Genomic DNA, 72,089 nt, shown 5'->3' on the forward strand with positions numbered 1-72,089 from the left:
CCCTCTGTGGTCCATGTTTCCCTCTCTCTGGAATGTACCCCAACTGTCCTGCCTTAGCTGCATGTCCACTCATATTTGCTCTTGTCAAAATCCTTCCAGTGAGCATGGCACAGTGCAGAAGAAAGAGCCAGGCTTTGGGGTCAGCCTGTGCGGTGGGAGGGATTGAATCCTAGTTTAGTCTCTCACTATCCCTGTGACCTAAGGCAAAGTCATTAAGTTCTCTGGACCTCAGTTTCTGTATCTGCTATATTGAAATAAAAACACTCATCTGCTGAAGTTGTTTTGAGGACTAGATGTAATATATGTAAAGTGCCTAGACGTCTCACCCATTTTAGTCTCACTGAATGGTGGCCTTTAGCAGACACTTAGCCTTCTAGCCTTGCATCAAATGGCACTTCTGAGGTCTAATTCTCATCACTTATAAATTATATGGTTTTGGAAAATTCCTTAAATTTCTCTGAGCCTTACTCTCCTCATATGTAACATAACTAGACCCTTAAGCCATGTCCCTTAACCGGCATGGCATCAGAAATCCTTGGAAGAGGAAGTAAACCATGGCCACAGTTGGGGTTCCCCAGTGTCTGGTGGGCTGGGGGTCTGTAGTGGATGGCAGACTGCAGGGGAGGAACAACAGAGGCCGGAGAGCTCATCACCCGGAGTGAGAAAAAGGTTTCACTGGACAGGGAAGGGGTCCGCCGAACAGGGCAGAGGGAGGAGTGCTATTTGGAATGTTGTGAGGCTGGGCATGACCACTGGGGCTCAGTGCACCTCTACCCTCACTCCCTCAGGCCTCAGGGCCTTCCTGGTGGAAAGGGAAACATCTGGGGTATAGGGCAAGAACGGGCTCACTAGGGCACAGACATCTCTGCTGTGGGAACTCCTTATGAAAGAGCTGAGAATGAGAAACAGAACATGCTTCCCCACCTGAAGGAGAGAGAGATGTCAGAGAACCATGGACCAGGGGGCAGGCAGAGAGGCAGCAAGTGATGGTGAGATGAGTGGCATTGGCAGCAGCCCCGACCATGTGCGCAGCAACCCCACCCGGCTTCTTCTCAGACTCTCACTGAAGGTGAGGGCACGTGGAGATGTGGGAAGTTCCAGATGAGAGCACACTGTATGATCCCAGTGGCAGCTGCAAAAACAGGCAAAGTTAACTTATGCAGTTGGAAGGCAGGATAGTGGCCTGTAATCCCAACCCAGGAGGTCGAAGCTACAGTGAGCTATGATCATGCCACTGCACTTAAGCTTGGGTGACAAAGTAAGACCCCATCTCCAAAAAATAAATAAAATAAAATAAAATAAAATAAAATAAATAAAATAAAATTAAAAGGCATGATAGTGGTTATCCCTGTAGGAGATGCAGCGAATAGAGGGAAACAGGAGAAGGGTTTGGGGAGCTGGTAATGATTTGTTTCTTCCTCAGGGACCTGATTACACTACTTTGTTCATTGTGTTAAAAGTTAAGTGCACGTAGGATTTGTGTATTTTTCTGTACATTACTTCAATAACAAGTTAAGTCTGGGTGTGGTGGCTGTAATCCCAGCACTTTGGGAGGCCAAGGCAGGTGGATCACGAGGTCAGGAGATCGAGACCATCCTGGCTAACACGGTGCAACCCCATCTCTACTAAAAATACAAAAAATTAGCTGGGCGTGGTGGCGGGCGCCTGTAGTTCCAGCTACTCGGGAGGCTGAGACAGGAGAATGGTGTGAACCCGGAAGGCGAAGCTTGCAGTGAGCCGAGATTGTGCCACTGCACTCCAGCCTGGGTGACAGAGCAAGACTCTGCCTAAAAAAAAAACCAAACAAACCCAAGTTAAAACACGTGCACATGCACACACACACAGCCGTTTTGGGAAGAAGAGAAACAGTAATTTCCCAGTTCAAGCCCTTTGAAGTGGCACCACATAGTGAAGTGGGTAAGAGATTAGGGGGCTGGCTAGGTGCGGTGGCTAATGCCTGTAATCCCAACACTTTTTGGGAGGCCGAGGTGGGCGGATCACCTGAGGTCAGGAGTTCGAGACCAGCCTGGCCAACATGGTGAAACCCCATTTCTAGTAAAAAAAAAAATACAAAAAATTTAGCTGGGTATGGTGGTGTGTGCCTGTAATCCCATCTACCCAGGAGGCTGGGGCAGGAAAATCGCCTGAACCCGGCAGGCAGAGGTTGCAGTAAGCCGAGATCACGCCACTGCACTCCAGCCTGGGCAATAAGAGTGAAAACTTTGTCTCAAAAATAAATAAATAAGATTAGGGGGCTGGAGGCAAGGACCACATGGTGTCTGGCCAGACTTTACATTTCTTCCTCCATTCATTCACCATTCACTCTGGTTTATTAAGCACCTCCTGCACTTTGAACACTGTACAACACGTGAGAGGATAAAAGATTATTAATAGTAGCAGTTTCCATTTATTGAGAGCTTACTATGGAGTAGGCACTGAACACTCACGATAATTCTATGAAGTATTATTATTAACCCCATCTATCAGTTGAAGAAAAATGAGCCCCAGAAAGGTTAAGCAAGTCATTTAAAGTCACAGAACAAAGAAGGTTCCTGGATTTTCCTATGCACCTGTATCTGTGTGGACCCAAAGCCCCGGCACTTCACAATGAACTCCAGCGTCCTCTAGAAATCTAGGAACCGAAGGACCTCTTGACAAACTGCTCTACGACAGTAACGAGGCCTTACAGCTGCAGCCAGACTGACTTCGAGTTTCGGCCGCATCCTTTTCTGTGACCCTCAGCAGGTTCCTTCACTCTTTTGAGCCTCAGTTTCCCCAATTGTATAACGAGGGTAAAAAACCACGCCTTTCTCTCAGGGTTATTGTGGGTATTCATTGAGAAGACGTGTGTGGAGCCCGGTGTCCGGCACCCAGTGAGAGCCTGGAACAGTCATTAGGATGTCTGAGTCCTTATCACTCGTGCGCAGCACAACACGACCGTGGGCACAGGGTTGAAGGCGGTTCCCTACACCTAGCCTCTCGATAGGAACCTTCAGGGACGGGTGGACTTAAAGGAGCCAGTGGCCTTAAGAGTCCAGTCGATGCTGCCACATAATGGGCCTGGGGGAAAGCCCCGATCCCAAGCGCCAACAGAGCAGCCGACCTCAGCCAACCTCAACCAACACGTAGGCGAGGCTGCCCAGGGTGAGCGCCAGCGGCGAGAAGACGCGCTATCGCGAGATCTGTGGGACCCACGCGTTTACAGGCCGGAAGTGAGGGGCGGGCCTAAGGGGGCGCGCTCCTTTTGAAACCTGAGACGGAGACCTGCGGAGGGCGAGGGCTGGTTGGAGGTCTCTGTCCTTTCTGGGAACCAAGCAGGGGTCGCAGGAGGGCAGGGATGGGTCAGCGGGGACCTCTCAGTGGGGTTCGGCTGAGAGAGGCCACAGTTTCATCTTTGGGAAGCTACCCTGGGCCGGCCACGCGCCGTGAGCCGGACTGGCGACGCCCCTCTGCCTCCACCGTGCTCCTTCACCCGAGAAATTCAGCTCAGCCCCAGCCTCTCAGCAACCTCCCTTTGGCTCCGCCTTTTAAAGGACCTTTACGGTAAATAACCCCGACGCTTAGGAGAGCTTCCTCTTCTGGGCACTCAAACTTACCCAGGCCTCTTCTATGGACATGCAAGAGGTCTTAGCAACGTGTTCACACGATCACAGTTTAAAAAATATATATAAGTAGCAAAACTAAGATATTTTAAACCAAATCTGTTCTTAACAGATTTAAAGATTTTAACTCTTAACAGGTTTAAAGAGACCACTGTCTTTTTCCACTGTGACTTTGCCTATCTGGAGGCATTGCAGTGGCTGTGAGCATTTTTAGGCATTTTGGAGTAGGGAATACACTGAGTTTGAGTTTATGTGGCTTGTGTGTATACTTACGTTTTTGCTAGCCTTCCAGGAATACCCCTAGTCCCCACTGTGCTGAATTACAAGCACAGTGACCTGAGTGTGTCAGAAGTCTTTTGGTCATAGATGTCCAGCATCAAAAAAATGGGGAGATATATTGGTCACAGTACAAGGTAATGTGAAGTTTCTTGATCGCTTATGGCTCATAACAAAAGGCTTGGTAGTTTCCCAAGTTTGACAATCATCCTAAAATAAGGAGTTGGACAACTGGATCTTTTCTAAGCTAGCAGCGATAACAAATTTTGATCCACCATTAGAGAGAGGAATGACTCAATTATCTTCCTTTTCTCTCCATAGAATGACAAAAATGTTGTTAAAGAGGCCATAAAAGAATACACAGCCAAAAAATGTAGTGAGAAAGTGCTTAGCGATATGCCAGGCAGTTAATTTAACAAATAGTGTTTTTTCAGTTTTTTGTGTGTGATGTTTTTGGTATGAGCTTTTTCAATTTTGTAGAGTGATGTAATTTCTTTTCTCATTTTAAATATTTATATTTGTACCTACTTTTGTATTTTAAATTTTCTTTTTCTTAACGAATACCATGAGATTATATAAGCTCAGGCCCCCAAATCTACATCTGCCCTTGCATGGTTGTTATCCCCTCCTAACCACTCTACTCAGGGCAGGGCATGTGTTTATTCTCCTAATTTTTGAGATGAGGAGATGGAAGCCGAGAGAGGTCAAGTCTCTTGCCCAAGGCTTTGCTACTGAGACCAGCAGAACTAGAACTAGAACCCAGCTCTTTTGGTTCAGTTCAGACGTCTGGTCACACCAGAGAAATGTCCTAATCTAAAACATTTCGCCATCTTCAGGGAGTGGAGTTGAAGTGTGTCTACTTGGCCTGCCTTTGGGTTCTGGATTGTACCTAGCGCAACGAAGCTAAAAGGGAACGAATTGTGTTTCTGAAGTGCCTCCCAAATCTCAGATGATGGCAGCCCGCTCTGTGTTCTCCCACCCACCTCTCCCCCAGCAATGAAAGAAGGCTAGCATCTGGTAGGAGACAACCGCTGATGAACTTCAGCCATGAGACCTCTCTCTGTATCAGGGTGGGAAGTATGGAATCCTTGAACAGAAACAGAATCCGCTGGTGAACCGGCTGTGCGTGAATATGCATGGGAACATGTCTTTGTTATTTCTCAAGCCAAGTGTATTTTTGGTCTGTTTCCCTGGAGACTTATAGGGAATAGGGAGGCCTTACCAAGTGTAGTATAATTTTGCCAGCTCTAATTCCTTTCCAATTCCCCAAATTAGTCACCCCATCTCTCCACTTGGACTGATTTTTCCAAGGTCACTAACAACTTCTTTTTGTTAAATCCAACATTTCAGTCTTTATCTTTAATCAGCTCTCCCCTGCTGCGGGTGTTCTGCACCCAGGCTGGAGTGCAGTGGCACGATCTCAGTTCACTGCAACCTCTGCCTCCCAGGCTCAAGCGATCCTTCCACCTCAGCCTTCCTAGTAGCTGGAACCGCAGGCTCGTACCACCATGTCCGGCTAATTTTTTGTATTTTTTGTAGAGACAGGGGTTTCGCTATGTTGCCCTGGCTGGTCTTGAACTCCTGAGCTCAAGTGATCCTCCCACCTCAGCCTCCCAAAGTACTGGTATTACAAGTAAGCCACTGCACCTGGCCTACCAGTGGTCTTTTCAAATGTAAATCTGATTCACCTCCACTTAAAAATTCATCATTGCTGCTCATTGCTTTTAGGATAAAGACTCAGTTGAACCCAGTCATCTCCAGTGTAGTCCCAGTCACTCATATTGATCTTTCATTTCTCCCATGGGCCATCCACCTCCCTGACACAAGGCTTTTGCACATGGTCCTTTTATTTATACCTACTATTTCCAGACATTGTTTTGGTGCTGGGGATACGACAGTGAACAAAGCAGGCAAACATTCCTGCCATTCTAGAGCTCACTTTCTCGTGGTTGCTTTTTGGTTGGAATGTTCTTGACCTTTTTGTTTTGTTTTGTTTTTGTGTTTGTTTTTTCATAGGGAGTTTAGGATTTATTTATTTATTTTAGAATAACAGCTTTATTGAGATATAATGCACACACATTAAAACTCATAAAATTCACCCATTTAAAATGTGCAGTTCAATTTAGGATATTCAGAGTTGTAGGCCAGGCATGGTGGCTCACACCTGTAATCCTGGCACTTTGGGAGGCCGAGGTGGGCGGATCACTTGAGGTCAGGAGTTTGAAACCAGCCTAGCCAACATGGTGAAACCCCGTCTCTACTAAAAATACAAAAAAATTAGCCAGGTATGGTGGCGGGTGCCTGTAATCCCAGCTACTTGGGAGGTTAAGGCAGGAGAATTGCTTGAACCCGGGAGGCAAAGGTTGCAGTGAGCCGAGATCGCGCCGCTGTACTCTAGCCTGGATGACAGAGTGAGACTTGGTCTCAAAAAAAAAAAAAAAAAAAAGAATATTCAGAGTTGTGAATATTGATTCTACCATCACCACAATCAATCTTGAAATTGTTTTATCACCCCAGAAAGAAACCTTAAACCCATTAGTAGTCACTGCCCCCAACTCCTCAGCCTAGACAGCCAGTCTACTTTCTATCTCTATGGATTTGCCAGTTTTGTACATTTCATATAAATAGAATCATGTCGTCTTTCGTGACTGGCTTCTTTCACTTGGCATAATGTTTTCAAGCTTCGTCCACGCTGCCGTGCCGTAGCATGTATCAGTACTTCAATTTTATTGCCAGGTAATATTCCATTGTGATAGATCACATTTTGTTTATCTGTTCATTCGTGGAAGGACATTTGCGTTATTTCCACTCTTTGGCTATTATGAATAATGCTGCTATGAACATTCATGTACAATTTTTTGTATGAACATATGTCTTCATTTTCTCGGGTATAAACCTAGGAGTGGAATTGCTGGATCCTATGGTAGCTTTATGTTCAACTTTTTTTTTTTTTTTTTTTTTGCGCAGGACTCTGGAGTTTTATTATTACTCCCCGAGCAGAGTTTTTTTTTTTTTTTATTTTTTTTATTTTTTATTGATCATTCTTGGGTGTTTCTCGCAGAGGGGGATTTGGCAGGGTTACAGGACAATAGTGGAGGGAAGGTCAGCAGATAAACAAGTGAACAAAGTTCTCTGGTTTTCCTAGGCAGAGGACCCTGCGGCCTTCCGCAGTGTTTGTGTCCCTGGGTGCTTGAGATTAGGGAGTGGTGATGGCTCTTAACGAGCATGCTGCCTTCAAGCATCTGTTTAACAAAGCACATCTTGCACCGCCCTTAATCCATTCAACCCTGAGTGGATACAGCACATGTTTCAGAGAGCACAGGGTTGGGGGTAGGGTCACAGATCAACAGGATCCCAAGGCAGAAGAATTTTTTCTTAGTACAGAACAAAATGAAAAGTCTCCCATGTCTACCTCTTTCTACACAGACACGGCAACCATCCGATTTCTCAATCTTTTCCCCACCTTTCCCCTCTTTCTATTCCACAAAACCGCCATTGTCATCATGGCCCGTTCTCAATGAGCTGTTGGGTACACCTCCCAGACGGGGTGGTGGCCGGGCAGAGGGGCTCCTCACTTCCCAGTAGGGGCGGCTGGGCAGGGGCGCCCCTCACCTCCCGGACGGGGCGGCTGGCCGGGCAGGGGGCTGACCCCCCCCCCACCTCCCTCCTGGACGGGGCGGCTGGCCGGGCAGAGGGGCTCCTCAATTCCCAGTAGGGGCGGCCGGGCAGAGGTGCCCCTCACCTCCCAGATGGGGCGGCTGGCCAGGTGGGGGGCTGAACCCCCACCTCCCTCCCGGACGGGGCGGCTGGCCGGCGGGGAGCTGACCCCCCCACCTCCCTCCCGGACGGGGCAGCTGGCCGGCGGGGGGCTGACCCCCCACCTCCCTCCCGGACAGGGCGGCAGGCTGGGCGGTGGGCTGACCCCCCCCCCACCTCCCTCCCGGACGGGGCGGCTGGCCGGGCTGAGGGGCTCCTCACTTCCCAGTAGGGGTGGCCGGGCAGAGGCGCCCCTCACCTCCCGGATGGGGCGGCTGGCCGGGCGGGGGGCTGAACCCCCACCTCCCTCCCGGACAGGGCGGCTGGCCTGGCGGGGGGCTGACCCCCCCACCTCCCTCCCGGAGGGAGCGGCTGGCCGGGCAGAGGGGCTCCTCACTTCCCAGTAGGGGCAGCCGGGCAGAGGCGCCCCTCACCTCCCGGACGGGGCGGCTGGCCAGGCGGGGGGGCCAACCCCCCCACTTCCCTCCCGGACAGGGCGGCAGGCTGGGCGGTGGGCTGACCCCCCCCCCACCTCCCTCCCGGACGGGGCGGCTGGCCGGGCTGAGGGGCTCCTCACTTCCCAGTAGGGGCGGCCGGGCAAAGGCGCCCCTCGCCTCCCGGACGGGGCGGCTGGCCGGGCGGGGGGCTAACCCCCCCACCTCCCTCCCGGACAGGGCGGCAGGCTGGGCGGTGGGCTGACCCCCCCCCACCTCCCTCCCGGACGGGGCGGCTGGCCGGGCTGAGGGGCTCCTCACTTCCCAGTAGGGGCGGCCGGGCAGAGGCGCCCCTCACCTCCCGGACGGGGCGGCTGGCCGGGCGGGGGGGCTAACCCCCCCACCTCCCTCCCGGATGGGGCGGCTGGCCGGGCGGGGGGCTGACCCCCCCCACCTCCCGGACGGGGCGGCTGGCCGGGCGGGGGGCTGACCCCCCCACCTCCCTCCCGGACAGGGCGGCTGGCCTGGCGGGGGGCTGACCCCCCCACCTCCCTCCCGGAGGGAGCGGCTGGCCGGGCAGAGGGGCTCCTCACTTCCCAGTAGGGGCGGCCGGGTAGAGGCGCCCCTCACCTCCTGGACGGGGCGGCTGGCCAGGCGGGGGGCCAACCCCCCCACCTCCCTCCCGGACTGGGCGGCTGGCCGGGTGGGGGGTTGACCCCCCCACCTCCCTTCCGGACGGGGCGGCTGGCCGGGCGGGGGGTTGACCCCCCCACCTCCCTCCCGGACGGGGCGGCTGGCCGGACGGGGGGGCTCCTCACTTCCCAGTAGGGGCGGCCGGGCAGAGACGCCCCTCACCTCCCGGACGGGGAGGCTGGCCAGGCGGGGGGCTAACCCCCCCACCTCCCTCCCAGACGGGGCGGCTGGCCGGGCGGGGGGTTGACCCCCCCACCTCCCTTCCGGACGGGGTGGCTGGCCGGGCAGGGGGCTGACCCCCCCACCTCCCTCCTGGACGGAGCAGCTGGCTGGGCAGAGGGGCTCCTCACTTCCCAGTAGGGGCGGCCAGGCAGAGGCGCCCCTCACCTCTCGGACTGGGTGGCCGGCCAGGCGGGGGGCTAACCCCCCCACCTCCCTCCCCGACGGGGCGGCTGGCCGGGCGGGGGGGCTGACCCCCCTCACCTCCCTCCCGGACGAGGTGGCTGCCGGGCGGAGACGCTCCTCACTTCCCAGACGGGGTGGCTGCTGGGCGGAGGGGCTCCTCACTTCTCGGGCAGGGCGGCTGCCGGGCGGAGGGGCTCCTCACTTCTCAGACGGGGTGGTTGCCAGGCAGAGGGTCTCCTCACTTCTCAGACGGGGCGGCCGGGCAGAGACGCTCCTCACATCCCGGACGGGGCGGCAAGGCAGAGGTGCTCCCCACATCTCAGACGATGGGCGGCCGGGCAGAGACGCTCCTCACTTCCCAGATGTGATGGCGGCCGGGAAGAGGCGCTCCTCGTTTCCTAGATGGGATGGCGGCTGGGCAGAGACACTCCTCACTTTCCAGACTGGGCAGCCAGGCAGAGGGGCTCCTCACATCCCGGATGATGGGCGGCCAGGCGGAGACGCTCCTCACTTCCCAGACGGGGCGGCAGCCGGGCAGAGGCTGCAATCTCGGCACTTTGGGAGGCCAAGGCAGGCGGCTGGGAGGTGGTTGTAGCGGGCCGAGATCACGCCACTGCACTCCAGCCTGGGCACCATTGAGCACCGAGTGAACGAGACTCCGTCTGCAATCCCGGCACCTCGGGAGGCCGAGGCTGGCCGATCACTCGCGGTTAGGAGCTGGAGACCAGCCCGGCCAACACAGCGAAACCCCGTCTCCACCAAAAAAATACGAAAACCAGTCAGGTGGGGCGGCGCGAGCCTGCAATCGCAGGCACTCGGCAGGCTGAGGCAGGAGAATCAGGCAGGGTGGTTGCAGTGAGCTGAGATGGCAGCAGTACCGTCCAGCTTCGGCTCGGCATCAGAGGGAGACCGTGGAAAGAGCGGGAGAGGGAGACCGTGGGGAGAGGGAGAGGGAGAGGGAGAGGGAGAGCCCGAGCAGAGTTTTCTATGTTCAACTTTTTGAGAAACTGCCAGATTTTTACAAAGTGGCCGTACCATTTTACCTTCCTACCAATAGTATATGAGAATTCCAGTTTCTCTACATCCTTGCTATTATAGGTTGAATTGTGGCTCCCCAAAATTCATGTGTCGAAGTCCTAATCCCCAGTACCTCATAATGTGAAATTATTTGGAGTCATTTGGAGTCATTATATTAATAGAGTCATTATAGATGCAATTAGTGAGGCTGAGATGAGGTCTTATTGGAGTAGGTTGGGCCCCTTATCCAATATTACTGGTGTCTTTTATAAAAATGGGAAATGTGGACACAGACACGCACACAGGGAGAATGGCACATGAAGACTGGAATTATACTGCCATAGCCAAGGACCTACCAGAAGCTAGGAGAGAAACCTGGAACAAATCCTTCTTTGGGGCCTTCAGAGGGAGCATGGCCCTTTGATAACTTGATCTTGGACTTCTTGCCTCCAGAACATGAGACAACAAATTTCTGTTGTTTAAGTCACTCAGTTTGTGGTACTTTGTTATGGCAGCTTTAGCAAACTGATACACTCTCTGACACTTGTTATTTTCCATTTTTGTAGTTATAACCATCCCACTGGGTGTGAAGTGGTATCTCATTTGATTTTGATTGGCACTTCCCTATGCAAATGATGTTAAGCATGCTTTCATGTGCTTATTAACCATTTGTGTATCTTCTGATAAATGTCTATTCAAATTCTTTGCTTATTTAAAAAAATTGGGTTGTCTTTTTACTATTGAATTTTAGGAGTTCTTGATGTAGTCTAGATAGAAGTCCCTTATTAGATATATGTTTTGCAAACATTTTCTCCTATGCCCAGGTATCTTTTCACTTTCTTTTTTTGTTTTAGAGACAGGGTCTTCCTCTGTCACCCAGGGTGGAGTGCAGTGGTACTATCATGGCTCACTGAGCTCACTGAGGTTGCAAACTCCTGGGCTCAGGAATCCTCCTACCTCAGCCTCCTGAGTAGCTAGGACTACAGGGGTGTGCCACCAGGCCTGGCTAATTTTTTTTTTTTTTAAGAGATGGAGTCTCACTATGTTGCCCAGCCTGGTCTTGAACTCCTGGCTTCAAGCAATCCTCCCACCTCAGCCTCCCAAATTATTGGGATTATAGGCTTGAACCAATGAGCCCAGCCCTGTTTTCACTTTCTTGATGGTGTCCTTTGAGGCATAAAAGTTTTTAATTTTGATGAAGTCCAATTTATCTATTTTATAACTTTATTGCTTGTTTTGCTGTTGTATCTAGTCCCCTTCTGTCTTGCTCTAGCTCAAATGCCACTTCCTCGGGGAAGATTTCATTTCTTTAATACATGCAAACTCTCTTTGCAATTATAAATTTTTTTGAGTGAGATTTGTTTAGTTGTCCTCTCCTCTGGACTGTAAATTCCAAGAGAGTAGGGTCCGAGTTAGGTGTCTGTCTTCCCATTCTGTCCCTATCTCCCAGCACAGTGACGGCTTGGTAGCAGAGCAGGTGCTCAGAATTGCTGAATGAATAAATGAATAAATGCTGAGTTGACTCTGTGGACCATTTCCTCCATGAAATGCTTTTTTTTTTTTTTTTTTTTTTTTGAGACAGAGTCTTGCTCTGCTGCCCAGGCTGGAGTGCAGTGACATGATCTTGGCTCACTGCAACCTCTGCCTCCTGTGTTCAAGTGATTCTCCTGCCCTAGCCTCCTGAGTAGCTGTGATTACAGGCACCCAACACCACGCCTGGCTAATTTTTCATATTTTAGTAGAGATGGGGTTTCACCATGTTGGCCAGGATGGTCTTGAACTCCTGACCTCAGGTGATCTGCCCGCCTTGGCCTCCCAAAGTGCTGGGATTACAGGTGTGAGCCACCGTGCCTGGCCAAAACGCTCTTTATTTGGCCTTGAGAATACCCACGTCCTGCTTTTCCTCCTACTTCTTCAGCTGCTCCTCAGTCTGTCTGCTGGTTCCCTTTCATTTATTTATCCAGCAGGTTGAGACAGAAGGTTAAGTAGGATTGGGACTGGGCACAGGTCCTCCTCTCCTTTTACCCTTCACACTCTTTGCTTCCACGACCAGGGCTTTAATGACCATTTTTAGACTAATGACTCTCAAATTTGTTTCCTACCTAGATGGCTTTCCTAAGCTGCATATCCAACTACCTACTGGATGCCTCTAGTAGAATGTCATATAGATTCCTAAAATGCAACGTGGTCACAGCCTTTATCTTTCCTTACCCCCAATCCCAATCCCGCTTAACCTTCTATCTCAACCTGTTGCCCTAAACCCATAATCCAGGCATTGTCTGTCTTAGATCAGTTTCCCCAGAAATAGACCCTGAGATGAAGATTAGTATGCAAGTGATTTGTCAAGGGAGTCCTCCCAGGGGAGAAGCAGGACAAAACGTGGAGGTAAAAGTCAAGCAAGAGTGCAGTTTTAGGCCAAGCCCCACAGAGATACTTGGCCTAATGCCGCAGGGGAACACTTGGAACCTGCCCTGACTCCATTCCAATTGTCTGGAAGAGTTTGTGTAGAATTGGTATTATTTCTTTGTTAAATGTTTAGTAGAATTCACTAGGGAAGCCAACTGGACCTGAAGTGTCCTTCGTGAGAAGATTTTTAGCTACACATTCAATCCCTTTGATAGCTATCCAGTTACTTTGATTCTCTGTTTCTCGAGATTTTTGGTAAATGAACCCAAAAAATGTGTGGCAATGCCTAGATTTCGGGTTTGGGGCAACAGGCTGAAATAGAAGGTTAAGCAGGATTGGAATTGTGGGTAAGGAAAGATAAAGGCTGTGGCCACGTTGCATTTTAGGAATCTATATGACATTCTACTAGAAACACACAAAGAATGTGTTCATTTTATCTAAATTGTCAAATTTATTGCCACAAAGTTATTCACAAAATTCCTTTTTAAACTTTTAAATACCTTTAAAGTCTGTTGTGATGTCATTTGTTTTATTTCTGACATTGGTAATTTGTGTCTTCCCTCTTTTTTTCCTGATCATTCTGGCTAGAAGTTTATCAATTTCATTGATATTTCTCAAAGAAACAAGTTTTAGTTTCATTGGTTTTCTCTATTGTTTTTTAAATTATTCTGTTGAATTTAGCCAGGCATGATGCCTCACGCCTGTAATCTCAACACTTTCGGAGTCTGAAGCAGGTGGATCACTTGAGGTCAGGAGTTCAAGACCAGACTGACCAACATAGTGAAACCCTGTCTCTACTAAAATACAAAAATTAGCCAGGCATGGTGGCACATTCCTGTAATCTCAGCTACTTGAGAGGCTGAGGCACAAGAACTGCTTGAATCCAGGAGGCGGAGGTTGCAGTGAGCCAAGATTATGCCACTGCACTCCAGCCTGGGCGACAGAGTGAGCAAGATCCATCTCTAAATAAATAAAAATAAATTATTCTATTGAATTTAGAATTACTTTTTTTTTTTAATATGGAACACTTCACAAATTTTCATGTCATCCTTGTGCAGGGACCGTGCTAATCTCTGTATCATTCCAGTTTTAGTATATGTACTGAAATGAGCATGATTGAATCCATGGTGTCTGTTTTGAATTTTTTAAACTTCCCATTTAAAAAATGTATTGATTTCTGCTTTGATATTTATTATTTCCTTTTTATCTACTTACTTTCAGTTTTACTTACTCTTCTTTTTCTAGTTTCTTAAGTTGGAAACTAAGATCATGGATTTTGGACCTTTTTTTTTTGAAATGGAGTCTTAGTCTGTCGCCCAGGCTGGAGTGCAGTGGCACGATCTCACCCACTGCAACCTCCACCTCCCAGGTTTCAAGCAATTCTGCCTCAGCCGCTCGAGTAGCTGGGACTACAGGCGCCCGCCACCATGCCTGGCTAATTTTTGTATTTTAGTAGAGACAGGGTTTCACCATGTTGGCCAGAATGGTCTCGAACTCCTGATCTCAGGTGATCCACCCACCTCGGCCTCCCAAAGTGCTGGGATTACAGGCGTGAGCCACCATGCCTGGTCTCCTTTCTTCTTTTCTAATACAGGTTCTTAGTGCTATGCATTTCTAAGTACTGCTTTTAGTAGCACCCCACAAACTTCACTGTTTTGGATTTTTATTTTTATTCAGTTCAAAATACTTTCTAACTTTTTTATATCTTACTTGATCCATAAGTTATTTAGGAGTATGTTATGTAATTTCCAAATATTTGGGAAATTTCCAGAGAGCTTTCTGTTAATGATTTCTAATTTAATTTCATTGAGTTTAGAGAATATACATTGTGTGTCTTGAATAATTGTAACAATAATTTTAATTGTTTTATGCCCCCAAAATGGCCTATCTTGGTAATTGTTCTGTGTGCACTTGAAAAGAATGTGTATGCTGCTGTTGTGAGTGGAGTGTCCCATAAATGTCAATGAGGTCAAGTTGGTTGACAGTGTTGTTCATATTTTCTATAGTCTCATGAGTTTCTGTCTATGTGTTCTGTCAATTATTGGGAGAGATATTGAAACCTCTGAATATAATTGCAGATTTGTCTATTTCTCCATACAGTTCTCTCAGTTTTTCAAAACCAGTCTTGAAACTGGTTTTAGTTGCATAAACATTTAGAACTATTATGTTCTCTTGGTGAGTTGACCCTTGTATCATTGTAAGATGACCTTCTTTATTTTCTCTGCAATCTATTTTATCTGATATTAATATAGTCACTGTGAATTTCTTTTAGTATTGGCATCATATGTCTTTTAACCTATTTGTTTCTTTATATTTAAAGTGTGTTTCTTTTAGGCAGCATGTAGTTGGGTCTTTTTAAAAAAAAAATCCAAACTGACAATCTGTGCCATTTAATTAATGAAATTACATTTAATGTGATTTTAAAGATATGATTAGGTGTGTCAGCACCTTGCTATTTGTTTTCTATTTGTCCTATCTATTCTTTGTTTCCTTTTCCACCTGCTTTTGGGTTGACTATTTTTGTATTTTTAAAAAATTCTGCTTTATTTTCTTAATTGGCTTTTTGCTATAACTCTTTTTTTTTTTTTGACAGGGTCTTGCTCTCTTGCCCAGACTGGAGTGCAGCAGTGTGATCACATTTCACTGCAGCCTCCAACTCCTGGTCTCAAGCAATCCTCCCACCTCAGTTTCCCCAGTAGCTGGGATTACAAGTATGCTCCACCATACCTTGCTAATTTTTAAATTACTTCAGAGACAGGATCTAGCTCTGTTGCCCAGGCTGGTCTTGAACTCTTGGCCACCAGTGATCCTCCTGCCTTGGCTTCCCAAAGTGCTGGGATTATAGGAGTGAGCTACCACACCTGGCCTGTAACTCTTAATTTCATTATTTTAGTGGTTGCTGTATGGTTTATCACATACATCTTAAATTTATCATAGTCTATGTATTCAAGTTCACTAATCATTTTTTCTTTAAAATCTAATCTGCTAATCCCTTTCAGTGTATAATTCATCTCACACATTGTAGCTTTCATCTCTGGATGATCAATTTAGGTTTTTAATTTTATACACCTTCTAAGTGTCTACTTAACTTTTGAACATACAAAATATAGTTGTAACAATTGTTTTACTGTCCTTGTCTGATAATCCTAACACCTATGTCAGTTCTAGGTTGGCTTCTATTGATTTATTTTTCTCCTCCTTATAGGTGATATTTTTCTGCTTCTTTGTAAGCCAGGTAATCTTGGATCAGGTGCCAAACATTGTAAATTGTACTTTGTTGGGTGCTAGATTATTTTGTATTCCTTTAATTATGTTTGAACTTTGTTCTGGGATGCAGTTACTTGGAAATGGTTTGATCCTTTTGAGTTTTGTTTTAAGCTGGGCTGTAAAGAAAATCTCAGCAAATTTTACAGGATTGAAATCTCTGACAAATTAAACTAGAAATCAATAACAAAAAACAACTAGAAGATTACAAAATATTTGGAAGTTAAGCAACACACTTGCTAAAAATGTTCTCATGGGCCAAAGAAGAAATCACAGTGGAAATAAGACAATGTTTAAAACTAAATGATAACAGAGAAATGGCATATCAAAATTGTGAGTTCATTGAAAATGCTTACAAGGAAAAGAAAAAAAACCTGTGGGGGTATTTTGATCATTGTTCAATGTATATTGGAAAAGATGGCATTCTGCAGCTATTGGGTATGATAATTATATGTCATCTAGATCAGTTTTGTTAATCATGTTATTCAAAATCTCCTATATCACAATGTTGATTTCTTGTCTACTTATTCTACCAGTTATTGAGAGCTATATGTTAAAAAATCTCCAACTATTATTATGGGTTTCTTTTTTTCCTTTTAGACCTGTCAGTTATTACTTTTATGTTTTGAGGCTGTTTTTAATTGCATATATAGTTAGGATTTTATATTTTCCTATTAAAATTTCCCTTTCGTTATTATGAAATGTCTCTCATTATCTCTAGCAATACTTTTTTCCTTATGTTTATGATACCAGTACAGATACACCAGCTTCCTTTTGGTGTTTTCATGACTTATTTTTTTTTTCTTTTTTAAAAAAAATCCCTTTCTTTTCTTTCTTTCTTTCTTTTTCTTTCTTTCTTTCTTTTTTCTTTCTTTCTTTCCTTTCTTTCCTTCTTTCTCTTTCTCTCTCTCTTCCCTTTCCCCTTCCCCTTCCCCTTCCCCTTCCCCTTCCCTTCCCCTCCCCTTCCCCTCCCCTTCCCCTCCCCTCCCCTCCCCTTCCCCTCCCCTCCCCTCCCCTTCCTTCTTTTCTTTTTTTCCAGAGTCTCGCTCTGTTGCCCAGGCTGGAGTGCAGTGGCACAATCTCAGCTCATTGCAACCTCCACCTCCCGGGTTCAAGTGTTTCTCATGCCTCAGCCTCCCAAGTAGCTAGGATAACAGGCGTGTGCCACCACACCCGGCTAATTTTCGTATACTTAGTAGAGATGGGGTTTCACCATGTTGGCCAGGCTGGTCTTGAACTCTTAACCTCAGGTGATCCCCCCACCTCAGCCTCCCAAAATGCTAGGATTACAGGCATGAGCCACCACAACTGGAAAAATCCCTTTATTTCCAACCTTTATGCATCCTTATGTTTAAGGTGTGTCTTCTATAACAGCATATAGTTGTTTTTTTTTTCTTGTCCAGTCTGAAAATCTTTGCCTTTAATTGATTTATATTATGGTAATTACTGATACTGTAGGGTTTAAAGTATACCATTTTGCCATTTTTTTCCATTTTTCACATCTGTTTTTTGTTTCTTTTTACCTCTTTCTTGCCTTCTTTTGGATCAATCAATATTTTCCTAATTATTTCATTTTCATCCTCTATAAATTAGTAGTCACGTGTTTGCTATTATTGTTATTTTATTACCCACATATTATAGCATGCATCCTTGGCTTAATTAGGTCACCCTTGAATTAGTACTTTCACCCTTTTCTAAATAACTCTAGGGACCTTAAGACACTTTAATTCATTTTAGCATTCTCCTGGCTTTCATGTTATTGTTGTCATGTATTTTTTTTTTTTTTTGAGACAGAGTCTTGCTATGTTGCCCAGGCTGGCCTTCAACTCCTAGGGACAAGGGATCTGCCCTCCTCAGCCTCCCAAGTAGCTGAGATTACAGGAATGTGCCACCACACCTGGCTACAGCAAGGCTTTTGACAAAAATGGTTGAAAGAATTCAAAACTGAGGATCCTAGTGCTGAGGGTGGGATATTTTGTGTTATTGGTCAGTAAGAATGTCTCTTACTTGAGATATGAATCCTGAAGGTGGTAAGAGTTGATTTATTTAGACAGAGTTAATTTTAATTAGTGAAAACTGAAGAACTGACTTGTATTTTGGTCTGATGTATGATTGTTTCAACTTTGCTGCAGTAGCACCTACAAGAGGACCAACATTCTCCAGGAAATTCTGTCCTTTAAAACCATGAGATGAATAATCTTGGTCTGGAAGATATTCATAGAAAGAAGCTTAGAATGTTTGATTTTTGAGCATGAATTAACTGTACAGTCATCAATTAAATAAGCTGATCCACTGAGTAATTGTTGAGATGATCCTTCTGGATGCTGAATAATGCTAGCCCAGAATGGGGATTTGACATTGATATATTCTTTCCTATTAACAAATCCAGTTTTCTTTCTTCCTCCCATCCTCCTGCCTTCTTTCTTTCTTCCTTTCTTTTCCTTTCATTTGCCTTCCTTTCCTTCCTTCCCTTCCCTTTCACAATATTTTACTTTAAAAAAATTATGAAATCCATCATGTACACTTTAATGTGTTAAATGTATATGTACATTTTAAAGATTAATAGTCCAGTGAACATCTATGTACCCACTACTCAGGGTGAGAAACAAATATAACGATGGTCTCGTGTGTTCCCTGTGGGCTCTTCCCCAATTCTTCCTTCTCCACAGAGACTACTTCCACCTGCCTTCTGTGGTAGTTATCTTATAGTCCTCTTCATAATTTCTTTTTTTTTTTTTTTTTTTTGAGATGGAGTCTCGCTCTGTCGCCCAGGCTGGAGTGCAGTGGCACGATCTCAGCTCACTGCAAGCTCTGCCTCCCGGGTTCATGCCATTCTCCTGCCTCAGCCTCCCGAGTAGCTGGGACTACAGGCATCCGCCACCACGCCTGGCTAATATTTGTATTTTTAGTAGAGACTGGGTTTCACCGCATTAGCCAGGATGGTCTCGATCTCCTGACCTCGTGATCCGCCCGCCTCGGCCTCCCAAAGTGCTGGGATTACAGGCGTGAGCCACCGTGCCTGGCCCCTCTTCATAATTTCTAACACCTCTGAATTCTTCTACTGTGTATATATATATATACACACACACACACAATTATATATATTTATATATACATTATAATATGTATGTATATAATACATATATATAGTAGAAGAATTTACTTTCTATATAGTAAATTTTGTGTATACACACACATACACATACAAAACTGGATCAGTAAGGAATTTACACTTACTTCTTTAGATGAAGACCCCCAGGAGAGGGTAAGATGACAGAGTCTCTGGGTCAGAAGTGACCTCATTTTCCCTGAAAGTTTACAGGGCAAAGTCACAAGTGAGTCTGTTATGTTTGGGGTGTTTGTCCTCTTCAAATCTCATGTTGAAATGTAACCGTCACTGTTAGAGGTGAGACCTGGTGGGAGGTGATTTGATCATGGGGGTGGATCCTTCACAAATGGCTTAGCACCATCTCTTGGTGATGTTCTCTCCCAGTTAGTTCACATGAGAACTGGTTGTTTAAAAGAATCTGAGACCTCCCCCTTCTCTCTTTTGCGCCCTCTCTTCACCATGTGATGTGCTGGCTCCCCTTCACTTTGTGCCATGATTGAAAGCTTCCTGAGGCCTTCACAAGAAGCTGATGCTGGCACCATGCTTCCTGTACAGCCTGCAGAAATGTGAGCCAAATCAAAACCTGTTTTCTTTATAAATTACCTAGTCTCAGGTATTTCTTTATAGCAGCACAAGAATGGACTAACACAGAGTCTGTGGGAAATAGGACTCAAAAAATTGGTGGCAGGGTGAAGTGTCACCCAAATACTGGCCATCAGGCAGGAATATGATCAGGGGGAGTAAGCTGCTCTTATTTTCTCACTCAAAGTTCCCACAGCCTACTTTCAGCTCTCGGGAATGGGTCAGAACAAAACATTTTTGTGGGAGTGAAATAAATATCTTTAGATAATCCACATAGGAGGGTAAGGAGGGAATAACAGGAACTTCATCAACACATGATATATTAATCCATTTTAACTATAAAGAACTACCTGAGACTGAGTAATTTATGAAGAAAAGAGGTTTAATTTCCTCACATTTCCATAGGCTTAACAGGAAGCATGGCTGGGAGGCCTCAGGTAACTTACAATTGTGGTGGAAGGGTTAGGGGAATCAAGCATGTCTTACCGTGGTGGAGCAGGAAAGAGCGAGAGTGAAGAGGGAAGTGCCACACACTTTTGAACAACCAGATCTTGTGAGAACTCACTCTCACAAGAATAGCAAGGGGGAACCCCACCCCAATGATTCAATCACCTGCCACCAGGCCCCTCCCCCAACATGTGGGGATTACAATTCGAAATGAGATTTGGGTGAGGACAGAGCCAAACCATATCATTCCACCCCTGGCCCCTCCAAAATCTCATGTCATCACATTTCAAAGCCAAGCATGCCTTCCCAACAGTCCCCCAAAGTCTTAATTCATTCCAGCATTAACTCAAAAGTCTAAGTCCAAAGTCTCATCTGAGACAAGGCAAGCCCCTTCCACCTATGAGCCTGTAAAATAAAAAACAAGTTAGTAACTTCCAAGATACAATGGAAATACAGGAATTAGGTAAATGCTCCCATTGCAAAGGGGGAAATTGGCCAAAACCAAGGGACTACAGGTCCTATGCAAGTTCAAAACCTGGCAAGGAAGTCATTAAATCTTTTTTTTTTTTTTTGGAGACAGAGTCTTGCTCTGTCACCCAGGGTGGAGTGCAGTGGTGCGATCTTGGCTCACTGTAACCTCCACCTTCTGGGTTCAAGCAATTCTCCTGCCTTAGCCTCCCGAGTAGCTGGGACTACAGGCACATGCTGCCATGCCCAGCTAATTTTTTGTATTTTATTAGAGACAGGGTTTCACCGTCTTACCCAGGCTGTTCTTGAACTCCTGAACTCAGGCAATCCACCCATCTCGGCCTCCCAAAGTACTAGGATTACAGGCGTGAGCCACTGTCCCTGGCTGGAAGTCATTAAATCTTAAGCCTCCAAAATAATCTCCTTTGACTCCATGTCTCATATCCAGGGCATGCTGATGCAAGAGGTGGGCTCCCAAGGCCTTGGGAAGCTTTGCCTCTGTGGCTCTGCAGGGTACAGCCCCCATAGCTGCTTTCATGGGCTGGCATTGAGTGCCTGTGGCTTTTCTGGGCACATGGTGCAAGCTGCCAGTGGATGTACCATTCTGGGGTTTGGAGGACGGTGGCCCTCTTCTCATGGTTCCACTAGGCAGTGCCCCAGTGGGGACTCTATGTCAGGGCTCCAATCCCACATTTCCCCGCTGCACTGCCCATGAGGGCTCTGCCCCTGCAGCTGACTTCTGCCTGGACATCCAGGCATTTCCATACATCCTCTGAAATCTAGGTGGAGATTCCAAAACCTCAACTCTTACCATCTGCACACCTGCAGGCCCAACATCACATGGAAGCTGCCAAAGACTTGGGGCTTGCAATCTCTGAAGCAATGGCCCGAGCTGTACCTTGGCCCCTTTTAGCCATGGCTAGAGCTGGAGTGGCTGGGATCCAAGGCATCATGTCCCAAGGCTGCACAGAGCTGCTGGGGCCTGGGCCTGGGCCATGAAACCATTTTTTCCTTCTAGGTCTCTGGGCTTGTGATGGGAGGGGCTGCCTCAGTGGTCTCTGAAATGCCAAGGAGACATTTTCCCCGTTGTCTTGGCTATTTAATTCTTCTTTACTTATGCAAACTTCTGCAGCAGGCTTGAATTTCTCCCCAGAAAATGGATTTTTCTTTTCTACCACATGGCCAGGCTACAAATTTTCTAAACTTATATACTCTACTTCCCTTTTAAATATAAGTTCCAGTTTCAGATCATCTCTTTGTTCATGCATATGAGCATACACTTTTAGAAACAGCCAGGTTACATCCTGAATGCTTTGCTGCTTAGAAATTTCTTCCAGCAGATATCTTAAATCATCTCTCTCAAGTTCAAAGTTCCACAGATCTCTAGGGCAGGGGAAAAAATGCCACCAGTATCTTTGCTAAAGCATAGCAAGAGTGACCTTTACTGTAGTTCTCAGTAAGTTCCTCATCTCCATCTGAGACCACTTGAGTCTGGACTTCATTGTCCATATCACTATCAGCATTCTCGTCAAAACAATTCAACAAATCTTCATGAAGTTCCAAACTTTCCCACGTCTTCCTGTCTTCTTCTGAGCTTTCCGAACTGTTCCAACCTCTGCCTGTTACCCAGTTCCAAAGTTGCTTCCACATTTTCAGATATCTTTATAGCTGTTATAAATAATTTTCTGTATAGTCCATTTTCACACTGCTATAAAGAGCTGCCTGAGACTGAGTAATTTGTGAAGAAAAGAGGTTTAATTCACTCACAGTTCTGCAGGCTTAACAGGAAGCATGGCTGGAAAGCCTCAGGAAACTTACAATCATGGCAGAACTTAAAGGGGAAGCAAGCATGTCTTACCATGGCAGAGCAGGAGAGAGAAAGAGTGAAGGGGAAGTGCCACACACTTTCAAACAACCAGATCGCATGAGAATTCACTCACAGTCAAGAACAGCAATGGGGAAGTCCATGCCCATGATTCAATCACCTCTCACCAGACCCCTCCCCTGACTTGTGGGGATTAAAATTCAAGATGAGATTTGGGTGGGGATGCAGAGCCAAACCATATCACATGGTCAACACAAGCTTCTTGGTGATGCCCCAAACTTCAGAACCAGTTAAAGGTTTACCATCAGCCAGAAGAGCTGTGGGAATGAGCCTCCCAGAAAGAAGAGATGGAAGGTGTTTGGCATCTGCAGGGATGATGATGATGATGATGATGATGATGATGATGATCATGATCATGATCATGATGCTGGCTAAATGCTGACTCTGAGCCCTGCATGATGGCAAGCAGTGTCTATGGATTGGCTCTTTAATCCTCATAACAATGTCTATCTAATATCTATCTAGAGGTAGATATTAAGATAATGCCTATTTTTCAAATGAAGAAACTGAGCCTCCAAGAGATTAAGTAACTGGCTCAAGGTCACACAGTTGGTAAATTGAAACCTGAGTGCTTACATGGATGTTTTCCAGGGATTGAGGCCGCATTAACTGGTGGGGAGAGAAATGAAGAGCCCAGCACAAGGGGTGGACTGATGGGAGCATGTTTGGGCTAGTGGGAATAATAATAAAAAAAATAGTCAGCATTTATTGAATGCTTACTAAGTGGCTGGCATTGTTCTAAGCACTTTTACATGCATTAACTCGAGGTGAAATAAAACCCAAATACACAGAACTGGCAAATGAGGGTCCATGCTTGAGGGTTTGGAAAGACTTGGAAATACCCTTTGGGCACATCAAGCAGGCAAAAAAAAACAAAAACAAAAAAAAACTGCATTTTGGAAGCTTCCTCTGATCAAACATAGCCATTCATCCAACATTTATTTATGAAATGCCTGTTGTTTCCCAGGCATTGTTCTAGGCACTGAGAACAGGACAGATTCCAGGAGAAGGAGAAGTCTAGGAACACAAAAAGATAGAAAGAAATACTCAGAAGTGCCATATTTTTTACCTTTTCATTGATACTACCAGAAAAGGGAAAAAATAAATACTGTTTGATTTTGCCACCAGGCACCACAAAACTGCGCCCTTGCCTGATTTCATTTCAGCAAGCTTTACTGTGAAGTGTTTATGTGCCAGGCACCATGTGTAGAAGCGCTGGTCCAAAGATGAAGATGAAGTTTCTATCCTTAAGGTATGCGATGTGGGAGATGAACAGGTAAGTGGATAATTACATTACAAGTGATTTGTGCCATGATTGAGGTGTGAACAAAATTCCACCGGAGCAAAGAAGAGTGACTAATTCTGCCTAGGGGTGTCAGATAATGCTTAATGGAGGAAGGGGGCATCTCAACTGGGCCTGAGGGAGGACTAGGAGATTGCCAGGTGGAGATGGGGAGAAAAGACCTCTACTGAGGAGTAGTTTGTGGACAGAATGATCTAATTGCAGATACTAAGTTCTGAAATGTGGACTGTGCATGGACAGCCTAGTACCCTCACAATTGTGAGGGCAGGGGAGTCCACAGAGATTACTAATTTATTGAAAAAGCACTGAGGCTTGTGTTGGTGCCAGCTAAAAAGACTGAGTTGATAAACAACCCACCTTTGTTTCTCTATGCAGAAATCACCCAGACACCTGCCATATTTTTTCTAGCCTATGTTTAAGTTAAGATGTCTTAAAGACTTGAAGTGCTCCTGTACACATTTGGGGAGGGGAGTATATTGGTACAACCCCTGTGGAAGGCAGATTGGCAACATCTGCCAGAATTACAAAGGCATATAGCTTGTGACCCAGCAAGTTCACTTCTAGGAATTTATCCTTGGATGCACTCAGTCACATGTAAAATAACTTATGTACGAGTATTCATCACATCATTGTAACAGCAAAAGATTGGAAAAAAGTAAGTGCTCATTACAAGGGAATTGGTTAAGTAAATTATGATATCTCTTTAAAATGGAACACTATTCAATCTAAAAACAATAAGGTAGCTCTTTCCGTCCTGTTGGAAATGATTTCAAGGATATATTGTCAAATGAAAAAAGCAAGGGCAGAACCACACATATAAAACAGGGATGGAAAGAATTCAAGTCCTCCATGGAGTATGCAAACTGCTCAATTAAAAGTCCCTGGGTTGCCCTACCTCCAGCCTCCTTGTGATGTGTGATGCAAAACTCACTGTTTAAGCCAGTTGAGAAGGAGTTTTCTGGTTTTGTAGCCAAAAACATCCAGACACAGAACTCTAAGGTCGGGAGGCCTTTGTGTTTGGACCTAGAAAAATGCAGAGGCAGGAGGTAAATCTTTGACTTACAGAAATTCCCCAGTGTACTCCGTATTAACTCTAGTGGGCACCCTCAAGTGCTTTCCCCTCTAGAAATTCCAAGCCCTGAACTGCAGAGCAGCCAGGCATTCACATGATGCAGCCGTGGGGCTTTCTATGTAGAGATGCAATTTGGCAGGATTCAACCTGCCTGACTTCTTTTTTTGTAAATACAACCTCATCAGAGCAACAAGCTAAAAGCCTGGCAGAATCTATTTGCAGTCAGGGAGCAAGAGTGCAATGCAATGAATGTTAGAATCAAGCCTTATGAGGTGGAACTTGAACAACTCGCTCTGTCCACAGGAGGCCCTAGATAGCCCAGAGTCTCTACAGTGACTAAAAACAGATCTCTGGATCAAGCCATGTAGTCTGAGACCTTGTCCACATAGCTGAAATTGTCCTGTCAGTATCATCCAGACAATTTTAAGGAGTCTTTGTCCATTCATTCAAGTAAAACAAATATTTGTCCCTGGCACTCTGCTAGGTGCTAGGGATACAACAATGAGCAAAACCAAGATGATCTGTCCTTTATTGACTTACTGTCTAGAGAAAGAGATGGTAATTAGTTAAATGGTTATTAAATAGGTATACAATTATAACTGAGCGGAATGTTATAGAGGAAAGATTCATGGCAGATCAGAGGCTAAAAAAAATACATACATTAGAATGGAATCAGAGAAGCCCTGCCAGAGAAAATGACAGCTGAGCTGACATCTGAAGAATGAGTAGGAGTTAACTAGGTGATACATGAGAAGAGCGTTCCAGGCAGAAGGAATGTTTCATGCAAAGGCCCTGGGGTGGGAGGGAGCATGGAACACTCAAGGAACTGAAAGGTCACCATGTGGTTGGAGGGCAGAGAGTGGGGGGAGTGTGCTGGGAGGGGAGGCTGGAGCAGCAAGCACGCGCCAGGCAGGGCAAAGCCACGGAGGAGATAGAAAGTATTTCTGTAAGAGCAACAAAATCATTTGTGGTACAGAGTGTCAGTTGTCCCCCAATATTAATTTCCCCCCTTTATTCCTTTAATATTGGAACCCCTAAGTTTAGGCTCAGCATGCGGCTATCCAATTAAAAATCACTTCCCAGACTACTTTGCATATAAGCTTTTCCATGTGACCAAAACAACCTAGCCAATTGCTCTGGCCAATGGGCTGTGAGAAATAAGTGCAGGCTTCCATTTCCTCCTATTCTCCTCTCACTGGCTCCAATGCAGACATGATGGTGGGGGCTGGAGGAGCCATCCTAGGCCAGGAGATGGAAGCCATATTTTGAGGATGGCAAGGCAACAAAATAGAGGGAAACTGGATCCCCTCACCATGGAACAGTCATTGCAGCCCTGGACTATTAAACTCAGGCCACATGTGACAAACTGATACACTTCTAGCTGCTGTATGGAGGGTAAAAGCAGTAGGCTCAATCTGGAGCTATTGCCGCTACCCATTGAGGAGGATGGTGCCTTGAACCTACCTGCAAAGTAGCCATGAAGATGGGACCGGACCCCATTAGAACATCCTTTGCCTCATATAGTGGAAATAGCACAAACTCTGGCCTCAGTGAGAGCCAAGTTCTGCTTTTGGGTTCATTACCTTTTTGCTGAGTGACCTTGAATAAGTTACTAAGCATCTCTAAGTCTCATTTATAAACCCAAATTAAGGTTCTTTTTTGGGGGTGTGATGACTAATTTTGAGATGGCCTTCAGACAAACTCCAACACTGGCTTTTTCGTGGGTCCCCAGGCTGATGGTCTGCTCTGGAGATTGTGGACTTGCCAGCCTCTGTAATTACATGAGCCAATCCCTTAAAATAAATCTCTCTTTCCAAATATGATACATACACATTTACACATCCTATTGATTCTGTGTTTCTGGAGAATCTTGACTAACATGGAGGTTAACTTCCTATTAATTTATATACATAGAACAAACTGCACACACATGAAGGGCACAGCTCAGTGAACCTTTACAAAGTGAACACAACCACCATTTACAAGAATATCTAGAATATTAGAATTCTGTGAAGAAAGTTATAGCAGTGGTGTAATGTGTTACTCTAAATCCCTACATTGGCTGGGTGCAGTGGCTCACACCTGTAATCCCAGCACTTCGGCAGGCAAAGGCGGGCAGATCACCTGAGGTCAGGAGTTCAAGACCAGCCTGGGCAACATAGCGAGATCCCATTTTTGTGAAACATTTGAAAAAAATAGCCAGGCATGGTGGCATGCACCTGTGATCTCAGCTACTTGGGAGCCTGAGGTGGGAGGATTGCTTGAGCCCAAGAGATCAAGCCTTCAGTGAGTTATGATGGCACACCTTCACTCCAGCCTGGGCAAGAGAGAGACCCGGTCTCAAAAAAGAAGAAGAAGAAAAAAAACCTCTGGAACCATAACTATTTAAAAAGAGCGGGTGTGGTGGCTCACGCCTGTAAACCCAGCACTTTGGGAAGCTGAGGCGGGTGGATCATGAAGTCAAGAGATCGAGACCATCCTGGTCAACATGGTGAAACCCTGTCTCTACTAAAAATACAAAAATTAGCTGGGCATGGTGGCGGGCGCCTGTAGTCCCAGCTACTCAGGAGGCTGAGGCAGGAGAATCACTTGAACCCGGGAGGCGGAGGTCGCAGTGAGCCGAGGTAATGCCACTGCACTCCAGCCTGGCGACAGAGCGAAACTCCATCTCAAAAAAAAAAAGATAAAACACATCAAGAATAATGCAAGACATGGGAGAACCATAAATCAGAGTTAGAAAAACTCTGAAATGTGATTTGACAGGATTCAGAAAAAATTTAGAAATGAAAGGAAAAGTAATTTCAAAAAGGAAGACTAAATTAAAAGAACACTGGAGTGACTTAACACAGCAGATGCCTTAAGAGAAATAGAAAGTGAAAAGGAGGAAATTATGAAAAATTGAAATGAAAATTTAAAAGAGATGAAAAAAATTCAAAGAAAGAGAAAATTACAAATATTTGTAATTTTATGAAGATAGGCAATGTATTAGGGTTCTCCAGAGGGTTCTCCAGAGGGACGTATGTATATATGAAAAGGAATTTACTAGGGAGAATTGGCACACACCATCACACGGCAAAGTCTCATGATAGGCCGTCTGCAAGCTCGGGGAGAAAGAAGCCAGTAGCGGCTCAGTCTGAGTCCAAAAGCCTCAAAAGCAGGGAAGCTGACAGTGCAGGCTTCAGTCTGTGGCCGAAGGCCCTAGAGCCCCCAGCAAACCATTGGTGTAAATCCAAGAGTTTAAAGGCCAAGGAACCTGGAGTCCGATGTCTAAGGGCAGGAGGAACGAACAGAAGCATCTAGCACAGGAGAAAGATGAAAGCCAGAAGACTCAGCAAGCCAGTTTATCCCACCTTCTTCCCACTGCTTTGTTCCAGCCACCGGGCAGCGGATTGGATGGTGCCCACCCACATTGAGGGTGGGACTTTCTCTCCCAGTCCACTGACTCAAATGTCAGTCTCCTCTGGCAACACTTTCACAGATACACCCAGAAACAATACTTTACCAGCTATCTAGGCATCCATCTCATCAAGTTGACACCTAATATTAACCACCACAGGAAAGTAAGACTCAGCACACAGTAAATGGAAATCCCTGAAGGGGAAAATCAAAACAAGGGAACAGCCTGAATACCATGGGGAGGCCTGTGTGGTGAGGCACTGAGTCCTCAGACCCTCCGATCAGTAGGGAACTGAGTCCTCCTGCCAACAGCCCCCCAGAAGAGGTCTGCCTGTGGGTATGCCAGCCCCAGTCAAGTCTTTAAATGACTGTGATCCCTTCATTATAGCCCCTTTGTAACCTCATGAAGGTCCCTGAGCCAGAGCCATTCAGCTACGCTACTCCCAAATTCCTGATTTCAGAGGCTATCAGATTAATAATGTTTAGCATTTGAAGTCACTACATTTTGGAGTGTTTTTTTGTTTTTTGTTTTTGTTTTTGTTTTTTAACACAGCAATAGATAACTAATAAAATTAGCATTAAGGAAACTTCCAGTATGAGACCTTTTCAAATATCCCTGCTAAACACATCCTAATATGTATCTTATGATGAATATGTGTGCATTTCTGTTGGGTATAAACCTAGGAGTGAAAATGCTGGATCACAGGATATATACATGCTCAGCCCTAGTAGACGCTGCAAAAGAGTCTTTTCCACAGGGTTGGTATCAGTTCCCACCCTCACTAGCAGAGTATAAGATTGCTCATACTCTCACCAACACTTGATATTTTCTGTCTTTTTCATTTTGGCCATTTTGATGGGTTGTAGTGGAATTGTATCATGGATTTAATTTATATTTCTCCTGAGGTTTAATGAGGTTTAGTACCTTTTCAAAAGCTCAATGGCCATTTATACATCTCCATTTAAAAAACATTTGTTAAAGCCCTTTACCCATTTTAAAAATTGAGTTATCTGTCTTTTTCTAATGGATCTATTCTTTTTATAATTCTGGAATTCTTTTCATATTCTGGAGCCAGTCCTTTAGTATATATATTTCTTTTTCTTTTTCTTTTTTTTTTTTTTTTTTGTTGTTGTTGAGACAGAGTCTTGCCCTGTCACCCAGGCTGGAGTGCCGTGGTGTGATCTTGGCTCACTGCAACCTCCACCTCCCGGGCTCAAGCGATTCTCCTGCTTCAGCCTCCCAAGTAGCTGGGCTTACAGGCGTGCACCACCATGCCTAGCTAATTTATGTATTTTTAAGTAGAGACGGGGCTTCACCATGTTGGCCAAGTTGGTCTTGAGCTCCTGACCTCAAGTGATCTGCCCACCTCAGCCTCCCAAAGTGCTGGGATTACAGGCGTGAGCCACCGCACCCAGCTTATATATAAAATTTCTTCTCCCACTCTTTGGGTTTCGTTTTTACTCCTAAATTGTGGCTTTTGGTAAACAGTTCATTTTAATGTAGTCCAGTTTATCAATTGTTTTTTGTTTTTCTTTTCTTTTCTTTTTTTTCCTGGAGATGGAGTTTCACTCGTGTCACCCAGGCTGGAGTGCAATGGCACAATCTCAGCTCGGTGCAACCTCCGCCTCTTGGGTTCAAGTGATTCTCCTGCCTCAGCCTCCCAAGTACCTGGGATTACAGGCACCCACCACGCCCGGCTGATTTTTGTATTTTTAGTAGAGATGGGGTTTCGCCATGTTGGCCAGGCTGGTCTTGAACTCGAACTCCTCACCTCAGGTGATCTGCCCACCTTGGCCTCCCAGAGTGCAGAGATTACAGGCGTGAGCCACAGCACCCAGCCTAGTTTATCAATTGTTTTTGAGATGGCTGGTGATTTATGATCTGTTTAAGAAATTTTTGCCTACGCCAAGTCATGAAAATATTCTCCTATGGTATCCTCGAGAAGCTTTATTAGGTCTACGATCCATATAGAATGGATTTTTGTGTATGGAATGAGCTAGAGATGACAATTTACAATTACTCCAGTACTGTTTTTTGTTTGTTTGTTTTTGGAAACGCAGTTTCACTCTTGTTGCCTGGGCTGGAGTGCAATGGTGCGATCTCGGCTCACTGCAACCTTCGCCTCAGCCTCCCAAGTAGTTGGGATTACAGGCACCTGCCACTGTGCCTGGCTAATTTTGTATTTTTAGTAGAGACGGGGTTTCACCATGTTAGCCAGGCTGGTCTCGAACTCCTGGCCTCAGGTGATCCGCCTGCCTCAGCCTCCCAAAGTGCTGGGATTACAGGCATGAGCCACTGCGCCTGGCCACTCCAGCACTATTTATTGAAAAGGAAGAAAATCATCCTTTCCTGGGGGCATTGGAACCTACCTTTATCATAAATCAAGTGCCCATAAGTTTGGAGATCTATTCGTAGACTCTTCTTCTGCTCTACTTGTCTATCCTTGGACCAATACCATATTGTTTTAATTATAGCAGATGTATAATAAGCCTTGATATCTAGTAAATAAGGCTTCCAGCTGATTTTTCTTCAAGATTGTCTTTGTTATTGTGACTCTTTGATTTCCACATAATTTTTTTTATTTCCACATAATTTGTTTTCTTTTCTTTTCTTTTTTTGAGGTAGGGTCTTGCTCTGTCGCCCAGGCTGGAGTGCAGTGGCATCATTTTGGTTCACTGCAGCCTCCACCTCCCAAGTTCAAGCAAGTCTCGTGCCTCAGCCTCCCTAGTAGCTGGAATTACAGGCGTGTACCACCATGCCTGACTAATTTTTGTATTTTTAGTAGAGATAGGGTTTTACCATGTTGGCCAAGCTGGTCTCAAACTCCTGGACTTAAGTGATCCGTCTGCCTCGGCTTCCCAAAGTGCTGGGATTACTTCCCAAAGTGCTGGCATGAGCCACTGCGCCCAGCCCCATATAAATTTTAGAATCAGCCTGTCAATTTCCATTGAAACATCTACTAAGATTTTGGTTAGGATTACATTTAATGTAGTAATAAATTAGGGAAAAATTAACACTCTTGAGTTTTATAATTCACTGACATGTTTTTTTTCTCCATTTATTCAAATTTTCTTTAATTTTTCTCGGTAATGTTTGCTGGTTTCATGTGTAGAATCTTGAATATCTTTCACTGGATTTATTCCTGGGTATTTGATTTTTTTGATGCTATATCAGTAATATTTTAAAATTTCAATTCCAATTGTTATTGCTCATATATAGAATACAATTAATCATTAAAATACTGACCCTTGTATCTAGTGACCTTGCTAAACTCATTTGTTCTTTCTGTCCAGTACTTTTTACTTTCTGCATGCACAGTCATGTAGTCTCTTAATAATGAACAATTTCATTTTCTCCTTCCCATACTTACACCTTTTATTTCTTTTCAGTTCAGATCCCAGTATAATGTCAAACAGAAGTAATGATAGTGACATTCTTGACTTGGTCCTAATATCAGGGGGATATCTTACAATACCTTATTACTATTATGATGCTTGATGTGGAGGGTGTCCAAGCCTGAGTAGGGGTGGGAAGAGCATCTGCATAGGATGTAGGAGCCTGAATGGGGTGAGGAGGTCATCTCCATGGAAGGGCGATCCAGGACAGGGTGTTAGAGCCCAGAAAGATGGACAAGGACATCTACATGTTAGGTGGTCTTGGGTGGTATGTTGATGCACCAAGAGGGAAAGAAAATGTTCGTATGTGACACAGGTGTCAGGCACCAAAGGAGTGAGGAGAGCTTTGACATCAGAGATGACCCAGCAGAGGGTGTCAGAACCCAAGTGGAATTAGAAGAACATTTATAGAAGTTTTGGGAAGGAGGGAATGTGGCAGTGACAGGATATTGGTAACATGCAAAGGGATTTATATAGTGAGTAAATGGATTGAAGAAAATGGGAACCAGGTTTCTCACTATTGGAGAAAGAAGTTAAAAATATGGGCCAGTCACAGTGGCTCACATCTTAATCCCCATAATCCCAGCACTTTGGGAAGCTGAGGTAGGATCACTTGAGCCCGGGAGTTCAAGAACAGCCTGGGCAACATGGTAAAACCCCATCTTTACAAAAAATAAAAATAAGCTGGGTGGGATGGCAGATGCCTGTAGTCCCAGCTACCTGGGAGGCTGAGGTGGGAGGATGGCTCGAGTCCAGGCTATCAAGGCTGCAGTGATTCATGTTCATGCTACTGCACTCCAGTTTGGATGACAGAGAGAACCCCTGCTTCAAAAAACAATCCACCCCCTCCACCACCAAAATGGAAAGAGATGAAACTAGAGTGAATGCTGGAGTACTGGATTAGAATTAGAGGTATTAGTGTGAACTTAAAGTTTTCAGTATACATAGATGGATATAGAAGTGTGTGTGTGGAGTATATTTCTTAGGTCTGTCCACTGAGTGGGGCTAGGAAGAGCAACACCCCAATAGCAATGAGCATATCTAGCATCCAGATCTTAGTTTCTAAACACCTTTCTTTCCTAACAGGAACCAGGACTCCTTAGAGAAATGGTTGGTTCTAGGCCTGAAGGAAGGAAAAATACAAGATAAACCTAGAATACTTTACTGTGCCAGAGAATGAAGAAATGCTGAAAGAATTATATCTATTCTGTCAAAGAGACATAGAAACTAGCTTGAAGGAGCTCCCACTGGCCAAATCTGGGACAATTTGAGCATTGAAATAAGGATAGTAACAGATTATAACACATTAAATAAAATGGGAATCCACGAATCCATTTGATAAAAATAAATTAATTAATTCAAAATTTTATGAGTAATTTTACTTAGTTTCAAAGCATCTTGCCAAGGGAAAAAGTGTAACTTTACAGTGGAGAAGCTAGCAGATACCATCTTCATCAAGTGATCAAGGTTAAAATCACCAATGAAGAGACATAACAGCTAAGTGCAATGTGGGATCCTGGATTGGTTCAAGGAACTGAAAAATAACATTAGTGGGACAATTGGTGAAATTTGAATAGGTGTGTAGACTATTTAGCAGTAATATTTCAAAGTCAGTTTCTTGTTTTGATCATTAATTACATTGTGGTTGGCAGGAAAAAGTCCTTGCAATGCACTGAATGTTTATGTTCCCCCGGCCCCCAAATTCATTTGTTGAAATCCTAACCCCCAAGATGATGATATTAGAAAGTGGGGCCTTTCGGAGGTGAGTAAGGTTACAATGGAAAGATAGCTGTCTGTGAGGAATTGGGCCCTCAGCAGACAAGAAAGCTGCCAGGACCTTGATCTTGGACTTCCCAGCCTCCAGAATTTTGAGAAACAAATTTCTGTTATTTATAAGCCACCCAATTTATGCTAGTTTGTTATAGCAGCTTGAATGAACTAAGACATTCTTTGTGGTAGGAAATGCATTCTAAAATATTCATGAATAATGAGGCATCATGTTGGCAACTTATCCTCAAACAGGTTAAGCAGAAATGTTCTTTATACTGTTTAAAAAAAAAAGGAAAGATATAATTATTCTGGACTTGGGAGAATGTTTATCTGATGTGCTGGTGCATGAAGCAGGGAGGGCTGCATTACTTCCCGGAGGAATGAAGTCTTACCCAGAATGATGCTTTTACTGTAATCTGTGCAGGCTCTAACTGTGAATTCCTTGAGGGTAGGGCCTGTGTTATTTAAAGGTGAAAGAATAGGCTTTGTGGGGCCTGAAGGTTGTATATTCAGGAGGGCTCTTCTTAAGAAAGAGATTATAAAATTACGAGTATAATATTAGGCAGTAAAATGATTATTTATTTAGGACAAGAAAAGAAATCATGTCAAATTATAAATTCTATAAAGCTCACAAATATTGCAAACACCACAAAATCCATAAAAAAAAAACCCTCTTTGATTGTTTAACTGCTTAGCCTATCCCTCTATAATACTTTTTGGGTTTTCATTTTTTTTGAGACAGGATCTTGCTCTTTGGCCCAGCCTGGAGTGCAGTGGTGCGATAACAGATCACTCCAGCCTCAACTTTCTGGGCTAATGCAATCCTCCTATCTGAGCCTCCTGAGAAGCTAGGACCGCAGGTGTGCACCACCATACCTGGATAACTTTTTAATTTTTTTGTAGAGATAGGGTCTCACTATGTTGCTCAGGCTGGTCTTCAACTCCTGGGCTCATATGATCCTCCTGCCTTGGCCTCCCAAAGTATTGAAATTACAGGTATGAGCCACTGTACCTGATCTGTAACACTTTTTTTTAAACACATTTCTTGGCTTCATACTCTGTGATTAAATCTTCATATGATATCAATTTGATAATATCAGCATCTTAAACTAAAAATACAATTCAGTCTTTCCTCTAGCATGGGCGATCAAAATTTGTTTTAAAAAATTATTATTCATAGCTTTAAAAAATTTGCTTTGGTTTCAAAAACTCATTGATAATGTTACATAAATGTTTAAGATTGTTATCTAGTTTGGGAAACTGCTACCAAGTTTCTTCCATATATGAGCTGTATGACTTAAAGACATAACCGAATATATTCCTGACAAGTAAGAAGTTCCATTTTTTTGTATGAGAACTGAATTCTCCATGTACAATTTTACGCACCCAATAATTAAAGGAGCCTTCCACAGATAAGTGTCTGGTTCCACACATTTCAAACCTTGTTCCTTACTCAGACACTTCTGGTGCTGGGCATTGTAGGACATACCCATTTTGCAACACAACCTCTTATCCTACTTTGCTTCATGATGCTGGGTCAGGTGGCAAAGCAAGTAGGCACTGGTCATATCCCTAGAAGACACTCATACCAGTTTATCAAGCAATAATTAACTACCCATAGGAACATTTGCAGAATATACAACTAGAGCTCACTATATAGATTGAATGGTGGCCTCCCAAAAAGATACATTTGTGTCCTAACCTGTAGAACCTGCAAATGTGACCTAACTTGGTAAAAGATTTTTGTAGATTTAATTATCTTGAGATAATGATCATCCTGGATTTAGAGTGGGCTCTAAATCTAGTGACAGTTGTCTTTAAAAATCTTTTTTTAATAAAAAATAATTTTTTTTAGAGACAGGCAAGAGAGCCACAGAGGAGAAAGTGATGTGAAGACAGAAGCAGGGATTGGAGTGATCCATCTACAAGCCAAGAAATACCAATGGTTGCTGCCAGCCACCAGGATCTAGGAGAGTGGCATGGAACAGATTTTCCCTTAGAGCTTCCAGAAAGAACTAACCCTGTCAACACTGTGATTCTGGACTGTGAGAGAGAAATTTCTATTGTTTTAAGCCATCAAGTTTGTGGTAATTTGTTATGGCAACCGTAGGAAACATCACCCGGTAAATCCAAATTAAATATTATCCCAATTTTTGCTTGATACCAGAAATGGCTGTAGTGTTTCAACACCCTCTAGCATAAGAGAATTGTAACAGGGGAAGCTGGTGTGGAAACAGACAGCAGTCTGAACCAGTTTGGACAAAAATACTGGTCTTGCAAATTTTAGAAAAAGCACACAACCTCTGAACACATGACTAGGGCCCCTTCCAGGACCTTAGAAGGGGCCCGGCCGAGGGAGAGTCCCTGAAGCTTATGTTTAATACATTTTACTGAAGAGCTGCCTCAGTGTAGGAAGCAGTGTAGTATTGCGAAGACAAGCTCTGGAGCCAGACACCCTGGGTTCAAATCCCAATTTCGCAACTATCTAGCTGTTGACTTGAGAGAAGTTACTTAGCCTTTCTGCACCCCAATTTCTTCCTTCGTAAAATATAAATGGCAGTAGCACTATCTGCCTCATAGGGTTGTTTACCTGGTGAAGTAACATGATACACATAAGGCACATTGTCTGTCTGTCTATCTATCTATCTATCTATCTATCTATCTATCTATCTATCTATCTATCTATCTATCTATCTATGTCACACACAAAGAACAGTATATGCCCCACGGTATGCACTCAAGATAACCACTTTATTATTTATTCAACAAGTGTCGTTCTCTTCTTTGTGTCCACATGTATTCAGTGTTTAGCTCCCACTTATAAGTGAGAATATGTGGCATTTAGCTTTCTATTTCTGTGTATATTCACTTAGGATAATGCTTCCAGCCCCATCCATGTTGCTGCAAAGTACATGATCCCATTCTTTTTATGGCTGCATAGTATTCCATGGTGTATATGTACTACATTTTCTTTATCCAGTCCACTGTTGATGGGCATTTAGGTTGATTCCATGTCTTTGATATTGTGAATAGTGCTGCAATGAACATATGCATTTATGTGTCTTTATAGCAGAACAACTTATATCCTTTGGGTATATGCCCAGTAATGAAATTGCTGGTTACAATGGTAGCTCTGTTTTAAGTTCTTTGAGAAATCTCCAAATTGCTTTTCACAGTGGCTGAATTAGTTTACATTCTCACCAGTGTATAAATATTTCCTTTTCTCCACAACATCATTAGCATCTGTTATTTTTTGACTTTTTTTTTTTTTTTGAGATAGGGTCTCACTGTCACCCAGGCTGGAGTCCAATGGCATGATTGCAGCTCACTGCAACCTCTGCCTCCCAGGTTCAAGTGATCCTCCCACCTCAGCCTCCCAAGTAGCTGGGACCACAGGTGCATGCTACCACACCTAGCTAAGTTAAAAAAATTTTTGTTTTGTAGAGATGGGGTCTCACTGTGTTGCCTAGTCTGGTCTTGAACTCCTCCCACCTCAACCACCAAAGTGCTGGTATTACAGGCATGAGCCTCTGTACCCAGTGACTTTTTAATAGCCATTCTGATGGATGTGAGATGGTATTTCATTATTATTTTGATTTGCATTTCTCTAGTGATTAATGATGTTGAACATTTTTTCATATAGTTTTTCCACATGTATGTCTTCTTTTAAGAAGCGTCTGTTCATGTCCTTTGCCCATTTTTAATTGGGTTGTTTGTTTTTGCTTATTGATTTAAGCTCCTTATGGATTCTGGATATTATACTTTTGTGGATGTATAGTTGGCAAATATTTCTCCCATTCTCTAGGTTATCTGTTTACTCTGTTGATAGTTTCTTTTGCTGTACAGAAGCTCTTTAGTTTAATTAGTTCCCATTTATCAATTTTTGATGTTGTTATTACAATTGTTTTTGGTGTCTTCTCATAAAATCTTTTCCGGGGCCTATGTCCAGAATGTATTTCCTATGTTTTCTTCTAGAGTTTTTATAGTTTTAGGTTTTACATTTAAGTCTTTAATCCATCTTGAGTTGATGTTTGTATATAGTGAAAGGAAGGGATCCAGTTTCAATCATGGCTAGCCAGTTATCCCAGCAACATTTATTGAATAGGGAGTCCTTTCCCCATTGCTTTTGTTGACTTTGTTGAAGATAGACAATTGTAGGTGTGTGGCTTTATTTCTGGGTTCTTAAGCCTGTTCCATTGGTCTGTGTGTCTGTTTTTGTTACCATGCTATTTTGGTTACTGTAACCTTATGGTATAGTTAGAAGCCAGGTAGTATGATGCCTTCAGCTTTGTTCTTTTTGCTTAGGATTGCGTTGGCTATTTGGTCTCTTTTTGGTACCATATGAATTTTAGAATTCTTTTTTCTAATTCTGTGAAAATGTGCTTGGTAGTTTGATAGGAATAGCATTGAATCTGCAAATTGCTTTGGGCAGTATGAGCATTTTAACACTATTGATTCTTCCAGTCCATGAGCATGGAATATTTTTCCATTTGTTTGTGTCATCTCTGATTTCTTTCAGCAGTGTTTTATAACTCTTGTTGGACAGATTTTTTACCTCCTTGGTTAGCTGTATTAATAGGTATTTTTTGTGGTTATTGTGAATAGGATTGCATTCATGATTTGGCTCTCAGCTTGACTGTTGTTGGTGTATAGAAATGCTACTGATTTTTGTACATTGACTTTGTATACTGAAACTTTGCTGAAGATGTTTATAGATCTAGGAGCTTTTGGGCAGAGACTATGGGGTTTTCTAGGTATAAAATCATCTGCAAAGAGAGATAGCTTGACTTCCTCTCCTCCTATTTGGATGCCTTTTTTCCCTTTCTCTTGACTGATTACTCTGGCTAGGACTTCCAGTACTATGTTGAATAGGATGAAATGTATTTCAAAGAGCAAGTTGGATAGAGGAATAGATATGTGATAAAGCAAATATAGTAAAAGGTTGATTATAGACTTGAGGTGGCAAATAGATGTGTTTTCACTGTACAAATCTCTCAATTTTTCTGTATATTTGAAAGTTTTCATAATTAAATGTTGGTAAAACAAATAGCCACACAAATGAACACTGTGCATCCACTAAAAATGTTTTAGGCCACGTACAGTGGCTCACAACTATAATTCCAGCACTTTGGGAGGCTAAGGTGGGAGGATTGCTTGAGCCCAGAAGTTTGAGACCAGCCTGGGCAACATAGTGAGACCCTGTGTCTACAAAAAAATTTAAAAAATTCACTGGACATGGTGATGCGCCCCTGTAGTCCCAGTTACTCAGGAGGCTAAAGAGGGAGGATTGTTTGAGCTCAGGAGGTGAGGTTGCAGTGAGCCATGATTGTGTCACTGTACTCCAGCCTGGGCAACAGAGCAAGACACTGTCTCAAAAAAAAATGTTTTAGTAGACTATTCCAACAGAAAGATTTATATAAACTGAAAAAAGTAGGGTTCAAAACAGTAATTACAGTTTACACTGCTTTATTTATGTGCAGGTGGAAGAATGTACACTGGGAACAGCACATGCAAAAGTCCTGGGCAGAAGCTGGTCTGGAGGATTTGAGGAACTGCAAGGAAGCAGCGATGACTAGAGAGGCGTGAGGGAAAAAAAAAGGCAGTAAATGAGGTCATGAAGATGATGGAAGGGGGCAAGGTCGGATTAGCTGGTTTGGTTCTCTATTTCTGCATAAGAAACTATCTCAAGTTTTGTGGCTTAAAACAACCACCTTTTTGTATCTCACAATTGGTGGATCAGGAATTTGGACAAAATTCAACTGGGCATTTTTTTCTGCTCTACTAGCATCAAATAAGGTCACTCTGATGTTCATTGGCAGATGGGTTGGTCTGTAGGATTCCACATGGTTTCACTCTTATGTTTGGTGCCTGGGGGAGATAGCTGGAAGGCTGGGTTCAGCTAGGCCCCTCTTCCTCTCCATGTAGTCTCAGGGCCTCTCCATGTGGTCTCTATTAGAATAGCTGGATTTCTTACATGGTGTCTCAAGGTTCCAAGAGCAAGTGTTTTAAGAGACAGGAAATAGAAAATGCCAGTCTTCTAAGGCCTGGACACAGAAACAGACACAGTGGCACTTCTGCCATATTTCTAGTAGAGACGGGGTTTCACCACGTTGGCCAGGCTGGTCTCGAACTCCTGACCTCAGGGATCCACCTGCCTTGGCCTCCCAAAATGCTGGAATTACAGACATGAGCTACCGCGACTGGCCACTTCTGCCATATTTCATTGGTCAAAGAAGTCATGGAAGGGGAGATAGCAATATACCTTTCAATGGGAAGAGTGTCAAATAATTTGTGACTATCTTTAATCTACCAATAGGCCCTTGTAGGTCATAGTAAAGACTTGGGATTTTCCTCTACCAGAGATGGGAGCCGTTGGAGGGTGTTAAATAGAAGAGTGACATGATCTGGCTTTCATTTTAACAGGACCGCTCTATCTACCATTTTGAGAAAGCACTGCAGGTAGGGAAGAAGTAGGAAGAACCGTTAGGGGGCTATTGCAATAAACCAAGCAAGAGATAGTGGTGGCTTGGGCCAGGGTGGAGGCAAAGGAGGTAGTGAGCAGTGGTTGAATTCTGGATATATTTTGCAGGCAGAACAATCCAGATTTGCTGATGCATTAAATATGGGTGTGAAATAAAAAGAGGAGTCAAAGATAACTCCAAAACATTCATCTGAGATTTAGTAAACTAGAATTACTGTTAACGGAGATGGGAGCAGCAGCAGGAGCAAGTGGGGAGGGAGTATCAGGAGTTGGTTTTGGCCATGTTGAAATGCCTGTAATACATCCAAGTGGAGATCTCAAGTAGGTCTGGTGTTTAAAGAGATCCAGGTTGGAGACGTAAATTTGAATGTCATCAACATACGGGTGAATTTCACCTAGAAAGAGGATACAGAGAGAAGAGCTCCAAGGACTGAGCCTGGAGCCTCCAACTCCATCTTTTCCTCTTGCCAATCCCCCTTGGTGTCTCTGGTCACAAAAAAGTTGATATTTCAGATGTTGCTTCCAGGCCACTGCTCTTCCAGTCTTTTGTGAAAGCCTAAACTAATTAAGATCATGCTGGGGAAGTGAAAGCTGCAGAGGTTTTTGGGAAGAGAGAGGCAGGAGCTGCGACAGGTGAGGGGTGATATCACCAAGCCTAGGAGGGGCCAGAGGCTGGCTTGCTAATGAGCATCAGGAGAGTGGCTCTAAATTAGCTGGGCATGGTGGTGTGTGCCTGTGGTCCCAGCTGCACAGGAGGCTGAGGTGGGAGGATCACTTGAGTCCAGGAGGTTGAGGCTGTAGTGAGCCATTATCACACCACTGCATTCCAGCCTCAGCAAGACTGTCTCAAAAAAGAAAAAAGAGAGAGAGAGAGAGTGAGTGTGGCTCTTATCTAGGAAGAAGGCTACACAAAGAGTCACCCAGACCAGACTTGACCCCTTGGCGTTCCCAGCCTTAGTAAAAAGTTCTGTACTGATTAGGTAAATAGACAAGTCTAAGAGAAAAGAGCTCAGAAATAGACCACACAAATGTGGAAAATGTATTCATGAGAGAGGTGGCACTGAAAATCAGTGGGAAAAAGGGCTAATCCATAAATGGTGCTGGGAAAAGAGGCTTTCCATTGTTTAAGAAGAAAAAAAATCCCTAATTCACACCCAGATAAAAACACATAGCTTCAATAAACAAATGTAAGCCTTAAAACTTTTAAAAACCTTTTAAAGTTCTAGGTTTAGGAGAATATTGATTTCAAATGAGGGAAGGACTTCTAAAATTAGATATGCAAACCTTAAAGGAAAAGATACATAACACATAAAAAACTTCCACTCATCAAAAGACACTCTTTTTTTTTTTTTTTTTTGGAGACAGAATTTCACTCTTGTTGCCCAGGCTGGAGTATAATGGCGTGATCTCAGCTTACGGCAACCTCTGCCTCCCAGGTTCAAGCAATTCTCCTGCCTCAGCCTCCTGAGTAGCTGGGATTACAGGCATGTGCCACCATGCCCAGCTAATTTTGTATTTTAGTAAAGACGGGGTTTCTCCATGTTGGTCAGGCTGGTCTCGAACTCCCAACCTCAGGTGATCTGCCCGTCTCGGCCTCCCAAAGTGCTGGGATTACAGGCAAAAAGACACCATTTTTTAAAAAAGTAACATGTAGCCTAGGAGAAGATATAAACTACATGTAATTAACAAGGGACTGGCATTCAAGATTTATTTTTAAAAAATCTACAAGTTAAAAGAGAAGATAAACCAATCAATAGAAAATAAGCAAGAGGGCTGGGCGTGGTGGGTCACGCCTGTAATCCCAGCACTTTGGGAGGCCAAGGTGTGTGGATTACGAGGTCAGGAGATCAAGACCATCCTGGCTAACACGGTGAAACCCTGGCTCTACTAAAAATACAAAAAATTAGCCAGGTGTTGTGGTGGGTGCCTGTAGTCCCAGCTACTCGGGGAGGCTGAGGCAGGAGAATGGCATGAACCCGGGAGGCGGAGCTTGCAGTGGGCGGAGATCGCGCCACTGCACTCCAGCCTGGGCAATAGAGCGAGACTGTCTCAAAAAAAAAAAAAAAAAAAAAAAAAAAGCAAAAGAGATGAACAGGTAGTTAATAAAAGAGGAAATCCCAGATGGTCACAAAAGGAAGAAATACCACAAAAAGATGCTCAATACCAGCCAGGCGAGGTGATTCATGCCTGTAATCCCAGCACTTTGGGTGGCCGAGGCAGGTGAATCACCTGAGGTCATAGTTCGAGACCAGCCTGACCAACGTGGAGAAACCCCATCTCTACTAAAAATACAAAATTAGCCAGGCATGGTGGTGCATGCCTGTAATCCCAGCTACTTGGGAGGCTGAGTCAGGAGAATTGCTTGAACCCAAGAAGTGGAGGTTGTGGTGAGCTGAGATTGTGCCATTGTACTCCAGCCTGGGCAACAAGAGTGAAACTCTGTCCAAAAAAAAAAAAAAAAGCTCAATTCCAGTAACAGTTGGGAAATGTCTACCTTATCAAAGAGGCCTTCCCAGATGCTATATGAAATAGAATGCTGCCTCCTCCACAGCATTTATTCTTTCAGCAAGTATTCACTGAATTCTAGGCACTTGGAATACATTTATGAACAAAAAAGACAAATATTCTGGATCTCATATTCTAGTATGTATGTGGGGAAACAAACATAATAAATGAAGAAAATTATCTAGTAGTTTAGCAGATCACAAATTCCAGAGAAAAGGAGCAGGGGACAGGAGATTGAGATGAGAGACTGGCGGGGCCAGGGGCAGGATGCAATTTGTGTCTTAGTTAGCTCAGGCTGCCACAACAAAATACTATAGACTGGGTAGCTGAAACGACATACATGTATTTCTTACAGTTGTGGAGGCTGGAAGTCTGAGGTCAGGATGCCAGGATGGCAGGATTCTGGTGGGGGATCTCTTCCAGGCTTGCCTGCTTTGTGTGTACTCACCTGGCAGACAGACAGCAAGCTCTCTTGGGATACTAAACCCATCAGAGGGCCCCACCCTCAGGACCTCATCTAAACCTAATTACCCCCTAAAGGCCCCAAATATCATCACATTGGGAGTTCAGATATCATCACATTGGGTGTTAGGCCTCAACAAATGAATTTTGGGGGCCACGAATAGTCCACAGCAGACTGATTAGGGTAGACCTCATTAAGATGATGGCTTTTGACCAAAGAGTTGCATGAGGTGAGGAAGTAAGCCTTGCCTGTAACTGGGAGAGGGTGTTCCAAGTAGACAAAGACAGCCAGTGCAAAGCCAAAATGGGAGGCCAGTGTGGTGGGGACAGAGTAAGGGGTGGGGTTGAAGTGGTAAGGGCAGAGGGAAGATCATTCTGGGTCTTGTAAGCCAGTGGAAAAGCCACATGCGATTAATATATATAAATATTAATTATAATATTAATACTTTTATCTAATACTTATATCAATATCTAAAAATATATATTTGTTGGCCTTTCCGACTCTACAGGGCAGGGACTTTGTCTATTTTGTTCACTGCCTGGTGTGTAGGGGCACTTGATAAATATTTATTTGTTGAATAAGTAAAATTTATATATCACTACAGTGAATTATTGCCCATATATCAGAATGACCAAAATTTTAAACCTGACAATATCACAAGTTGGTGGAGATACGGAGCCATAGAAACTTGCATGCACAGGCCGGGCGCCGTGGCTCCCGCCTGTAATTCCAGCACTTTGGGAGGCTGAGGCGGGTGGATCACCTGAGGTCAGGAGTTCCAGACCAGCCTGGCCAACATGGGGAAACCCCGTCTCTACTAAAAATATTAAAAAATTAGCTGGGTGTAGTGGCACACGCCTGTAATCCCAGCTACTCCAGAGGCTGAGGCCAGAGAATCTCTTGAACCCGGGAGGCAGAGGTTGGTGCGAGCCGAGATCGCACCATTGCAATCCAGCCTTGGTGACAAGTGACAAGGGCAAAACTCCATCTCAAAAAAAAAAAAAAAATGAAAGAAAGAAAAAAGAAACTTGTATGCATTGCAGGGTATAAGTTGGTACAACACCTTAGGAGAACAATTTAGCAAGATCTAGTAAAGTTGAATATGTATACCCAATAACCCAGCAACTCCACTGGGCATATTCCTAGAGAAATGATTGTACATGTGCACCAGAGACATAGACATATAAAATAATATTTATAACACAATTGTTTGTAATAATAAAAAATTGAAAGCAAACTAATTATCCGTCACCAAGAGAACAAATAAGTAAAACTTACTACACTCATACAGTGAAATGTTATGCAGCAGGAAAAATAAAAATCAACAAGGTTATCAACAAAAATAAATCGTACAAACTTAATGTAAAGCAAAAAAAAAAAAAGCAAGTATTAGATTAATATAGTATGGTCTCACTTACATAAAGTATGAACAACTGGCCAGGTGTGGTGGCTCATGCTTGTAATCCCAGCACTTTGGGAGGCCGAGGTGGGAGGATAGCCTGAGCCCAGAAATTCAAGACCATGCTGGGCAACATAGAGACCCCATCTCTACAAAAGTTTAAAAAATTAGCCAAGCATGGTGGCACACACATCTGTGGTCCCAGCACCCTGGAGGCGGAGGCGGGAGGATTGCTTGAGTCCAGGAGATCAAGGCTGCAATGAGCCGTGATTGCACCACTGCACTACAGCCTGGGCAACATGGAGACCCCATCTCTACAAAAGTTTAAAAAATTAGCCAAGCATGGTGGCACACACATCTGTGGTCCCAGCACCTTGGAGGCGGAGGCGGGAGGATTGCTTGAGTCCAGGAGATCAAGGCTGCAATGAGCCGTGATTGCACCACTGCACTACAGCCTGGGCAACAGGTTTTTGAGACCCTGCCTCAGAAACAACAACAGGCCAGGCACAGTGGCTCACACCTGTAATCCCAGAACTTTGGGAGGCCAAGGCGGGTGGATCAACTGAGGTCAGGAGTTTGAGACCAGCCTCGACAAAATGGTGAAATCCCGTCTTTACTAAAAATACAAAAATCAGCTGGGTGTGGTGGTGAGCTACTGTAATCCCAGCTACTTGGGAGGCTGAGGCAGGATAATCGCTTAAACCCGGGAGGCAAAACTTGCAGTGAGCTGACATTATGCCACCGCACTCCAGCCTGGGTGACAGAGCAAGACTTCGTCTAAAAACAAACAACAACAACAAAATGAAGAATTTTCTCCTAATTGATAGGTAAAGAGATAGATACAGTGACAACTGGAATTCTAAGATGGCCTCCATGGTTTTTTTTGCCCCATGATACTCCCATAATTATGTTACATTATATGGTGAAAGAGATTGTTGCAGATGTAATTAAAGTTATTAATCGGTTGGCCTTAAAATAGGAAATTTTCTGGAAATGTCCATTTTCTGGAAATGTATACTCTTTGGAGGGAGAACAAAGTCTCCATACCAACTAAGACAGCATATCCCTCCACCTGCAATAGGATTCGTCTAAAAGTCAGATTTAATTAAAAAAAAAGTTAAAAGACAGTTCCTCGTACAAATTTGTATGGATTAAATGAATGAATGGAAAAAATGAAAAGATGAATTATGACTGGATGTTCAATTACCCATTGAATTCCACCAGGCGGGTAGAAAAACATTGTCCCATTGCAGAACAATACACAAACTACTTGAAAATAGCCTTGGAGTTTCTTTAAAAGGCAGGTGTGAACCATGCTGTAACCAGGTAATTGTGGTTTGATCAGAGCCCCAATCACTCCTTTGAGAAAGCTCCCCAAAGGCAGTCCAGACAAGAGGTCCTGTAGTCTTAGCCAACAAGAACTCAGGCAGCTTAAAGCTCAAACCCACCTCTGTCCCCATTTCCCCAGAGACACTGTGCTAATAGCCCTGATGATAACAAGCGGCTCTGTGTGGCTACAGCTGCCTATTACACTTGTTGTGGACAAATGTGATTCAGAAGCATGATGGACGGTAAAGCATCAAATTTCTTATTTGAGCAGGAAGCTGATACCTAAGGAATGCAGTCTTGCAGCAGCCCCGAAAGACTTGACAATTGTGCAGGCCTCAGGGAAATGACTTTTCCTTTAAGGAAGGGTCCTTGGAACCTGATGAACTCCAAACACCAGCTATGGTTTGGACTGGGAGGTTTGAGAGGATCAGAACCCGGGTTGTGGTCCACAGTGCCTCTTCCAGATTTTGTCATTAACTGACAACCAGATATCAGGGACTGCCTTCCTCATTTATTCAGACCAAACATGTACGCCCCTGAAGTTACAAATTTCCACAAGGAAAATCTCCAGGCAGGAAGTTCCATTCATCAGGATATTTTTGCTTGCAAGAATTAGATTTGCAACTCAAATTACCTTAAGATTAGAAAAAAGGTCAGGGGTGGGGGCAGTGTGGATTTATGGCGTCATACAACTGTATCAGGTTTAGCTGGATCTAGGGGCTAAAATTATGTCAGGAATCTGTCCCCCCCATCTGTTGACTCTGCTTTCCTGTGCATGACTTCAGGTGGCCTTTCTCCATGTGGGGACAAGAGAGTCACCAGCAGCTCAAGGCTTTCATTCCACCAGCTTGACAACCTCAGAGGAAGGAAAGCCTCTCTTTCCCAACAGTTTCTCTAAAACTCCAAGAACTGAGTCTCATTGGCCTGATTTGGGTTACCAGCCCCTCCCTGAACCCTTGTCACTAGGATGGGAGCTGGCAAAGTCTATGTCTTTAATCTATGTCTTGTGGAGGGCTTAGCCCCATGTAAGCCACATGGATTGAGAATGTGGGAGAAGTGGTTTCCCAGAAGGAAGTTAGGGTATTCCTACCATGGAGTGGTGGGGCGGGAGGCTTGGCCAGAGATACAACAGTGGTGCTCTCCAGAAAGAACAGGTGGGACCCAGCCATTTCCTAGAGTTTTCTCCTCCCTTTTAATTTTTTTCTTACAGGGATTTCATCTTGAGCCCACTCAAAGAAATTATGATTCCAGGCCAGGCGCGGTGGCTCACGCCTGTAATTCCAGCACTTTGGGAGGCTGAGGCGGGTTGATCACGAGGTCAGGAGTTCGAGACCAGCCTGACCAAAATGGAGAAACCCTGTCTCTACTAAAAATACAAAATAAGCTGGGCATGGTGGCCTGCGCCAGTAATCCCAGCTACTTGGGAGGCTGAGGCAGGAGAATCGCTTGAACCCGGGAGGCAGAGGTTGTGGTGAGCCAAGGTCACGCCATTGCACTCCAGCCTGGGCAACAAGAATGAAACTCCGCCTAAAAAAAAAAAAAAAAAGAAATTATGATTCCATAGGTCTGAGGTAGAGCCCGGAAATTATATGTTTACAAAATTCCCCAGGTGGTTCTGCTGGGCAGAGTAGTTTAGGACCCAGTAATCTAGTGGACGACCTTACCCGCCTCTGCTCCCTACTCAAAAGCAAGTGTATGTGGGGCTCTAGCTTATAAATTAGGAATGTCTTTTTACTCAAAGGAGGTCAACATAAAGAATTGTCTTTATATTTAGGAACCAGACAGAGGCAAGTGTAAATTAATGAACCTGCTTTGAAGCCCATCCCCCACCCGCCCCCAATTCTGGACAAATAGGAAGTCAACAAAAGGCCCCTGTCTAAGACGTCGGAGCAGTAAGCAGACCTACCACGATCTTCACACAGAAGTTACTCATTAACCCTTATCATGCAGAGGGGGCAGGACCCTTTGTCACTGTGAGCAGGGGGTTGCTGAGGCCTGGTTCTACCTTGGGAACAGTGCTTATCATCACAGCCTGGGGTTGGACAAGGAAGGCCATGCACTGGAGCAAACACAGTTCCAGGTGCAGGAGCCAGACCCCAGTGAAAAATGAATTCTGGCTGGACACGGTGGCTCACGTCTGTAATCCCAACACTTTGGGAGGCCAAGGCAGGCAGATCACCTGAGGTCGGAAGATCGAGACCATCCTGGCTAACACGGTGAAACCCCATCTCTACTAAAAATACAATAAGTTAGCCGGGCATGGTGGCACATACCTGTAATCCCAGCTACTCGGGAGGCCGAGGCAGGAGAATCGCTAGAACCTGGGAAGTGGAGGTTGCGGTGAGCTGAGATCGCGCCATAGCATTCCAGCCTGGCCAACAAGAGCGAAACTACATCTCAAAAAAAAAAAAAAAAAAAAAAAATGGATTCTAACTCTGTGTGCATATGAATTTAGGACAAGCTGGAGATGGATTAGCTGTGATGGTGGAAGGTGGAGGGGGGCGGGCAGGATTAGCCGAGTCATCAAATCCCATTATCTGTAACTGGCCCTAGGACACATCATTTTATTGCTATTTCTCACTATTTTTCATATCTCTGCCACCTATGCTGTACATTCTTTGAAGGCTGGAGCCCTACCTCACACCTTTTTGTGTTCCCACCACCTAGCCCAGTACTGTGTAGGCTACAGTTTCTCAAATAGTATCTGCTCATGTGGTTTAATAATCTTATTGAACATTTTCCTCAAAGCCCTTGAAAAGCAGAACTGACTCTCCATAGAGTCTCTGGAGCTTTGGGGAGACCATGGGGTGTGGAATGAGTAGCCAGAGTACAGCTCCCAGAAAGCACGGTCAGGACTTGGGGCCAGCATGGAACCTGGCCCAGAATTAATATTCAGAGCTTCAGAAAATTAATGTGGCCTGCAGCAGGACCAGAAAAGGGGACCAGTGCCTAATATGCTGTCGGTCTTCATGACCCTAGGAAGCAAATCAAACCACCCCCAGGAACAGTCTGAGTAGCAGTGAGTATGAGCACAGTATCTGAGAGGAAAGCACAGATATAAATTTGGGTTTCAGAAACCAAACAAAAAGAAATGATAGTACCACCCTGGCCCTTTAATGAAAAATGTTCTAATGAGAAAAAAAAAATGCTAATGGCACAGGTCAGGCAAAGCTTTCCTGCTCTGTAAAAATAATGATGACAGTATAATTTGTTAACAATTAACATTTATGAACACCATGCACATATGATATACAAGCATTGTTGAGCATTGCATGATTAAATAAAATCTTACAACCTTATGATGATAGTCCATTTTCTTTTTTTTTTTGCCAGTTGGTAGAACTAGCTGAAGTTTTATTTTGGGGGGAAAAAACGGAATTGTTTTGTAGCTGGAGATATGGGCAAAGGAGGTGCCCCAGGCAGTAAACTCCCCTGCAGGTGGGCTGAGGGCTAGGGCTGAGCCTCAGGTGGGTCTCCCATTCCCTGTGCTCCCCTGCACAGTGGCCTCCCTCCCGGACTCTGGAGCAGCCACAGAAGGGGCAGGCTGGGAGGGGCTGCCACCGCTGTTCACTTGGGCAGGACGTCAGAGGACTCAGACACCAGCTTCCCATTTCCCATTGCGGGTCTCGATCTCTCCAACCACGGCCCTGGTGTAGCTGGTGCAGCTGAAGGAGCTGGAGCCGGCGCCAGAGCCAAAGCTGGAGCCCAGGCTGTAGCTGAGGCCAAGGGCTTGTGAGGCCCCCGTAGGCTGAGCTCAGACCACCTGCATAGCCACTGGTGGTCTTCTTATGGATACTCACGTTCTGCATCCCAGACTCCAGACGGCTCTCCTCGCCCTCCTGCAGCTTCCTGTAGGTGGCGATCTCGATGTCCAGGGCCAGCTTCTGGTACTCACCCAGCTGCGCGCCATGTCCTGCTTAGCCCGCTGCATGGCGGCCTCCAGCTCAGACAGCTTGGTGTTGGCATCTTTAATGGCCAGCTCCCCCGACTGCTCGGCATCTGCGATGGCGGCCTCCAGGGAAGCCCTCTGGCCTTTGAGGCCCTCAGTCTCAGCCTGGAGCCTGCTGATGTTCCGGTTCATCTCGGAGATCTGTCTTTGCACAACGCAGGTCATCCCCATGCTTCCCAGCCAGCGTCTGCAGCTCCTCATACTTGATCTGGTACGTGTTCTCAGCCTCAGCCCGACTGTGGATGGTGATCTCTTCCTACTGCACCTTGGATGGTCCACTTTTATAGACCTCAGAAGCATTAAGAAACTTGCCCCAAGGGCCCCAGGTCATAAGTGGAGGGGCTGGATTTGAACATAGACCGAATGACCTCAGAACCCACATAGGAGACCCTGCACTGTCTGTCCCTCTTAAGGTGACAAACATTTTTTGTGCGATTTGTGAATGAGTGAGATTTCTTCTTTGCCCCTCCCTCTGCTGATAAAGGCATCTGAGAAGGCTGGGCGAGGTGGCTCATGCTTGTAATCCTAACACTTTGAGGCTGAGGTGGGCAGACTGCTTGAGCCCAGGAGTTAGAGACCAGCCTGGGCAGCATGGTGAAACTCCATCTCTACAAAAAGTACAAAAATTAGCCAGGCCTGGTGATGCATGCCTGTGGTCCCAACTACTTGGGAGGCTGAGGTGGGAGGATCCCTTGAGCCCAGGAATGAGTGAAGATCATGCCACTGCACTCTAGCCTGGGCAAAAGAGTGAGACTTTGTCTCAAAAAAAAAAAAAAAGATGTGGGGAGAGATCTGGGTCAGTGAGCCCCTTGTTCTGGCCCAAAGGAGGCCTGGACTCCAGGGTTCAGCTGCTTTCAGGAGGCAGCTTCTGAAACTCTAGGGCCCCTGAGTGACTCCTGTAAATCAAGATAAGAAAGGCCTTCATGGTGGTGAATACAGTCTGGGAACTGAGTACCATGCAGGGGTTGTTCGGGGCAGATGAAAGAAGAGGGCCTGGGGGCAGAGAGGAGAGGGCTGTGTTCCACTCTAGGGAGCATCTGAGCTAGAGTTCTCGAAGGCCCTTCTTTCCCCCCAGAGCCTCCAGTGAGGTTTGCACACCTTCCTGGGGCTATGCCTGATAGGCAGAGGAAACCTTCCACCCAGGGCACAAGGGTGGGAAGGCTGGACTCTCAGAGGGTCTGTGTTCATAGATGAAATCAATATAGAGGAGGAAGGGACAGCATAAGGGATATGGAACCAGATGAAGACCCAGTCACAGTGGCAGTTTCTGGCAGCCACCTGCCTGGTTGAGATGGAAACGCTGATTCCAGCTCCAGCCCCCAGACAGGCTAAGAATATCCCAGAAAAGCAACAGCTACCACCCCCACCCTTCTTGATCTGCTCCTACATCTGTAGTGCTATGCTGGGCGCCAGCGGGGCCTGGGAGGAGAAGGAGTGGGGGACGAAAGGGAGGAGGCAAAAAGGGGGCTTGGTGGAGGCAGAAGGTGAACCAAGACTTAAAGCTTCTGGTGAGGGCTGGGAGGACTGGACAGAGAGAGCTGTTCTCAGGGGACAGTAAAGGAGGTGAAGGCAGGAGCCAGGGAGTTGGAGGGAGATCAGGACAGAGGATGGGAAAGGAAGAAACGGCCCCCCTTCCATCAAGGAAAGCAGCAGAGCTTATGGCAGGGAAATGGAGTCACCAGCTCACCCCTGTCCTCTCTGTCCCCTTCACCCTGGGCCCTCCAGCATCTCAGCATTGGTCCCTTCTCTGCCCACCCCAGAGCATCAGATTCCTCATCTGTGCTCCCAGCCCTATTCACTGTTCAAAAGAAACTATATTTGGGCTCCTTAATTAAGTCCTTCTAGCAAACAGCCTGCGAAATGGGAAGACATGAGAATTTGGGTCTCCCTCCTGACAGCTAGCAGCACCTCCTCTGTCAATTCCTCTCTTCTCTCTGCTTACCCCCTCCCCCCTCCACTGTTATCTGTAGAGGGGTTCTGCTCCCCTCCTTTGTTTTAGCCACCCACTTCTCCCCTGGGGTAAGGTCCTCAGGAGAGGGAGAGAAGTCTGGGCTCGTGCATACCCACCCCCTCTGCACACCTCAGGAGCTGAGACTGATGGGCAAGGGAGTTGGGGGTGCCAGGGTGGGGGTGGGGCAGCAGGATCCAGGCACTCAGATGCCCAGGCTGGGTCTCCATCCTGGCTGTTTTAAGAACCTGTGTCGTCATTAGCCTCTTTGTAGGGGCCCCTACAGGGAGGTGCAATGACCTTGGTTTCTGGGGCCTTTGATGTTTACTGGGGATATCCTGGGCCTCAGCCATCTTGCCCTCCTCTTCTTTGCCTTCTCACCTTTCAGGGGCCCCTCTAAAGCTTGGAGGGACCTAGGGAGATTTACATTGCTGAGAGCCTAAGCTCCCCTCCCCTTCATCTCCTGGGGTGAACCGCAGAAGTGCAGGCCTCACATGGATGCTGTGCACACAAAGACTGAGCCCATCAGACAGAAACAGATTAGGGAGAAGCAGACAGGGCTGGAGCTGGAGAGTGAAACAGATTCACAGGACAGATTTTGTTTAGAATCAGAACTGTGGAGTTGAAAGAGGCTTTAGGAATCCTCCTCTAGTCCATTTCCTAAAATGTTATCTTGTTCTTTTAATATTCATTTTTATCTGATAATAAGAGTCAAATCCATAGAACCCTTGCATTTTAATATGATGAAACCGAGTCCCAGAGAGCTGAAATTACTTCCCCAAGGTCATACAACTGGCAGCCATAGACTAGGACTCCCGTGTCCTGCCTCCCAGACTATGGCTTCTCAGAAGGGAGATAAGAAGAGCAAAAGGGAGGCAAAGTGTGAGCAGCATTGTCCGGAGATGTTCTCTTAAAAGATGGGGCCCACCTGCCCAGGTGGGGTGAGTGAGAGGAGCATCTCTGGTGAATCTGATGGGATGCACTCATCAATAAGGCCAGATCCTATCCAGGCTAAAACCTCAGTCTAGGCCCGCCAGTTCTTGGTCTGGGCCTAGAGTATTTGCCTTAAAGAACCTTCAGGAATAACCAGTTATCTGAATAGGCACTGTTCTAGGTAACCTACAGAGCAATGAAGACAGACAAGGAGCCTGGCCTCAGGGGCTTTCCCGTCTAAGGAAGTCTGATACAACCAGCACTGCCCCAGAGGAACATAAGGGAGATGGACAGATGAGAAGCAACACAGAGATACTATTATAATGAAGATAGATGAATCTCAGAATATGAACCCAAACATAACCTAACCAGAAGAGTACACTTGCAAATGTGGGAAAGCCACCAACCTTCTATGAAGCCCACCTCCTCCATGAAGTCTTTCTGGTTTCACTAGGCTTATTTCCCTTGGGATCCCCCTGCAGAAACATAATAACCCTCCCTCTCAGCTCTCAATGCCACCGGCTTATATACAACAGCAATGCTGTTACTCTTTCTGGATCTCTTTGATTAGCTTGTCTGCTTGTCTTTAAAATTCCATCCATATGCATCTTGCACATCTTAGACCCAGAGCCCAGCCCTTAACCAAGTTGTTATGTAGCCACTGTTGCTGATGGGAAGAGGCTGGAAAGGCTGAAGTCAGAAAGAGTATTAGGTCCCTTCCAATCTATCAAAAAATCTTCTTGGAGGAGGTGGGAGTTCAAGAGCTTGACATTCTGAGAGAGGGTTCTGGCCCAGTGGAAGGAGCTCAGAGATTCCGGAGAGATAACCAGAGCAGGAGGGTGGGGAGCATGTGAGTCAGAAACAAGGCTGGAGGCAGAGCAAGGTGGAAAGTGAGGAAGGGGAGTAGGACCCTCTGAGGCACCTGCTTTGGGGTCCCTGAAGCAGAGGAGGAAATTCTTGGTTCTGACCAAGAGGACAATAGGAGGTCACAGCTGGGCCGGGAATAGGGTACCACAGTGGTGACACTCTGTGGGTGCTGCTTAGAAGATGTGGTCCTAAATGACCTTAACAATAGGCCTCATGCCAGTGAGGGACTCCTGGGAGCAGTGCTGGAAGGGCTCATGTGCCATGTAGATCCACATGCCCAGTGTTTCCACCAGTGCAACTCAGTCTCTACAGGGCTTGTCCTTAACTACCGGTGAACTGACTATTCCTTGGTTGGCAGATAAAGAGTGACTCAGAACACCTTGTAGGAGGAAGTGGGGCCAATTACAGGAGCTGAAAAGAGGGAACACTTTCAACAACTATGAGGAGAATGAGTTTGGGAAGGTCAGCTTGGGCTGCAAGAAAATAAAGATCAGATCCTAGGGAGCAGAGATACCCTGTTGAAAAAGTGCATATTGGGTGCTGAGTTAGGGAGAAGGTACAAGGCTGCATGTGCACAGTGGTAAAGAGGAGAGGAATGGAGACAGGCAGACCACAGGCCTCCAGGAGGGTGTGAGTGACCAGGGGCTGTGGAATGGCTGGGAAATTCTGTACCTCTGGTAGCTGGAACTGCAGCCCAAGTGGATTCTAGAACAGCCTATCTGCAGTGACACACACACACACACACATATGTACAAACCAACCCTGACAGCAGTGGATCCTTGGAGCTATGTTTGTGGTCTGTGAGGAGCATGGAGGTGACTCCAAGGGCAATCCTTAGAATTTACTGAAATACATAGGCAGGGGTTTGGCTCCACATGGAACCCATATGCACCTACAAGGTCCACTTACTTGAGAAGCCTGAAGACTCTTGTGCTGGGGGAGCCACAGAGAGCAGGCTCCAAGAAGGGTGGACATGATCTAACAAGGCAGATAGAATAGGTCCAGAACTAGCTGTGCTCAAGACCTGCAGGTAAGGCCTGGGGAGTCCAAAATCCAGGGCAAAGGGCTGATGGGTACTCAGGAGGGAACAGACAGACCCAGAGAGAAGTGGACAGGACCCAGCCTAACAGCTTGCTCCTGGGAGTGGGGACAGCTGGAACCTTACCTGCAGGAAGCATTTAATGATGAAACCCACCTCAACCTGGACCCAGGGCTGGGCGGGAGGTTGGTCCAACCCTCTTGGGCTTCCGTCCACACAGGAGGCTCCGTTCACTATCCAAGACTGGGTAGACCAAGTGATCCAATTTCTAGCGTTTCCCCAGGGACCAACCTTATCCATCATCCACCCAAGTATGAGATCTGTGTGTGTTAGTGGGGACAACCAACCGAGAGGAGCTGCCCAGGGACCAGAGCCAAGGGTCTGCCCCACAGGCTCAGTTGCAGAGAATCAGGACGGCAAGCAGAAGCCTCAGGGGCATATTTGAGACCTTGCTGCTCCCCCTCTCCCCCTCAAGCTGGAACCCCCAAGGAGGCGGGTTGTGACCTGCAAGAAGGCTCTGCCAGGACTACCAAACAGGCAGGGCAGAAATGTGCCTGCTGCAGACCCGCTAGCGACTTGGGGGGTGGGGGGCGAGGTGGGGTCGCGAAGAGGAAACAGACCTGACAGTCACATTGGAGGAGCCAGTGCAACGCGACCCATCTGGGACCTGGGCATCCGGTGAGGGCACTCACTGCTCACACTGGCCCCCCACACAAATTCAAAGGCAGAGGGAAGGAGAGCTGTTCCCATGCTTTATCTGCTACCGCGACCCAGTGCATCAGAACAAGCTGGTCCAGGCCCTAGGATCCGGAGGAGGTAGGAGCAGCCACCACCCCTTCTCAACTCTGACCCTGAGGAGGCCACTCGAACGACGACCACCGCCTTCCCCTTCCTCCGCTCGGGGGAAGGGAAAAGACTCAGGGCAGAGGGTGGGGATTGGGGCGGGACTTGAAATTGAAGTGCGAGAGTCTATTGGTCATTGGAGCTGCCCATCAGGAGTGCAACTCGGGAGCGGATTGGCCGCGTGAGGCGGGGCACGGCGCGGCGAAAAAAGGGGCCCAAGGGGTGGGGCTGACGCTGCAGCTGGCGCAGCTCAGGCTCAGAGCAGCGGAGCCGCCTAGCAGCCACCTTCCCCCGCCAGTCCGCGCGCCCGGGCCGGGGCTAGGCCCCCCACCGCCGGGTCCCCCGGGGCTGCAGTAGCAGCGGCGCCGCCCGCGGCTCCCGCTGGGGCCTGGGCGCCGGCCCCGCTCTGCAGGATGGGCACGGTGCTGTCTCTTTCGCCTGCCTCCTCGGCCAAGGGCCGGAGGCCCGGCGGGCTGCCCGAGGAGAAGAAGAAGGCGCCGCCCGCGGGGGACGAGGCGCTGGGGGGCTACGGGGCGCCGCCAGTGGGCAAGGGCGGCAAAGGCGAGAGCCGACTCAAGCGGCCGTCCGTGCTCATCTCGGCGCTCACCTGGAAGCGCCTGGTGGCCGCGTCCGCCAAGAAGAAGAAAGGCAGCAAGAAGGTGACACCCAAGCCGGCATCCACGGGCCCCGACCCTCTGGTCCAGCAACGCAACCGCGAGAACCTTCTCCGCAAGGGCCGGGATCCCCCCGACGGCGGCGGCACCGCCAAGCCCCTGGCGGTGCCAGTGCCCACCGTGCCCGCGGCCGCCGCCACCTGCGAGCCACCGTCGGGGGGCAGCGCGGCCGCTCAGCCGCCGGGCTCGGGCGGGGGAAAGCCTCCGCCGCCGCCTCCCCCAGCCCCGCAGGCGGCGCCGCCGGTGCCTGGCGGCTCGCCGCGGCGGGTCATCGTGCAGGCGTCCACCGGCGAGCTGCTGCGCTGTCTGGGCGACTTCGTGTGCCGACGCTGCTACCGCCTCAAGGAGCTGAGCCCGGGCGAGCTGGTGGGCTGGTTCCGTGGTGTGGACCGCTCGCTGCTGCTGCAGGGCTGGCAAGACCAGGCCTTCATTACGCCTGCAAACCTGGTGTTCGTGTACCTGCTGTGCCGCGAGTCGCTGCGTGGGGACGAGCTGGCGTCGGCCGCCGAGCTGCAGGCCGCCTTCCTCACCTGCCTCTACCTCGCCTACTCCTACATGGGCAACGAGATCTCCTACCCACTCAAGCCCTTCCTCGTGGAGCCCGACAAGGAGCGCTTCTGGCAGCGCTGCCTGCGCCTCATCCAGCGGCTCAGCCCGCAGATGCTGCGGCTCAACGCCGACCCCCACTTCTTCACGCAGGTCTTTCAAGACCTCAAGAACGAGGGCGAGGCCGCCGCCAGCGGCGGGGGCCCACCGAGCGGGGGCGCGCCCGCCGCCTCCTCGGCCGCCAGGGACAGCTGCGCGGCCGGAACCAAGCACTGGACTATGAACCTGGACCGCTAGGGATACCCAGGGGCCGCGCCCATCCCCCGCCCCAGCCCCTGACACACACTCGGACCCCCCGGGACCACAAAGCCACCGCCGCTGTTACCGCCGCTCAGCGCCCCGGCTGGGCGGAGGAGGAGACGCCCATGCCCCTCAGGGGAAAGTGGAGACCGGGACACCAGAGGCCGCGGTGTTTGGATTTGCTGGGCGTGGAGTGGGGACGGAAGATGAGCGCGGGAAAGGCACTCCAACCTCACTCTTCCCGTCTGTCTGCGCCCCCATTTCTCCATTTCTGCCCGGGTCTTCCCCTTCCCTTCAGCCCATTCCCCCTCGGTTTTATCTATTTCCTTGCCTCCTTTTTGTGTCTTCATTTTTCCTCCTGTCTGCATTCCTCTCTCTCTCTCCCTCTCTCTCCTGTTCCTCTCTTTCTTCCTCCCTCTCCCTGCCTTTCCATTTTCCGTTCCTTGGGTTTGTGTGTCTGCATCTCCATCTTACCCCTTGCCTGACTGTACCCCGTAGACCCCTGTTTCTCCTCCTGCACCTGTGTCCCCATCTGCCCTTCTTGTTGCTCCTGTCATGTGTCACCATCTTCCCTCCTGTCTGCCTTCTTCCTCCACTTGTGTCAGCTTGCATTTTTTTATTCCTGACTGAGTCACCACACCCCTCTCCCCTGATCAAAGGGAATATTAGTTTTTAATTTGGATTGACTGAGGTGCCAGGAGAAACTGCAGTCCCAGGCATCCAGACAGCCACCAGGATGGTCCCTCGCCCCACCCCCACCGCCTCTCCCCACCTTTTCCAACGTGTTGCATGCTGGGAGCTGGGGGGTGTGGGGGAAGGGGCTGCCGGCTTCTTTCAGGACGCTGAGGTTTGGAGGCAAAATCAACCTGGGAGACCACCCCGGCCGCGGCGCCTCAGTGGACAGGTGGGAGGAAAAGAAAACTTACCTTGGAGGAGGGACATCCCGCTTCCTTATCCTTAGCTTTTTTGTTGCCCCTCCCCACTGCCCCTTTTAATTTATTTGGTTGTTTGAGGAGGGAGGGGGGAGGGGGGTAGGCTGGGCCGGGAACTGTCCGAGGTGCTGAGCTGGGGCGGGACCGGAATCCTCTCGGTAGGGTACCAGGGACTGGGTTGGGCCTGGGGCCGTGTCCAAGGTGCCAATGATGCGGGCCGACAGAGCGGGCCGCACTGTCTGTCTGTCCGTCTGTCCCGGAAAGAACTATAAAGCGCTGGAAGCGCCTGCAGATGGTTTTGCGCCGGTCTTTCTTTGGGCCCCGGGAGGGAGGGAGTGGGAGTGGTAGTGGAACTGTCACAGACAGAGCAGAAAGGCAAGAGATGGGGCTCTAGTAGGGGAGATCTGAGAACTTCTCCTCCTCCCCATCCCCACCCCCGCCATCGGCTTCCATTTTACAGAGAGTAAAGAGTAAAGCGAGGCAGCTGAGGGTGAGGCCTGGTGATAAAGCTGAATCCATCCCCCCACTTCCGCCTCCATCTTGTCTGACCTAGCTCCTCATTAATGCCCGGGCCACTTAGAGACCGAATGATGGGGACAGCGGAGTTGTGCCCTTTCTGTGATGAGACCCATTGAGGCAGAACTAGCTAGTCCTTATTGCTATTTTTCCCTTCCTCCCCATCTCTCCCCACCATATATCGGTCAAGAGTACAGTCGGGCCTAAGTCTGTGTTCACCACTCCCAAGTGGGGCCTGTCTGCCACACTTCTCTCCTCATCCCCCAACCACCATGGGGCTGCTTCGATGATGCCCTGGTCGCACGCCCACTCAGGAGTCTTGGGAGGTCCATCCCTGCTTGAGACTCAGACCCTTGCCCTTTATCCCCAAGAAGGGGCAAACAAGGGCAGCTGGGGAGAAGGAAGCCATTCTCTGGGATTGAAACAGGAAGGAAAATGCGCTATTTAGCCTGAGATCCCTGCTCGGTCCCCATTGCCTTCTTAGCCACGTGGCTAAGCGCCCTGTTCACTGTTTCATTGGCCCAAAGAGGCCTGGCTTCAACAGAGTGCCCGCGGCTCCGACCCTAGTCTGGCCGTGGCCGAGAAGATCCGGAAAGAACCCGGGGGGACCTGCCAAGACGAGGCCCGGGTTCGCTGTCCGTGGTGCTGAATGGCGCGCTCGGGCGGGGTCGGGGCTTGTAGGGGCAGGAAGAGTTGCAGACTCGGCCTCAACTAGGTCTTCCGGATAATTTGGGAATAGGGTGTCATCTATTCTGGCGGCGAGTTACAGAAGTCTGGCTCCAGAACCCAAAAATGTCGGTCCCCACTTGCCCTCCCGGGACGACAGGACTCGATTCCCCTGGCCTCAGCCCAGCGCCCTTGTAACCTGCCTGGAGCCGGAAATCCCCAGTCCAGATTTGTGAATTGAGTTCCCGGAGGGAGGGGGAGAGCTGGCGGAAGGGAAGGCGGGAGCAGCCGCCCATTGGCTGGAATTTGGCGCAGTCAGCGCGGTGCCGTCATCTCTCTTGGTTTGGGAGGAGGGAGGGAGGATCACTTGGGTCACCCCGCGGCTGTCGGCTGTCGCCATAGTAACCAGACTGAGCGGGCTGGGCAGCCGCTCTACTCTCCCACCTCTGGCTGGGGAAACAATCCTGGTCCACCTTATTTGGAACTAGCTAGTGAGACTAGCTATTTGATTAGAATTTCTGAATTAGAGGAGGCTAAAGGGGATGGGAAAGAGAGCAGAGATCCTACAGAGACGCCCCCCTCAACCCCAACAAACATCGTGCCTTCGGATACTGCCCCTGAACTCTTAGATACAGCACCCACCCTTTACTGCACACACACACCCCTCCAGGAACTTGTGGTCTGGCACCTGGAGACGTAGAATGAGAAAAAGGCCACAGTGAGTAACATTTAGTTAAATCTCACTTTTGACATGCCCCAAGGCATGAAACACTGCCATAATCCGATTAGGAGGGGAGGGACTGGAGAAGGATCAACAAGAATACATGGAAGAATTAGCCTCCTGGGTCAGACTTATCGGAGTCCTGTTTTCTCAGGGATTGAGTGGGAGAAGTTGTAAGGAGAAAGACCCAGAACAGTCTTCTGAGAAGGCAAGGGGAGGAGGGAGTAAGTGCAGAAACAGAATAAGGTACCTTCTTTCCTGACGCTGAGTTAACCTGGGGAAAGTGAGTCCAAGCTGCTGATAAGGTGGTGCAGGGGGACCAGAATTTTAGAGAAACCAGAAAGGAAGAGGGGTGGACTAAGGAAAAGATGGAGGTGGAGGAAAGGAGACAGAAACCCAGCTGGAGCAATGACTCAGCACTTCCCCGAAGCAAAGGGCTGGAGTGACTCTCCCAGCACAGGAGCAGCTGTGAGGGCAGGAAAGCAAATGGACAGATAACCGGTAATTCACCCCTTCACATGACACATGTTGATGCGTACATTGACGCATAACCAAAGGCACACATTTTAACCCAGAAGTGGACACAAATGCATTTATACTGCTGAATCATAACATATACACACCTCTACTCCTTTCCTCCCTGTCCCCCTTCCTGGAACAGAGGACATTCTGTTTTGGAGCCATGTTCCCCTGTCCCTGGAATACCTCGCTACTTATTAGAAAAGCAGAAATGCAAAAAATCACAGACATGTGGGGGGAGTTGTCATGGTAACTGCTTTGCCTGCCAGGTGGGGTGCCCAGCAACCAGAGCATCTAACAGTATTCAAGAGGACATCCTGTGGTCTCCACTTACTGGGATCCTATCCCAGGCAACCAGATGGGCACCTTTTGAAGATGTCTGCAACAGAGGCTGCTGAAGAAGCCCCTCCAGTCACATCATCATGATCAGGGACAGCTGGAAGCCAGGTGTATGGGCCTGATCTTCTTTAGGTACCCCACTTTAAGTAGCACTTCTGGTCTCTTTAAATATAGACGTTTGCTGTGAGTGGCTTCAAGACAGCAGGATTAACACTTCAAAGGCCCTTATTTAAGAACATGACCTGACTGGGAGTGGTGGTTCACACCTGTAATCCCAGCACTTTGGGAGGCCGAGGCGGGTGGATCACTTGAGGCCAGGAGTTTGAGACTAGCCTGGCCAACATGGTGAAACCCTGTCTCTACTAAAAATACAAAAATTAGCTGGGTATGGTGTTGCGTGCCTGTACTCCCAGCTACTCGGGACTCAGGAGGTTGAGGCAGGAGAGTCTCTTAAACCAGGGAGGTGGAGGGTGCAGTGAGCTGGGATCACGCCACTGCACTCCAGCCTGGGAAACAGAATGAGACCCTGTCAAAAAAAAAAAAAAGTATGAGATTCCCTCTCAGCATTTGCCACAAAACCTACAAAGAAGGTCATATCTACACACACAGGATAGGAGTGTAGATGAGAGGTAGAAAAGTTGCTTAGTTGGCCGGGCGCGGTGGCTCATGCCTGTAATCCCAACACTTTGGTAGACCAAGGTGGGCAGATCGCTTGAAGTCAGGAGTTTGAGACCAGCTTGGCCAACATGGTAAAACCCCGTCTCTACTAAAAATATGAAAATTAGCCAGGTGTGGTGGCACATGCCTGTAATCCCAGCTACTCGGGAGGCTAAGGCAGGAGAATCACTTGAACCTGGGAGGTGGAGGTTGCAGTGAGCCGAGATCACACCACTGCACTCCAGCCTGGGCAACAGAGCAAGACTCAATCTCAAAACAATAAATAAATAAATGCAAAAAATAAACAATTAGCTAAGCATGGTGGCACACATCTGTAGTCCTAACTACTTGGCAGGCTGAGGCGGGAGGATCACTTGAGCCCAGGAATTTGAGGCTGTAGTGAGCTATGATCACACAATGGCACTCCAGGCTTGGTGACAGAGTGAGACCCTAATTCCAAAAGAGGAAACAAAACACCTGGAGAAAATATGGATTATTTATTGTTATTATTATTATTATATTGTATCTTGGGGTGGGTGGAGAATGTCTTTAGCAGTAAAAAGACCTTAAAGGAACAGACTGATTCATCTGAGACTCCATTTAAGCTTTTGAATGTCAGAGACATAGAGAAGAAAAAAGAAAAAAGTTCATCACATAACCCAATTTATTTTCTTCATAGCATTTGTTCCCACCTGATAATTTTTTTGTTATTGACTTATTTTGTATCCTTTCAATAAAAACAAGGTTGAAACACTAGTGACAAATGGAGAGAATGTATTTGCAACACAATATATTTTTCAATAGAAAAATAGCTAAAACTGGGAACAACTAATTCGCAAAAAGAAACGTAAGCAGGCCAGGTGCGGGGGCTCATGCCTGTAATCCCAGCACTTTGAGAGGCCAAGGTGGGCAGATCAAAAGGTCAGGAGTTCAAGACCAGCCTGGCCAACATGGTGAAACCCCGTCTCTAATAAAAATACAAAAAAAAAAAAAAAATTAGCCGGGCATAGTGGCGGACTCCTGTAGTCCCAGCTACTCGGGAGGCTGAGGCAGAAGAATGGTGTGAACTCAGGAGGCGGAGCTTGCATTGAGCCGAGATTGCGCCACTGCACTCCAGTCTGGGTGACAGAGCGAGACTCTGTCTCAAAAAAAAAAAAAAAAAAAAAAAAAAAATATATATATATATATATACACACACACACACACACACATATACAAAAAATTGGCTGGGCTTCGTGATGTGTGCCTGTAATCCCAGATACTTGGGAGGCTGAGGCAGGAGAACTGCTTGAACCTGGGAGCTGCAGTGAGCTGAGATTGTGCCACTGCACTCCAGCCTGGGTGACAGAGCAAGACTCCGTCTCAGAGGAAAAAAAAAAAAAAGAAAGTCAGAAAGAAAAGAAATGTGAGCAAATGATAAACAAATAAACAGATACTTACCTTTACTATTGACCAAAGAAATTCAAGTCGAAGCAGCAATGAGATATTACATCTCTTACACTGACACAGATTATCAAAATGGAAAATTCCAACCATAGGGAAAGCATGGGAAAATGAACATGCTAATTAGTCTTTCGGGGAGATTGTCTGGATCAAAACGTGAAAGGCAGCATGCTCTTTGATCTAGCTACCACATTTCCAGAAATTTGCCCTAAGGAGATAAGTGGGAAAAGATCTGATGCATAGATGCCTGTCATACTATTGTTTATCATAATAAAAAATTGGATACAGCCTAAATGAACATTAGAAGGAGATTAAGTAAATTGTGATAAAGTGATATTCACTGGGATATTATGGACCATTAAAAATTGTACATCAGGCCGGGCGTGGTGGCTCAAGCCTGTAATCCCAGCACTTTGGGAGGCCGAGGCAGGCGGATCACGAGGTCAGGAGATCAAGATCATCCTGGCCAACATGGTGAAACCCCATCTCTACTAAAATACAAAAAATTAGCCGGGCGTGGTGGTGCATGCCTGTAGTCCCAGCTACTCGGGAGGCTGAGGTGGAGGAGTCGCTTGAACTCGGAAAGCGGAGGTTGCAGTGAGCCGAGATCACACCACTGCACTCCAGCCTGGCCACAGAGCAAGACTCTGTCTCAAAAAAAAAAAAAAATTGTACATCAGTCTGGACACGGTGGCTCACACCTGCAATCCCAGCACTTTGGGAAGCTGAGGCAGGTGTATCACCTGAGCTCAGGAGTTTGAGACGAGCCTCATGGTGAAACCTTGTCTCTACTAAAAATACAAAAATTAGTTGAGCATGGTGGCTGTGCCTGTAGTCCCAGCTACTGGGGGGCTGAGGAGGGAGGATCACTTGAGCCCGGGAAGTGAAGGTTGCAGTGAGCTAAGATTGAGCCACACTACACTCCAGCCTGGGCAGCAGAGTGAGACTGTCTCAAAAAAAAAAAAATTGTACATCAATATATATTTATCAACATGACAAAAATGGCACGATGAAATGGAAATAGGAGATTGAAAACATTGTCATATCATCCCATTTCTGAGAGAGAGAGAGATTTAAACAGCTGTCTCCTTCTTGTTATTTAGATCTTGACTTAATAGACTCCTCCTTCTCATCATCATCTCCTGAATTCATCTCAATCTGTCCCACAGTTACCCTCAATCACATGCCCCTAATTTATTTTCTTCATGGCATTTATCTTCCTGAAAATATATTATTATGACCTAAAAAAGAAGAGAATTATAAGGAAAGAAAGAAAAAGAGAAAAATAGAGAGGGAGCAAGAGAGAGAGAGAGAAAGAGAGAGAGAGAAGGAAGAGGGAAAGAGAAAGAGATAAGGAAGGAGGAACAGGAAAAAAAAGTGACACTGGACAGTGTCTGGAAAAGGAGAAACACATTTCTGCAGCCATGTCCCCCACTCCCCTCTCACACATCTCCAAAGTCCCTTTGCTCCTTCCCCCAACCCCAAGCTGTTTCCAAATCCCTAGGGTTTAACAATGTCCCTTGCTGGATAAGGGGAGTTAAGCTCCTGTCCAGCCTGGCAGCCACGTCTATTACACACAAAGCACATATAAGGTGCATGCCCACACACAGAGCATGGACACACATATGTGCACACTCTTACAAGGATCCATCCAAGAGCATTTAAAAAACACTTCTCTATCTTTTTCATAAGTGCCATAGAAGATCCACTGTCCTTTATTCAAATAATAAAGCTAGGGGAAATTTTTCTCTTCACATTAACTTGTTCATATCCTTTGAATAACGAGAATTAGCACAGTGCCTGGCATGAGGTAGGCTCTCAATAAATAAGAGCTGATGTTTATTCAGGTAATAGCCATTTTTTTATTATGATAAATGTTATGATAAGCATTTGTGTGTCACGTCTTTGCCCACCTACCTCCTTAGAACAAAGAATAAAAGAATAAATGGACTAAAAGGGGTGACAGTCTGCATGTTTACCTTTGGTTGCCAATAAGCGTGCCACCAAATATACATTTTTAGAACATACCTATGGTAACTAACTTCTCCTAGATGTTTTATCTTTTCTTTTCTTTTTTTTTTTTTTTGAGATGGAGTCTCGCTCTGTCGCCCAGGCTGGAGTGCAGTAGCGCGATCTCGGCTTACTGCAAGCTCCACCTCCTGGGTTCACACCATTCTCCTGCCTCAGCCTCCCGAGTAGCTGGGACTACAGGCGCCCGCCACCACGCCCGGCTAATTTTTTGTATTTTTTAGTAGAGACAGGGTTTCGCCGTGTTAGCCAGGATGGTCTCAAACTCCTGACCTCAGGTGATCTGCCTGAGCCTCCCAAAGTGCTGGGATTACAGGTGTGAGCCACCTCTCCCGGCCTCTCTTCTCTTTTCAATTGTTCTTAATTTGTGCTAGGTTTTTGGTTGGCTTTACTTTGCATTTTAAAACACTTTGAATTTTATTCTGGTGCTTTTATAGTGTCTTCATTTCATTCTTTAATCTATTTTGGAATTCAACTTTGTATGTGGCGAGAGGTAGAGATATAATTATTTCCCCCAAATGACTACTAAGTTGTGCCAATCTTTGAACAGTCTTCCTTTACCCCCAGTAAATACCATCTTATTATTTATGAAATTCCCACACATATGAATCTATTTCAAGGCTTTACTCTGTTCCATTAATCTGCTTAACTACTGCTGTTTCAAACCACTTCTTTAATAACTAGTTTTGCAGCATGCTTATTATTCTTTTGCTAAAATTGTCTTGTCTTTTTTTTTTTTTTTTTTTTTTTGAGATAGAGTCTCACTTTGTCACCCAGGCTGGAGTGCAGTGATGCAATCTTGGCTCACTGCAACTTCCACCTCCCGGGTACAAGTGATTGTCCTGCCTCAGCCTCCCGAGGCTGGAACTACAGGCATGCACCACTGTGCCTAGTTAATTTTTGTATTTTTAGTAAAGACAGGGTTTCACCATGTTGGCCAGGCTGGTCTCGAACTCCTGACCTCAAATGATCCACCCACCTCAGCCTCCCAAAAGCTGGGATTACAGGCATGACCACAAGACCTGGTCGTGTCTTGTCTATTCTTAATCACAGTACAGAAGAACTTGAGAACCAAGCCTGTCAATTTCCATAAAATCCCTTTGTGACTTGAATTGGGACTGCATCACTTTTATAGATCAATTTGGAGATATGGCAATTTTGCAATATTGAGTCATTCCACCCAGGAACGTGCTCAGTCTCTTCATTTACTCAGGTCTTCTTACTTCAGTTCCTTAGTGAATATTTATAGCTTTCTTTATTTAGATGTTTCTCATGTTTTCATTAGGTTGATCTGGGAGCATATTTGTGTTGCTGTTGTAGGCTTGCAATTCTCAATTCCTTTTCTTCTTTTTACAGGGTTATAGGGGAGCCGTATTTTTTTTTTTTTTTTTTGGTATGTTGATCTTATACCTTACTGGAATTTTATTAGTTCTAATTGTGTTCTAGTTGAATCTCTTGGATTTTATAGGTAGGCAGTCATATCATCTGTAAACAAGGAAATTTTAATATCTTCCATCTCAATATTTACACACAGTGTATATCTTTTCCTGTCTTGTTGCATTGTCTAGGCTCTACAGTACAATGTTCAGTGGTAGCAGTGATGACAAAATTAAAAGGGATAAAAAAGACATCTTTCCTTTTCCCTAACTTTTATAAGAATACTTCTCATATTTTACCAATGGCTTTTTAAATTTGTCTTTTAAATTTGAATATCTTCTTTTATGTACATTTTAACATGGTAAGTCATGTAAAATCATTTTCTGGAAGTTGATACAATTTTAATCAAAATAATTATTCAAATTGCCTGTCCTGTATAGAGCACCAACTGAGCCATGCTGGACTACATGGTCCTGAGCATGTGCAGTTTGGGGATATAGGAGTGGGAGGTGGCTGAATGTTCCCCTGGGGGTCCTTTCTCTTCCCTGACATTTAAAGTTAGTGTGATGTGATGCATGGAACAAAAGACTATGAGTCAGAGGTTTGAGTCTCTCCTCTACCATATATTAGCTACTAATCTAAGACAGCGATTCAATCTCTTTGAATTTCAGTTTTCTCATCTATCAGATCGGAACAAGATCTTGGGTTAGTGTCTATCAGGTGCCTATGATAGGAATGACATATTACTGTTGTTAGGGTAAGAACTATTGCTATAGTAATCAGCACTATTAATAACTATTAACAGGGACTAAACAATGACCAGGACAGGGACAGAGTCCAGAATGGGGCCCTGGGGTGCTCTAACCAGCTTTGCTGGCCCCTGAGATAGTGGGGAGCCCTGAAGGCCTGGGCCTCCCATGAGCTATCCTGTGACCTGGATGACTGTGTTTACTCCTTGCTGCCAGGCCTTGGTCCCAGTGTGACCCACGTGCCTCTCTTTAGAATGCCAGCCAGAGGACTTGCTTCTGCTGTCAGTATGTAGATACTTTTGCCAGCCTGGCCTAACATAGCAACATTCTTGAGTCTAGGTCTTTGGGCCAGCAGGCCAGGCCCCTTTTGGGACTTCCCACTCCAGGGATCCCCCCAGGCTGGTTGGAACCAACAGGGAAGAATAGCTGAGTCCTTCCTTCACAATTCCCCTGCTGATCAGGGGTGAGAGGAGATGCATCTTGGGACACTAGGCCCTAAGAATGGCATGCACACAGGTTGCTAATGACTGCACTAATGTCCATGCATCAGGGTATAGTAGAACTATCCTGAGATTTGCAGCAAATCTGGACTCTGCTATTTCCTCACTGTGGGATCTTGGGACTTTGTTTTCCTCATCTGTTATACAGGAATCATGATCATCTTCCCACTACATATATATATAAATATTAATATATTATATATAATAATATATAATATATAATTATATTATATATAATATATAATATATAATTATAATAATATTAATATATATAATATAATATAATATAAATATATTATAATATAATATATAATATAATATAAATATATTATAATATATAATATAATATAAATATATTATAATATAATATATAATATAATATAAATATATTATATTATATAATATAAATATATAATATAATATAAATATATTATATTATATAATATAAATATATAATATAATATAATATAAATATATTATATAATATAATATAAATATAATATAATATAAATATATTATAATATAATATAAATATATTATAATATAATATAAACATATTATAATATAATATATATAATATAAATATAAATATATAAATATATTATAAAATATAATATAATATAAATAAAATAAAATTTATAATATATTAATATTAATATATTATATGATATGATATTAATATATTATATGATATGATATTAATATATTATATGATATGATATTAATATATGATATGATATTGATATATTATATGATATTAATATATGATATGATATTAATATGCTATATGATATTAATATATTATATGATATTAATATATTATATTATATAATATTAATATATAAAATATAATACATAATATTAATATATAATATATAATATATAATAGCAATATATTATATAATATATAATAGTAATATATAATATATAATATTAATATATAATATTAATATATATTATTATTATATATTAATATATTATATATAATATATAAGAATATATATTATATATATTTTTTGAGATGGAGTCTTGCTCTGTTGTTCAGGCTGGAGTGCAGTGGCATGATCTGGGCTCACTGCAACCTCCGCCTCCCGGGTTCAAGCGATTCCCCTGCCTCAGCCTCCCAAGTAACTGGAATTACAGGCACCTGCCACCATGCCCAGCTAATTTTTGTATTTTTAGTAGAGACAGGGTTTCGCCATGCTGGCCAGGCTAGTCTCGAACTTCTGACCTCAGGTTATCTGCCCACCTTGGTCCCGCAAAGTGCTGGGATTATAGGCATGAGCCATATGCCTCGCCTTTTCCCACGATTAATGAGGCTGCTGCAAGTATCATTTGAAATTGTGTCTATGATGTGATCTGTAAGTTGTAAAGCATATAATAAATACAAGGTGGTCCTGAGTCTGGCCCTCATGTTCATGGTCATAGACATGGCCATTGCACAAATGTGTGTGCAAGATGCCTTGGAACTGTGTGTCAAAAGTAGAAAACCAGGGGGAAAGGTTGGGGGATTGGGAAGGTGATCATAGGAAAGGAGGCTGAACCCAAGAGGTTATCATCGGAGCTTGGGATCTTTTGTCACTTTTCCCATCCATCTCCCTATCTTGTGTTGCTCCAGATCTCTCCATACTGCAGGATAAAAACGGACAGTGCTGCCTGAAGCCTCCCTGACAACCTCCTGCTGTGTTGCTAAGCAACTTGACCTCCTCTTCCAAAAAAGGAACCTAACGCTCAAGGTCTGGCCTTCCAGCCTCCTTTAGTTACTTCCTTCTTCTCCGACCTCAAGGAAGGAAGGAATCTCAAAGAAAGAGCATCTCTGCCTCACGGAGGGAGAACTGGGTGTAGAATTGGAGGATTAGACTGGTGGGAAATGGGATGAACTTGCAAGGCGGGTCTTTGCTTCTGGGCTAATCAGTGTGGGGGATGACAGTTATAGAGCAGCTTTCTGTGCTGGACTCTCTAGGCACAGGCTCTGTCCTTGCAGCAAACCAACAAGGCAGGTATGATCAGTGTTGCCATTTTATGAGGTCACTGAGCCTCACAGAGAGTAAGCAGCCTTCTCAGTCTCACAGGGAATAGGCAGAGGATGAGTCTGAAGCCACGCCCACCTGGGTTCCTTCTACTCCACCATGCTGTTCGAGATATTTGCAAGGGTCACTGTAGACCACAAGACTTCTAAAATGCATTTCTCACTTTGCTATTTGTCTGGAACCCCTGGTGAATGCTGGAATAGAGCACCTGGCTTGAGGTTGAGCTGGGGTTTGGGCATATAGTTCTGCTACTTCCTTGGCCTCTCAGAATCTCAGAATCTGCTCATTCTTCCAGTAGTGAAGATCAGAGAATAAGGGGTGGGGATAGAGTGAAAACTGGGCTGCCCGGGCTTGAAATGCATCTCTACCACTTGGCAGCTCTGCGATCCCATGCAAGTTATTTGACATTTTGTGCCTCAGTTTTCCTAATTTATAGAATGGGAATAACACTAGAGCCAACTCCAGAGGGTTGTAAGAATTAAATGAATGTAAAGCTCTTTGAATAGTGCCTGGCACATAAAGGTTCAATAAGTATCAGCCCTTATTATTATTACTTCTAGGAGGCTTGAGCATATAAACCTCTTTCACATCCTTAGTGGTTAAGAGAATTCACTGCCACTGAAATCAAACTAGGTCCACATCCTGCACTGCCCTTTCTCACTGTGTGACTTTAGACGAGTTTCTTAATCCCTCTGTGGCTCAGTTTTCTAATCTATAAAATGAAGAAAATAATAATGTGTACTTCAGGGTATTATTGTAAAGATCAAATATAATATGGGTATCAGTTATGGTAATGTTAGTTGCTGTAACAAGAAAACTTCCCACTTCCAAATTTCATGTAATAGTCTACATAGAATCATGGGAAGTAAGCATTACTATTATCTACATTTTAGAAGAGAAAACTAAGTGTCAGAATGGTGTAGACATATTCCTAAAGTCACATAGCTAGTAGCTAGCTGAGATCTTATAATTTGAAATTCAATACATTCTTTTGTTACTTCATAAAGAAATGGAGGATGTTCTGAGTATAGGAATCCAACTCATGTAATAGTGGTTGCAGAGCCGTAGCCAGTCAAGAGGCTTGTTCTTGGTGAAGTTCACCATGTGGGCCCAGGACAAGGACTGGGCTGGCATGGAAAAGTAAGCCCAGGTTCCTTTCCAGGGCATGTGGAGGGCATCCGATGGGGATGAGAGGGAGAGGAGGCTGGTGCTTGCTTTGTTTTGGATTGTTTTGTCTGCTTGTTTAATGCTTGTTTAATAGAAAGCACTGATATATGTAGCAAGGTACTTAAATCGTTATTTAATCTTTATAGCAACTCTATGAGGTAGGTTAAATGGATATTATCATTTTACAGATGAGGTAATTGAAGCACAAAGAAGTAAAGTAACTTGAATAACGTCACATAGCTTGCAAGTGTCAGAGCTTTTAAACCCTGGAAGTCCAGCCCAAAGCTCCAAACCACTAAGCTATGTTGTCTTTCGTTTTCAAAGAAGGGTATGCTAGGAAAGAAACAGCAAACAGGATCCAGTGGGAGAGAATTCTCAGAAACAGAAAAAGTTAGCTGGGGCCAGGCACAGTGGCTCATGCCTGTAATCCCAGCAATTTGGGAGGTCAAGGTGGGAGGATCATTTGAGTTCAGGAGTTCAAGACAAGCCTGGCCGACATGGTGAAAACCCATCTCTACTAAAAATACAAAAATTAGCTGGGCGTGGTGATAGGTGATAGGTGATAGGTGATAGGTGATAGGTGATAATCCCAGCTACATGGGAGGCTGAGGCAGGAGAATCACTTGAACCCAGGAGGTGGAGGTTGCTGAGAGCCAAGATTGCACTAGCCTGGATGACAGAGCAAGGCTCTGTCTCAAAAAAAAAAAAAAAAGAAAGAAAGAAAGAAAGAAAGAAAGAAATATTCATCCAGGCACAGTGTCTCATTCCTGTAATCCAAGCACTTTGAGAGGCCAAGGTGGGAGAATCATCTGCAGCCAGGAGTTTGAGGCCAGCCAGGGCAACACAGTGAGACCCCTAACTCTACAAAAGCAAAATAAGATTAAAACAAGCTGGGCATGGTGGTGCATGCCTGTAGTCTCAGCTACATGGGAGTCTGAGATGGGAAGATCTCTTGAGCCCAGGAGTTCAAGGCTGCAGTGAGCTATGATCATGTCACTGTCCTCCAGCCTGGGCAACAGAGTGAGACTCTATCTCTAAACAAAGAAAACAAAAGAAATAGGAAACATCACAGTCAATGGGACATTAAACCATTCACCTCTAGACATGACATGTGTCATCCCAAGATGGAGGAGTGTCATGGAGAAATCCTGCTGACCAAACAAAAGTAGGAAATGCCACTCAAGTCAATATATAATCAGAGCCCCACCCCACCTCAGAGTACAGTGATCTTCTCCAAGCCTGTAGCGCCTCAGTTAGGAAAGTGAAAGCTTGCAAAAGGCATTGGGGCAACAAAACAGTCTCTATTTCTTATCAGCGACAAAATGTGCTTCCTTATCAAACAGAGACCTAACCAAGGACACTCATAAGGCAAGCTGTCAGTTTGTCCTTTATAACCAATTGTAGGCGGTGTGCACCTGTACTAGGCAAGCAGCAGGTCATGTTTACATGAGGAAGAAGCTATCCAGGAAGGCCAGCAAGAGGGGATCTAGTGGGATGGTAAGGATTTCAGTTGTCAGGTCATGGGCTGGCCCAGCCACTTCACTTCTCCAAGCCTTGGTTCCCTCATTTGAAAACAGAGATAACCATCCCCATCTGGTAAAGTTGTAGCCAGGTCAAAGGAAATACCACCTGTAAAACATTAGCATAGGGCAGAGCCTGGCAGAGTCATGTTCAATGAGTGGTAAGGCATACTTTTATCATCAGCAGATCCACTTGACATGGATTATAAATAGCTAAAGAAACAAGTTCATTTTGGTGCATTTCAAAGACATATTAAAGGAAAGGTGAAGGCCAGAAGAGCAGAAGGCTCTGAGAAAAGTGCATCACAGTGGCCCATTATGATGTCTGTCTGTGGTCACATGAGCTGGCATATGAGAGTGCTCTGTGA

General features: G+C 45.7%; 1 protein-coding gene, 1 long non-coding RNA gene and 1 pseudogene across 3 annotated transcripts; 2 read left to right on the top strand and 1 right to left on the bottom strand.

Moving 5' to 3' along the window:
* Nucleotides 1-3,235: 3,235 nt before the first annotated feature.
* Nucleotides 3,236-35,442, top strand: LOC109025907 (uncharacterized). Of its 2 annotated transcripts, XR_002004865.4 has the most exons (3): nt 3,236-3,543; nt 23,511-23,596; nt 35,137-35,442. It is a non-coding gene; the product is annotated as an uncharacterized lncRNA (long non-coding RNA). The 2 variants fall into 2 exon arrangements; XR_008677492.2 differs by lacking the exon at nt 23,511-23,596.
* LOC115933804 (uncharacterized) lies at nt 13,603-13,703 on the bottom strand (annotated as a pseudogene).
* A 19,798-nt stretch (nt 35,443-55,240) lies between the features above and the next one.
* On the top strand, nt 55,241-57,780 carry CDK5R2 (cyclin dependent kinase 5 regulatory subunit 2). Its single transcript, XM_031008391.2, has one exon. It carries the CDS (start codon nt 55,451-55,453, stop codon nt 56,552-56,554), a length of 1,104 nt encoding a protein of 367 aa, XP_030864251.1. The 5' UTR covers nt 55,241-55,450; the 3' UTR covers nt 56,555-57,780.
* The last annotated feature ends 14,309 nt before the right edge of the window (nt 57,781-72,089 follow it).

This window comes from Gorilla gorilla, chromosome 11, assembly GCF_029281585.2.
Source record: "Gorilla gorilla gorilla isolate KB3781 chromosome 11, NHGRI_mGorGor1-v2.1_pri, whole genome shotgun sequence".
Taxonomy (NCBI): domain Eukaryota; kingdom Metazoa; phylum Chordata; class Mammalia; order Primates; family Hominidae; genus Gorilla; species Gorilla gorilla.

Bases quoted from the DNA above. Each gene is read 5' to 3' on its own strand.
- CDK5R2 (XM_031008391.2), top strand. From the start codon at position 55,451: ATGGGCACGGTGCTGTCTCTTTCGCCTGCCTCCTCGGCCAAGGGCCGG.